At 36.2% G+C, this 57011-nt stretch overlaps 1 protein-coding gene across 2 annotated transcripts; it reads left to right on the top strand.

Moving 5' to 3' along the window:
- Nucleotides 1-11493: 11493 nt before the first annotated feature.
- LOC306988934 (NACHT, LRR and PYD domains-containing protein 3-like) lies at nt 11494-56239 on the top strand. Of its 2 annotated transcripts, XM_079594158.1 has the most exons (28): nt 11494-11794; nt 12219-12281; nt 13130-13258; nt 13670-13753; nt 14519-14626; nt 14808-14892; nt 15183-15378; nt 15462-17394; nt 19686-19856; nt 20393-20563; nt 21875-22048; nt 22213-22383; nt 22531-22701; nt 22910-23083; nt 23248-23418; nt 23566-23736; nt 23945-24118; nt 24279-24449; nt 37142-37315; nt 37407-37580; nt 40987-41157; nt 41595-41768; nt 49746-49916; nt 50377-50550; nt 51243-51413; nt 51874-52047; nt 53517-53681; nt 55151-56239. In XM_079594158.1, the coding sequence occupies exons 3-28, from the start codon at nt 13200-13202 to the stop codon at nt 55152-55154; spliced, it is 5736 nt and encodes a 1911-aa protein (XP_079450284.1). In that variant the 5' UTR covers nt 11494-11794; nt 12219-12281; nt 13130-13199; the 3' UTR covers nt 55155-56239. The 2 variants fall into 2 exon arrangements, with proteins under 2 accessions (XP_079450284.1, XP_079450285.1); XM_079594159.1 differs by lacking the exons at nt 20393-20563; nt 21875-22048; nt 22213-22383; nt 22531-22701.
- The last annotated feature ends 772 nt before the right edge of the window (nt 56240-57011 follow it).

Below are 57011 nucleotides of genomic sequence, written 5' to 3'. Positions count from 1 at the left end.
GCCCAACAGGAAGTCGGCTATTTGGCGTAGTTTAAAAAACACATGCAATGGAATTTAAAATACTCCTCCTATACGATTCAACCAATCACCACGAAACTCGGTGTGCATGAAGTCAAGACATGGAGGATGAAAAGTTGCGAGGGGATTTTTGATATCTCGAACGGTTTGGCCGTGGTGAGGAAACGAATTTATGGCGAATATTGGAAACAGGAAGTGTGTTATAACATCCTCATACATTATTTGATCTTGATGAAACTTCAGCATTGTGTTCGCTGTAAGAGGCCGATCACATGGATGTGACTATTGTGAGTCAAAGTTATAGCGCCACCAACTGGCAGCAGGAAGTGTGTCACTTTCGAAATGCTTTGAAATCACCCTCTTATTTTTACCCGATTTGCTTCAAACTTCATCTGTATAATGTAAACACACGACAGATGTAGACCTGTGAAAGGATTATTGATATCTTTAATACTGTCGCCATGGCAACGCTTTAAACTTTTATATTCTTTTTGGATGCATTTGAGGCTCTTAACATGCTTCAAATTGCATGAAACTCAACATGCATTTGACATTTATTGTGTAATAGACATGTGCGAAGTTTCAGAAACGGGCGTGGTAAGGGGCTCAGTAGCGCCACCTTTAGTCAAAAATGGGGTATTAGTTTTACCTACAGTAACCAAACTCGGTACGTATATTCTTCTCTTCGATCCAGACAACTTTCTAATTTACAGTCATTAGCTCCGACCAACAGGAAGTCAGATATTTTGGTTTGAATGTGTACTGTTTGGAGCATTTTCCCTCTGCCCCTCTGTGTGTGTGTGTGTGTGTGTAAGGAGGGGGGCTAGTTTAGTTTAACCCTTTCTCTGCTGTGTGCAAAATCTCTGGCACTTTTGAGGGCCTTAACATGCTCGAAAACTCTTGAAATTTTGCACACAGGTCAGAACCCGCGGCCATTAGGGCCGGGCTGAAGCTGGTACCCGGGCGTGGCAGGGGGGCTCGACAGCGCCCCCTGGAATGGGATTCGAACACTTGTCCGTATATCAAACACGCTTGTGTGTGTGTGTGTGTGTGTGTGTGTGTGTGTGTGTGTGTGTGTGTGTGTGTGTGTGTGTGTGTGTGTGTGTGTGTGTGTGTGTGTGTGTGTGTGTGATTTTGGTTGGGTGACAGTTGTAGGTTACAGTTTGACAAGAGTTTATAGTTTAACAAAAGCACAATGTTGTGTTTCATTGCGAGTGTACACAAATATAAGGAAACACTTTGCATTTTGAATGATGGTCTGTATGAACAAAATGACGGAGTATGTTTTTATGTCTCCATTGTTCGATCGAGCCTCACACACACACACACACACACACACACACACACACAGCATTCCAGCATTGCAATCTTGACATCGCAGAATGTTCATTATAGCCTTAATAAAATATAATAATAACAGGGCTCGCAAAATCGCCCGCCCGACGTCCCGGGGCTATTGTATTTTCCAGTCGGGCAACCAAAATGCATAACCGGCCTGCCCGACGGGCTATCTGAAATAGTGTTCGCTTCAGTCTTGTTATAATCAGATTCAGCCCGTTCTTCGTCTTCAATCCGCAGTGGCGCCGAACAGAGCGCACGTCAGAAACAGAGGACAGGGTGTGTGTGTGTGTGTGTGTATCTGAGCCTCATTGGTCTGTCACTGCTCGTCAATGTCAGAATATTAGAGATTACCAATCAAATCAAAGTAGGCGGGATTTATATTCACAGAAGCGGCTGAGCGCGAATTTGAGCAGAGCGACTCGACGCTTCAGTTTACGGTCAAGTGCGATAAGATGTAAGTAGCTAAACTAAATATTTCATTTTTTTTTTTTAGGTCATGAATGTTAAACAAATGACAAATTATCAGGCAAACGAATTTACTTGTCTAATTTCGCCATTTTGAACTGAAAATGGGCCTATAACGTGACTCATGTAATTCGTTTACTGTCATTGTGAGGGGACGTGAAACATTAACAAAGCCGTTTTCATCTTGTTAGGCACAATATTAATAACGAATGTGTACATGTTGAGAATTAATATAGTACAATTTGTAGCCTTCAGTAAATTTAAAAAGTTCAGCTTTAGGAGGGGAAGAGACAGGGCAAGATGAGGAGACAGAGAAAAAAGTGTGATGGAAAGAAGTGAGAGCAGGTATTGACAAATACTGCCCGCTGACATGGTTTTAAAGCTATTTCTTATCCTTTTTTTGGCCTTCAAACGTCTTGAAATGCACATATCAGAAAAATAAAAAATTTGAATCCCCTAACAACCTTAAATTTAGGACCTATTTGATTATAAAGCCCTGTCTACGGCCCTGTATTAAGATCAATAATGAATGTGTACATATTGTGAATAAATTTAATAAACTTAGTTAGGCTACCTAGCTTTCCTAGTAGCTTTCAGTAAATTAACGTGTCTGAGAAAATGATTCATAAATCAACCTATCAGCTGACCCCAAGTTTACTTTCGTCATTGACAGACAAAAAAGAAAAGCCTATCAGTTAAAACTCAGCTTTAAGACGGGAAGAGCCAGGGCAAGAGAAAAACAAAGAGAAAAAGAGTGTGATGGCTGATGAGGAGAGAAAAATAATCAGCTGTGTGACATAGTTTTAAAGCTATTGTTGTCCATTTTTTTGCCATTCAAAACATCTTAAAATGCACATATGTAGATCAGAGAAATCAAAATGTTCTCGAGCCACCGAGAAAATTATTGCAGATTGGCCCCCGAACACCCCTAACTAGTCTACCTCACATTTGGGACCTCAGTGATGATAAAACCCTGCCATCTGCATGTTAATGAAACTAGTTAATTGTGAGCGTTAGACCCTAACCCAAAGTGTTACCTTTTTATTTTTTATTATTTTTATTATCATACCCTCATTGGGGGCTGAGCCACAGACAGATTCATGTTCCATACTGGTCACACACATTTCAGTTCAGAGAACCAGATGTATATTTGTATTGATGATTCTAATTTAATTATTTTATATCCAATTGTTGATATTTGTGTTTTGAAAAAGTTTTTGATTCATGTTTTGACTCCAAACCAATTTTCTACATAAAAAAAATGTCTTTTTATGTGGGCTAGTAAAAAAAATTTCGGGCTACCAAAATCTGAAGAGTGCCTGCCCGAAGGGCTACCAGCGATTTAGAAATTTTGCGAGCCCTGAATAAAATAGTCAACCTTACATATAAAAATTACACTGCTCTGTTTAAATAGTCATTTGTACAGTTTGTGCCGTTCATAATAATTTTTTTTAATTTTTCTATATTGGAACGTGAGTGTACAAAGTGTACAAAGTACAAAGCCTATTAAAAAATAGTTTAGCATCCAAAAATGTTAATAATATATATATTATTATTATATATATATAATAATATATATGTTAAAAATAGGGGGGGAAAAAGAATTTACATAATATATATATATATATATATATTTTTTTTATATTTATATATATATATATATATATATATATATATATATATATATAATTAAAGCTGCAAGCAGCGATGGAGGGCCCAAGCCGGTGGCACCGCCACCCGGTGCCTTTAGTTCCACTAAAGGCACCAGGGTGGCGGTGCCACCGGCTTGGGCCCGCAATCGCTGCTTGCAGCTTTAATTATATATATATATTTACTTTTTCTTTTTTCAACCTAAAGAATTTGAACGGAGGATGTCAAAACGCCCAGTCCATGTTAATCGAGAAATAGTCTATAGTTGATGGTGCAGATTGCAGAATCTCTCTTTCCCTTTTCTCTTTTTTCTCAGCGATCAGAAAATAAAAAAGTGCATCATTCTCTTCTTGGTGAGCGAGCATTGAGCAAGATTGTCGCCTTGCAAGTAAGTTTAACTTTAATTACAGTTATTTGGAGATTTAATTTGTGTAAGAGTGATGCAAATTGGAATTTACAGTAGGATTGTAGATTTGTTGTAGAAGATAATGATGCCGCCAGAAATGACGCGAACAAACTTTTGAAGGCCACGCGTTAAAAGCGGTTCTTATGTCAGTGATATTGGAGGACCAATTTCTGTATAGCTACTGCTATATTTCACTTTAAGCGTTTTCCTCCCATAGAAAACAAAGAAAACGCACAATGACAGTTGCGTTCAGATTCTAGGCACATCTGTATCACTAAAGTGCATATTCCAATCTGTTGCGCCAACCCAGTCTCAGCATGTTGAGTTTTGATTTGGCCTGTGCAGAAGAAGACTGGCTTTTTTGATTTAGATAGTTTTTTGGATCGTTAATTAGAGCTCACAGCGGGTGATCGGTCAGAATCACGCAAGATTTCTTCATCAGAAGTATTGACTTTACAACTGCATGATTGAATATGTACAGTGATGTGTGGTTCTGAAACAGATAAATAAATAAAAACAATAACCATTAGTTGAATGCAAATGAATGATTATCGTGCAACAAACCTCTATTTGTATTAACTGTATCCTTTTCTAATAATATAGCAGGAATAAAATACAATAACATTTTAACATGGCCGAAACTGGCATTAAAAGAATGAACAAAGCTGTTCTGCGGGTCTAAACCGCTCCAATCATAACAATGAGAAAGGATAAACCATTCGCAATACAATGGCTCCCTCTGCTGGTCACATAAATAACTACACCAGGCCGCGCCGAGAGGTGTCACGTGACAACTAGCGTACATGCGGGAGGTGCGTGCTCTATAGCAAATTAACAGGAATGAAGGCGAATATCACCGCGATAACTCACAAACTATGCGCAGAGGGTGCTTAACTGGTATTCTACAATGTGTAACCAAAGAATAATGCCTGAGTGGCAACCTATACATCGCTAGAAAGAAGCATAACAACACGAGGCCTAGCCGGCAGGAAAAGCTGAGCTTATATTCAGTACACTAAACAGAAAACACTACCAACCTAGCTTTCACAATGACAATATAAGAACAACAAAATACTGATTCTTACTTGTAAAGACGCACACAAAAGTAGGACAGTTGTATTAAAGGAGAACTCCGGCGCAAAATGAACCTTTGGTCTAATTACACATTGTTACCTAGTCAACCGTTATCTGAGATTTGTTTTCATGATTATCGAATGTAAATAGTTTTATCTCTAAAAACAGTTTAGCCTATAACGCTAGTATAACGCTAGTATATGGCGCATGGAGTAATGACAAATAAAAATCGCTTGTTAATACCACTAACAAGGCTCAAAATAGCCCCACACTAACACGGCAGCATAATGAGGGTCCCTACATGCAAACCGAAGTATTGAGAACTTTGACAGTGTCCAGACAGTTTAATAAGAAGATATTTTATACATACAGTCAACTTCACGTATACAAGCAGAAGCCATCTTAGAAAAACAGACTCGATCAGTCAATTAACGAAACGCCGATCTAAATGCGCTGGACCATATGAGATTCTACACAGTTCAGCGCATTTGGATCGGCGTTTCGTTAATTGACTGATTAATCTAATCAATTTCTCTCTGTAGGAGAGAGAAAGTCACAATAAAGTGTCTGATGCTTAGCGACCACCAATGAGTCATTACTAGTTAGTTAACATGATCTTCACTTTAGAATACAGATCCAAATAATTAGTAATTCCTATAGAAGTATACATTAACACTTGAGTCATTACTAGTTATCATGATTCCATGCTGTAGTTTCTAATAAAGAGCCAGCCCGAAAGGGTAGAATCATCTAATCATTCACAGGATATATATACACACACATATTTATATATATATCTACATATGAGCAAAGAGACATACATAAAAACACTTTTGAGAGGTAGGTTAAATAATAAAATAACTGGTATTTGGATGGCTGATGACTCAGTATGTTCCAGTACTCACCATGATGAGTCTAGTTATTCAAAGCCAGTCCAGAGGAATGCCGGAAAATCGGCCACAGGGTAAGTGTTCCAGACAAGTGCATTTATAAAAACAATTCTTAAAAACGATTTAGTTTATGAATAGTTCTCTAAAAGACAGCAGTGCATAGGCTAATTATTGACAGCTTTCCCAAATCATAAGTCTGCTACGCTATTACATATTTATAATTAGTGTACAGTATCTAGACTAGCAGTAATGTTAATCTAGTGCTAGTAATTTTTCCTGCATTAGTTAAGTTTTGCATGAATTGTGAATTTTTTTCATTATTTCTCTGGGAAGTATTGAAAAATAGTAGTTATTGATTAGTTATTAGTGAACTACCACTTAAATCTGAAAAAAAATTCAGTAGTTCTCTGGGAAGTATTAAAAAAATAGTAGTTATTGATTAGTTAATAGTGAACTACCACTTAAATCTGTGTGCTATTAATTACTAATTCGATTATCAGAGTTACTTGTTAGTTAACTGTAGTTACTAGATTGTTAACATTGTGTTACTCATTTGTTCCTGTGTAGTTATTCATTAACGAAGATCCGTATTTTAAAGTGTTACCCAAATCTCTAAAGCTGTCAAGAGTGAGGCAGAGTTTTAAAATGCACTGAAACCCATTTATTAGCCTACCTGATGTATTTTTCTTAATGTGCATTATTCAATTTAGATTTATAATATTATATTATATTGATCCACACTGTTTTATGGGAACAAAATCAATGAAACAGTTGTAAAATTATTAAAGTTGGTCATTTGAAATGAAAAGTTTGTTTATAAATTAGTCGTTTTATGATCGAGTCAGTCAGTATTGACCAGGTCAAAGTGACCATATAAGTGATTGTCTCTAAAACTCTTCTGATCAGATTTGCAGTCGATGGTTTAATCTAATGGTTCCCATTTAGTGCTGAGATGATCATCTGTCATTCTGTTTTAGAGAAAATAGAGACGTTCTTGAATGATGCATGATGGGTGTGACAAATACCACTGTTGAGGAATACGTTATACTTTATTTTACAGTGAACCTTTTGTGTAGAGAGGAAATCTGACTTAAAGGAAAATAATGTCTTTATCGTTTCCCCGTCAGTCAACCGCACACATGCAACAGTGAACAGGAGCAAGACATTTGTCCACTCAACAGAAACCACATTCATTTGGGTCACTCTGACAATACACTACCCTGAAATAAACTTGACCGCAGCAGGTTTCTCTTTAACTCAGAAACTGAGCTGAGAGTGTCTAAAGTATTCAGTGGAAACATGATATATCTTGCAAGAGAAAACTTTATTTAACTGTTTTTATTCCACAGTTAAGCTGTTTTGAGTGGAAGTCATACAGTTAGCAGAAGAATGCATTTATAAGCACTAAACACTTAAGCTGGACAGCAGGAAAAAAGTTTACTTCTTTGTGATTGGTCACTATTTTTTAGTTTCTTTATTTCACCTTTCATTTCACTTTTTTATAACTTTTAATTCCAATAGTCCAAACTAGGGCTGTCAAAAGATTACAGTTTTTTTACAATCACTTTGTTGCTATTTTCAGAACCTTGATGTCATTTTTCACAACTCTAGACACAAAACTCACAACCAATGATCAAAATGCACATTTTTCAAAACTCTAACCCTTTTCTCAATTGCTTGGATACAATACACATAAAACTTAGATCATTTCTTCATTCAACAAAAATCACCTGTTCAATATGACACAACTTAACATCAACGCACTACTATTTCAAAAGGCAATTCACACATTACATTTCAAATGAGTGTCTATTCATTTCCTTACAATGATCTAACTAGCAAATGATACAACTGCTCAAAATGATAAGTAACTGTGGCATTACTAATGCATAGTTATATGGAAACAGACAAACAATCTTCCATGTTTACAGTAAATCATGAAAGTTTCAAGATAACGAGATTCATTGTCACCAATTAGCGTGGAGCATGAACCAATTAGAATACAATATCCATGGATGTAGTCTAATATTGTACCATAATGCTTCATCAGACACGTGTCTATGGTCCCAAATACTGTGCCACCTTTTCAGAATATTTACAGTATTGACAGGACTGCACTGTATATAGATGCATGCTCTTGTAATTGCTTGTCCAATTCTGCCAACTCTTTACTGATGATTGAGTGCACATTGTGGAATGAGTATTTACTGTAAAGAGTTGATTGGGATCCAATTGCAAGAGCATAGTGATGCGTAACATGGAGCCAGGTGATCCAGGTCACAATGGAGGTCAAGCAGTGGTGGGACGCAGACCTCATATTGGACCGTATAATGCAGCTCTCCTTGTCATCTTTCTTGATGAGCTCGATCAGGTTTGTAGAGCTGAAGGTGTGACCTATGTCATTGTGTGGGACAATGTCAGGTTCCATCATGCTCATGTGGTGCAAGCATGGTTTCAGGCCCATGCACAATTTACCACCCTGTATTTACCCCATAATCACTCCTGTTTTGTTTCTTACAGTACAAGCAAGCAAGTTGAGGAACAATGCATTTGATGTTTTACAATACTGTCTTTTCTTTTCTATTTCATTGCTAATTATTTTTGCTTTGATTCAAATAAACCTATGTTGTGATTGTACTGTAGTGTTTTGCATCAATATATTACAAACTTTGTTCAATGATTCCACTGTGTCTGTATTCTCTCTACTACTGCAGTACTTTTACAGAGATGTATTTACTGTACATGTAGTACCATAATGAAACCTGTATCACCCATTTTGTTCTACAATATTTAATGATTGTACGAACAATGACACAGTGAAACTATCGGTTGCTTGTGTGTGGGTGATCTATAGTTATGTTTCAATGGTATTTCACAGTAAATTTGTTTTTTGAACCAATGATTGTGCAAGTGCAAGATTTCTTTAAAGATGTGAATGCACAATGCAATGTTTTGAACATTAGACAGCCTGTGTTACAAGTGATAACCGTTTTGAGTTTTGTGTCTAGAGTTGTGAAAAATGACATCAAGGTTCTGAAAATAGTAACAAAGTGATTGTAAAAAACTGTAATCGCGATTAATCGCATCCAAAATATAAGTTTGTGTTTGCATAATATATGTGTGTGTACTGTGTATTATGTATAAATACACACAAATTCATGTATATATTTAAGAAATATTTGCATGTATATACTGTATATACATTTATATTATTTATATTATATATAAATATTTATATATAAATATAACCAATTTTTCTTAAATGTATACATGATTGTGTGTTTTTTTATATATAAAAATAATTATACACAGTACACACACATATATTATGTAAACACAAACTTTTATTTTGGATGCGATTAATCACGATTAATCTTTTGACAGCCCTAGTCCAAACTAAACAGTCCATCATGTTTGGAGTTCATGTTTTATGATAATGATTCTGTACTCATTGAATGTAAGTCATTTTAAACAGATATCTGTTCTCTGATCTAGAGCTCATGTTTGCAGATGGTCTCAGTTCTTGTGGTTTATTTTCAGCATCTTCTGTTCTCTGCGGTTACAGACCCTGTCTAGAGAACAACAGCATTGACAAAACCTTTCTCTTATTTACAAACCTATACAACCAAATCACTTTATCAGTGGTATTTAGTATGTGGATATATCAGATCCCACAAAAGGAGCTTTGTGTTGTTATTTTCATTTCTCATTTCATACCGACTGACCTTGAGTTTCAGACTGAGTTCCAGTAGACCACATCCTGTAGATGTTTGACAGTATCTCAGCAGACACAAACTGACCCTTCATGTTCTGTGCACAATTTAATGTAAATGTGTATTTAGAGAGAATCTAAAGTTCAGAGTGTGTATTCACTCCTTATAGTATTTAATTCATCACTTTGGCATGAGATTCTGCACTCTTTTTTTTCCAAGGATACATTATATTTCAAAGAACACTGAACATGGCTTGTGACTACATTTGGAACAATAAATTGTGCATTTTTATTTTCGTTGTGCCTTATTATTATATAAGGTTATTATATATTATATAAGGTTATTATTATAAATAGGTTATTTTAAATCATATTAACTACATTGCATTCATACACATTATTTTTTATTTTTTTTACTTCAGACCTCAGATGTTACTCTCTTCAAACAGAAAAGGGTCCTGGCACGCCCCCTAGTGACTAAACATAAAAACAAATCGCTGTGGTCTTCTTACCGCTGATATGCCATGATCTTGGACCATATTTAATTTTATATTAAAATGTATGATCATCAGCCACTTCCTAAACCAATCACACATCATTATTTAAAACAGGGATGAGTGCATGTAAGTCTTAAAAATAACTACTTTTCAATATGTAAATCTTGGCCTCTTTTAATATTTTAATTTTAAACTCAGTAAAATAAAATTCACAAATGTTGAACTGGTTCACAAACTTTTTCAATAACCAAGGGAAAATCAAAAGCATTAATATTATCATGATAGACAGTAACTGTGAACTACCGGTAATACGGGAGTATATTGAGTTTTTTAAAGGTTTATTTTGTTCAGTGACAATTCAGCATTAACAGAAACATGCAAATTATGATTTTTTTTTTTTTTTACAGGTGGAATAAAGGAAGAAGAGGAGTCTGGTCATATCATAGGTCCTGTAGCAGAAATCTGACTCTTCAATAAAAATAAAACAAACGATACTGATCCTATTGAGATTAAACAAAGTATATGTTGAAGAATATGTTTCTGATCTTAAATCTGATGTAGCAAATAAAAATTTAGCACACAAATATAACAAATTATACAAACTGTATACTTTATCTTTCTTTTATATATTTTTCATACCATAATTTTTTATTAGTTTGAAAAATTTGTTAGTTCACTAGCCACATGTAGACTTGAAGCTTAAAAAGTCACAAGTGATCTTGAGAAGATCTGTTAAAGAATAAACATGTTAAGACAAGTGTTAAATAACCCATTCTCACATCACTGTGTGTAATCATTATCAAATCAAAGTCAGTGTGTTGTTATTAACATGCACAAAGCCGATTGTCAAACGATGGAGAGAAAAAATGGGAATGACCACACTCTCGGGGTTAGACTTTTTTAAAAGTAAAATCTTTTCCCTCTTTAGGCCCATAGAGAAGCATGTTGTGTATAAAATGTGCAACCAAATTGAATACAAATATTACTTCACTTTTATATATAACTTTATTTATGTGGTTTTTATCTTTATTTTTATAGGAAAATGTGCAGACAGAAAGTAGGGATGAGACTGGGCTTTGATTCAGGACAGCTTTGGACACATGTCCGGTGTGCACAGATTTAATCATAAACACATTCACACAAGAAAATCAAATTGCATACAATTATAGTGTTTATTGATTTAGGATGTAATGCTGCATCAGTCTTTTAATACAATGTAAAATTGATCTGCAGTTTGAATTCATCACATGTGAATTATATTTTTCTAGCCAGCCGGGCAAAGTAATGATGGAACCAAAAACCAGTTGGACTGGAAGTTTTACATTATATTAGTTTGTAGTGTGGTATATAATTTTTTTATTACTTATAGTATTTATTTGTTCGTCTTGTAGGATTTATAACTATTTGTAGTAGAATATTACTGCTCCAGCAGGAGGCGGTAATGTTCAGCTGGTTCAAAACCCGCCAGTGAGACCCAAGAAGAAGACGAAAACGAAAGAAATTAGGAAAAATACACAAACGGAGATACCAAGAGAACGCGTTGCTCGTCGGATTTGTAATACTGTCTATGTTTGATTCATGTGTGTCCCAGAATTTTAATTTAGCACCAACCAAGTTGAGAGCGAGAGACTTTGTGAATGTGTTGTTGGTGACGCGCGCTGACAGGGCACAAGCGTAAAGGACAGGGAAAATAGTTTTTTAAGGCCTTTATAAATTCACTTTTTAGTGGACAAGACTACAAGTAAGTTTTGATACTTTCTCGATTACAATAAAAAAAAAATGTATACTTTAAGTGTGATTATTTAAATTTGAATTTACAAAAGGCCGGAAGTTTTTGTAGGCCTATAAGTTCATGAACATGACATTTATTGACAATTTATTGAAACAAAAAATGTTTCTCTTAGTTTTTTCTTCTATATTTTGCCTCCAGCTTATGCTGTTGTTTTTGTTATGCGAAATTGAAAATATTTGTAAACCGGACATTTACAGTACAGGCAGATAATGTGAAGTTCATGTATTTGTTTTTGTGGGCGGTTTTTGTGTGTGTGTGTGTGTGTGTGTGTGTGTGTGTGTGTGTGTTTCAATGAACATAATAATTTGTTATTAAAATTAAATAGGCTATTTAAGTCCACATCTTTAATGAACACACTCTTTATCTTTAAAAGGGGGCTCATGTGTCGGTGAAGACTGACTCATCAGGAGATGGTGGCCAACCAAACTTACCAAAGGTATTTCACGTGTTTCTTATTTTTGGTAACACACTGTGTTAGAAAGTGTAGCCAATTCTTGAATTTGAATTGATGTAAAAAAATAAAATAAAAAAAACAGGATCTAGAATTACAATTCGAATTTGAATTAAAGGAAGCAGAATTGCAATTCAATAAAAATTCAAAGAAATTAATATATTTAAGTGAAGTGTTTAACAATGAAGCTTTACAGTATATGTCAATTATGATTTCATTATGCACTTAGTGTTATTTGATTATTTTGAAATGAAAATAACATTGGAACAAAACTAATTAAACAACATTGAGGGGGTCATTTATTTCAAGAATTTGATCATCTATATTTTAGAACAAAATGTATGCAGGTTTGAGGAGTGACTTGCTTGTAATGAAATTATGTTATTAAATGACAAAATTTGTGTAAAATGTGTAATCAATTAGTTACTAATCAAAATAATTTGCATTGATAAAGTAATCCAAACCACATTTATAATGGGTAACTTATAACAGTACAATTACATTTCCATAGTAACCTTCCTAACACTGAATGTGTGTGAGATTCAACACATTCTTTCTGTTGTGTGACTGTGGAATATCTTTGAATTTCCATGAATTTAATTCCACTTCCTGTCATTCCAATTCAAATTCAAATTCAACTTCCAATGCATGAATTGAATGGAGCCCAATTCTGAATTTTGAATTTTGAACAAGTCTTTCACTAATACATTTAAAGCCATGATTTACTTTGTTACAGTATAGTGTTTGTTGTTGTTGCTAACTTAACATTTTTCATTATTTTCTTGAATAACTGCCATGTTATTAATCTCAGGAACATATATTGTCATCTCCAGGTCAAACTGAACGACTGATTGTTTCCACAAACCAGTGCTGATCTGTTTTCAATGGCAGTTTAGCTGCAGTATGTCAGAGGAGCGAGGGAAGGACTCTCTCTCTAAGATGAGTCTCTCAGAGAAACTGAGGTAAGACTGCGTCTGTTTCACACAATCATTTTAAACTACTGAAGTTTTAGATTATTCATGTGAACAACAGAGCATTGTTTTATATTTGCAAATGCTTTGCAGAAATTCCTAATAAAAAAACTATTTTGTGGCCAGTAGATGATAAACATCTCAAATCTGAAAATGAAAATCAATATTTAGTCTAAATCAAATGTACAGTCTCTTCATCAGCAGTAGTGTTATATTGCAGTTCTAAAATATTGTTATAGGTACATTTTTAAAATTTGTATATAAAAAATAAGTTTACAGTTATGATTGTGCAAATGCCTCATCAGCATTCCATCTGTGAAAAGAACAGAGAGAGTTTGTGGCGTTATCAAACACAGATGAACTTCTGTAATTAAAGTGTTTCTTCTCTCTTTGTGTCATTAGTGAAAGATCAGGCTCACATGTGTCCATCCCTGTGTCTGTGAAGAGTGACCGTTCAAAGGATGGTGGCCTACCGAACTTCAAAAGGTCATTTTTATATGTTTTACATTATAGTTATAATTTCTCTACAATGGTCTATGTGATGAAACGGTATTTTACACTTAAAGCCATGTTTTCAGATCGTTTCTGATGAATTAGAACGGTTAAGATTAAAATTTGGACACATGCTGCTGGCCCGAGAATTTTCTTTCTTTCGCTTTCACAGTGGCTGCATAGGTGCACTCAACAATCCTTCCTAAAACGCATTAAACTTTCGTTTACAAAGACGTGAAACTCACCGAGTGGTCAGGGGTGTTCACTGATATGCTCTCACAAAAATCGCTGCAAAAGATCCAACAAGTGTTTTACCATTCGTTTTTTTACCATTCTATTTTTCCAAACGCCTCACACCCGTACATTCTTCCGTTGAGAGCTTGAATAATAGACACTGCAGACCAGTTGATAAACGATAAAACCAGTTGGAAAGCATCTTTTGCAGCGATTTTTGTGTGAGCATATCAGTGAACACCCCTGACCACTCGGTGAGTTTCACGTCTTTGTAATCGAAAGTTTAATGCGTTTTAGGAAGGATTGTTCCAGTGCGCCTATGGAGCCATTGTGGAGGTGGAAAGCGAAAGAAACCAAAAATTCTCGGGCCAGCAGCATGTGTCCAAATTTTAATCTGAACCGTTCTGTTTCATCAGAAACGATCTGTAAACAGGGCTTTAAGTGTAAAATACCGAACTTGTCCTTTAACTAAATACAACAATAATTCACAGAATACTATGTCCGCGTCTCTCTTTGTGTCATCAGTGAAAGATCAGGCTCACATGTGTCCAGCTCTGTGTCTGTGAAGAGTGACTGGTCAAAAGATGGTGACCTACCAAACTTCAGTGAGGAAACACCATCATCTACCAAAAGGTATTTCATTTTTTTTTTTTTTTTTTGGTCACAGACTGTGTTAGAATGTGTATTGATGAATAATTATCATTAAGCTGTACTTTTGTAAATTATTTTTTTGTTTTGCTAAAATATTTACTGGAGATTTTGCTAATATTTTTCCTGGAAATGCAGTATTTAGATTTATTTTATTTTCTAACAGGCTTCAATATGAAACATTAGATTCAGATTTTCAGACTAACAGGAAACACAAGAATTTCACAGACGATCTCCTGTGGATCTTTGAGGTAAGAACTTACATACATTTTCATAAATATTTAATAATTATAACAAACAAATAGATTCTTTATTGTGTTTTCCTGTAAAAGTAGAAATTTCATTTCTAATAGTTTTTGACCATTTACTCCTCATTTTAAGAACTCATAAAATAAGAATGAAAATGTAAATTTTTATTATTAATAATGACAGCTAATTAAAATGTTTGTATTTTAACTGATTTATTTTACTTTTATTTTTGTATATGTACGGTTTGATTATTATTATTTTATTTATTTATTTATTTTTGCTTTGTTTGTAGGATCTTGAGAGCAAAATAATCAAGTTTTTGAAGAATGAGCTGGGAAAGTTTAAGAAAATATTACAAAAAGATGACATAAGATGCTTAGTGAAGGACTTTAATGAGAACAGATGCAGTATTAAAGAAGCAGCTCTTGATCTCACACTACACTTCCTGAGAGAGATGAAGCAAGATGAAGCTGCTGATACTCTAGAAGGTAAGAGACTCATGACCATCTGTCAGATTATCACTTATAAATGTAAGGGAATTAAATCTATCTGTGTTTGTTCCTGTGTTTAGATGAGCTGATCTTCATTCATCAGCTAAAATGTGGCCTAAAGAAGAAGTATCAATGTGTGTTTGAAGGAATTGCAAAGCACGGTGACTCCACACTTCTGAATAACATCTACACAGATCTCTATATCACTCAGGGTTGTAGTGAACAGGTCAATACTGAACATGAGGTCAGACAGATTGAAGTTGCTTCCAGGCGCCCTGATTCACAAGAGATACCAGTTCAATGCACACATTTGTTTGAAGCTCCTGAACAAGACAAGGGGATCAGAACTGTACTGACAAAAGGAGTCGCTGGCATTGGGAAATCCGTCTCTGTGCAAAAGTTTGTTCTGGATTGGGCCGAAGGAAAAGAAAATCAAGATATCAGCTTCATATTTCCTCTTCCATTCAGAGAGATGAACTTAAAGGAGAAAGAAACACAAAGTTTGTTGGATCTTATAACTCAATTTTTCCCAGAGACAAAAGGACTGAACCTTACAAGAAGGAATCAATTCAAAGTCCTGTTCATCCTTGATGGATTGGATGAATGTCGCCTTCCTCTAAACTTTAAGGACAATGAGACGTGGAGTGATGTATCATCACCAGCCTCTCTGGATGTTCTCCTGACGAACCTCATCAAGGGAAATCTGTTTCCTTCTGCTCTCATCTGGATCACCACCAGACCAGCAGCTGCCAGTAAGATTCCTCCTGAATGTATCGACCGGCTGACAGAGATACGAGGATTCAATGATGCTCAAAAGGAAGAGTATTTCAAAAGAAGATTCAAGGATAAAAATCTGGCCAGTGAAATATTTGATCATGTTAAACAATCAAAGAGTCTCTTTATTATGTGCCACATCCCAGTCTTCTGCTGGATTTCTGCCACTGTTCTCCAGAACATATTTGAAGAGAAAAGAAGTAATGATGTAAAAAACAATCAGTCTGATGAAGCCTCTAAAACACTGCAGGAATCAAATACTGAAAACACTCCCAAGACTCTGACACAAATGTACACACACTTTCTCCGCTTTCAGATCCAGCAGAGCAAACGAAAGTATGATGGAGAATACACACCAGATGTTTCCTGGGATAAAGATGCCATCCTTTCACTGGGGAAACTGGCATTTCAAGAGCTGGAAAGAAACAACCTGATCTTCTATGACACAGACCTGGAATCCTGTGGTATTGACGTCTATAAAGCATCAGTGTACTCAGGCATGTGTACCCAGATCTTTAAGGAGGAAAGAGGGATCACTGTTGGTACCACTTACTGCTTTGTTCACTTGAGCATTCAAGAGTTTATTGCAGGCCTTTATGCACATCTGTTTCTAGACATAAAGAAGAAAAGTGTGTTTAATCAAGAGTCTGCAGAACAGGAAAACAACAGTAAAACCATGATTGATTTGCTCAATACCCTTTATTCATATCTGATTCCATACATCAAGAAAAGTGTGTTTGTTCATGAGTCTACAGAACAGGAAAACAAAAATGAAGCCATGATTGATTTGCTCAGGACTGCAGTGGACAACGCGCTCGAGAGTGACAATGGACACCTGGACCTTTTCCTTCGCTTCCTCCTCGGTCTGTCACTCCAGTCCAATCGGCGACTCTTACGAGGACTGTTGACACAGCAACATGACAATGACCAGAGCAAAGAGGAAATGGTTCAGTATATCAAGCAGAAATTAGAAGATAATATGTCTCCAGAGAGATCCATCAATCTGTTCTACTGTCTGAATGAACTGAATGATCAAACTCTGGTGAAAGAGATTCAGACCCACTTTAGAGAAGGAAGTCTCTCATCTGCTGATCTTTCACCGGCCCAGTGGTCTGCTGTGGCCTTTGTGTTGTTGACATCAGAGGAGGAGATGGAGGAGTTTGAGCTTCAGAAATTCAAGAAATCAGACGAGTGTCTCTTTAGACTGTTGGAAGTTGTGAAAATCTCCAAAAGAGCTCTGTAAGTAATTTAAAGCAGAGGTCTTCGACCCGGCCCTGAAGGCCCACTGCCCTACAAAGGTCATATCCAACCTGCTTCATCTTGTGATTTTTTCAAGTAATCCTGAAAAGCTTGATTATCTGGTTCAGATTTGTTAATGGAGGTTGATTTAAGAAGTAATTAAAAAGAAAAATACATTTATCACAAACCTCCATAAGAAATTATTGATCATATACCAGATATAAGTATACAATAATGTCTGAAGAACGACAGACAATCGTAACGCAGAACAATCACAGGCGCTCCATCTCAACTCACTCTCTAGTTTCTCGTCCGGGCTTTCAAACTCTATGAATTAACCCTTTGAATGCCGGTGCAAAATAAAACGGCAATTTCAAAACGATTATTTTTATTATTTTTTTTTTAGACTGTGCTCTACACTTAGAATGTTATTTAACCAAATTCATTTACAATTGTTATGGTTAACTATAAACATTGTTCATTAAGATAGTTCAAAATGTTTTAACTATTTTAAGCACCTTGGAAATTTTTTTTTTTTGTAAAGAAAGAAACATAATTAAAATTAAATTCTGCAAATCATATTGACATACAGCGTTTCGAGTTCATATTATGCTTGCCAGGGCTCGACATAAGCAATGGCCCGGGGCCAGTAAAAGAGTATGTCGGGCTAGTTGATTGGCCAGTCACTTGCAAAACAAACAGCAATTCGTCACACACAGTGGCGCGAAGAGTGTCAATGTTACTTCAGGTTATTTAATATTCCGGCTATGAATTATAAACTCTGCCTCCGATTGAGCTTAAATCAGCCAATCGTCGAGGTAGTTCAGTATTCGCATACTCCGTTGTTGGGGGGCGAGCGCGCGCGCGCCGTGTCCATGCACTTCGTGAACGTGCGAGCCTGCGAGGTGCTAGGGACAGACCGAACGTCAGGACATTGTACTTACAAGCTCGACCCTCGGAGGCGAATATCAAGAATGGCCTGTGACGGGATGCTATCTGTATCTGAAAGTAAGCGTCTTTCAGATCCACTGAGATAAACCATGCAATCTCACGGGCGAATTTGCGCGAGGATTGGTTGTCAGCAATTTGAACGAGCATTTCACAAGCGCTTGTTCAAACGTCTGAGGTCTAGGATGAGTCTGAGACCACCACCCTTTTTGGGGACGAGAAAGTAGCGTTTGTAAAAGCCCGACTCGCTCTTTATAGCCCCCTTTCCCAGCAGTTTCGCTATTTCGGCGCAAAGTAGATGTGATACTTCGCTTTTCACCGTAGGGGCGGACTGGCCAATGTGGGCCCACTCGGAAGGCTACACCAATATATTTTAAAAATGACGGAAATCATAATATTACATTTATTTTCTACGCAAATGAATGAGTGAATCGATCGCGCAGGCGCGGCCGACAAGGAGTGTGTTTTGTGTGCATGTGAGTGTATTGCCCTCCCTCCCTGTTAATCTTGAAACACGTCCCCTTTCACGTTAATTTTACAGCGAGAGAGATATTGATCCGTTACTGCGAATTTATCTGAGCAGATTACAAATAATTGTCTATGGAAGAAAAGAAGCAAGTTTAATATCACATGATAGCCTAATAGTAGCCTGTGCCATGAGGATTCATGTTCATGCAAAATGTTAATGTCTTTATAGTTTTATATTAATATTGTTGTCTTAATGTTCTTCTGTTTGTTTCCTGTTTTACAAATATTATATAATAGCCTACTGTATGTACAGTATTGTGTTATTTAAAATAAATGTTTAAATAGCATTTATTTTTGTATTGTGTAATATTTTTATGCTATAAGTAGTGTTAAAAATTATTCTGCACATTAATGAGCCAATGTGTTATGATGTGGGATGTGGTGGGCTGCTGTGGGTCAGAAAGTCCAGGGCCACTTTTCGGTCTTAGTCCGCCCCTGCGCGGCAGTCTGCGAGCGAACTGCAGCGAGTAACCTCGTTTTATTATGTTCAGCACCCATTCTGATATGCCAGAAATGGCTTCCCATGCTTTTCCTTATATTTCTTTCAGGGCCAGTAAAAATATAGAAAGGGCCAGCAAAACTCTGATCTACTGGCCCCGGGGGCCAGTGGGGATTTTTTTTTATGTTGAACCATGTGCTTGCATCTAAATAGTATGCATCATCAAATAGGGAGTATACTGAATTTGATCTCTTAATATCACTGTCATTGTATTGTTAGTCTAAAATTAACAAAACAATTTTTTTTTTATATTTGTATATATCGAATCCATTGTTTGTATTTAATTTTTCTTTGTATTCTAAATTATTTCTTGTAGGTTAAACGATTGTGACTTAACAGACAAAAGCTGTTCACGTCTGGCTAAAGCTCTCGGATCGGATAACAATCTGGAAGAGCTGAATATGAACAATAATAATCTACAGAGTTCAGGAATAATTCATCTCTGCTCTGGACTGAAGAGTGTAAAGTGTAAACTGGAGATACTGAGGTAAGTTGTGTGGCAGCAGACAAAAGGTGTTATTTAGATATCCTTTACAAAGTTTGTGTATAAATAATATATTTCAATACCATAAGTTAATTTACATAAATTGTGATGACTAAAAATTAGTTTACCATTATACTATCTACTTTGTTTCAGAAACAAATATGGTTAATTTGCATCACCCTCATGATCATAATGAATTCATGAAACCTACAAAATTAGATTTTCGATTTGCTAGTTGAGTTGTAGATCTGCTCTGCTTTTTCAATATTGTAGTAGCCACGCGAATTATAGCATAGCAAAATGATTGTGGCACGGTCCAAATGAAAAGAGATTATTAATAAGAATCATGAAAGATTGCAATATCCAGCTAACTGTATCTGAACTAATCATGAGACATGAAACTGTGAGACTGTAACTAAGGCCTGATAGTAACAGATGTGCAGTAAAACTCACTCGCTTGGCCTCGAGAGGCGCTAGCATGCTTCTCATACTGGTGAAGCTGGTTTGAATCAAACACGTTGACAAAAACATTTTTTCAGACTCAGCCAGTGTGCGGTAGCAGAGGAAAGCTGTTTAGATCTGGCTTCAGTTCTCAGTTCAGACTCCAGCAGTCTGAAGGATCTTGACCTGAGCAATAATAATCTTAAGGATTCAGGAGCAAAGCTGCTCTCTGATGGACTGAAAGAGAACTGTAAACTGGAGAAACTCAGGTGTGTTAACCCTCTGGGGACCAAGGTGTTTTTGGGGTCCTTGAGATGTTTTGACATGCCCTGATATTTGTATTTTTTTCAGTTGCTTATAAACATATTAATGGCAGAGGTGTAATTACACTATTTAACACGAACATGGCTATCATAATATGTGAGCAACATGTATGTACATGTTTGCATTTTTGAGAGAATATTATTTATGCGTGGTTATTCAAAAAACTCAAACTTAAATTTTCTGATATAAGACCACAAACGACCAACTTCACATATTCCCACAATACTTTTGACTGGATGTTGTCGGCTAGAGTTTTTACTTCAAAATGATCTGAAAATCATCCGGGCTAATCGTTCACATTAAACAATAGATTGATTTACATTTTGTAAGACACTTTTTGTTTGGAAAGGCAATATGCAGGTGGGCGTGAATGATCCAACAAGGTCATGACTAATGTCCTAATTCACACCTGAAGACAAAGACCTGCTAATGCTGCATACTAATGAGCATTTCATTCATGTGTCACTGAGCCACAAGAAAGAATGTAAAGACAACACACACACATATACACACATACAACTACAGAATTGGTTCAGAGTTGGAAACATTTTTGCACGTTTGAGGTAAAATTTCCAGGATTATCACGATATAATTATTCCTCACTACAGTGTTTTCCAGCTGTTATGGGCGTTGACTGGTTTGCATGTGTTGCTTCATCTGCGTTGAATAGCGCGCGCTTCATGGGTGTGTCACATTAGCAGAGTAATGAGCTGCCAGAACGATAATGAGAACGGCTGATCTCTCGCTCTTTTTATATAGATTGCATAAACAGAGAATATTTGTTTTAGTTTTGAATTAGATCATTTAAAACTACACACTTATATGATCATAGAGATATATAGCTCATGTCTGAGTGAATAGTATTCGCTGAGTTTTGTTTAAGTTTACAGACGTTCACTAGAAAAAAAGTTCACGGAGACGGAGAGGCAGAAAGCACACCCTGTTTACTTTCTTTATTTTACAAAAGCACAATGTTTTATTTTGGTTTTAAGTGAGCCCATAAATAAGAAGTTATTTAACAGTTCATTTTTTCATATTTCTTAAGCCTGTATGACAAAAAATGACGGGAGTATTTTAAGTCTATTTTGCTGCTATGTGAAAAAAAACGAGGAAAACGCGCCGGCGCGTTTTTGGTCCCCAGAGGGTTAATGTCTAACATATTGAAGAGTTAGACTCTAACTCTGTGTCTAACTCTGGGCATTTCGTTTGTCTCTATATTCAGTGATCAACTTTTAATTGAATTGTCTTTTCTGTAGGCTTTCAGACTGCAGTATCACAGAAGAAGGTTATAAAGCTCTGGCTTCAGCTCTGAGATCAAACCCTTCACACCTGATAGAGCTGGATCTCACAGGAAATGATCCTGGACAATCAGGAGTGAAGGAGCTCGATGATTTACTACAGGATCCAGACTGTCAACTGAAGACGCTGAGGTGAGTGTTTTTAAATAAAGTCCTGTAGTTTTAAAACAGTTTTAGCTGAGATAAATAAACCATCAAAAATTGTTTAATGGTGTCTTGAAAATGACTGAAGGCACTTTTACAAGATACTGTATGTCATTGACATTACTGGCCATTTAATGAACGTCTGTCTCCAGGTTTTTGGGTCCTGCTGCAGATGAAGCCTGTCAGTATTTGAAAGGAATTGTGGGTAAAAACCCGTTACTCCTGAGAAAGCTGAATCTGAGTGATCATAATCTAGGAGACTCAAACGTGAAGAATCTTGTTCCTTTGCTGCAAGATAAACACTGTAAACTAAACACACTGATGTGAGTATTGTGTTATTTTATTATTGTATATCTAAAGTATCTTACAGAAATCAAGTGACCATAACACAATAATCCTCAGCAATCACTGAATATTGGCATCAAGTACTTTGTGTTTGTAAATTCTCTCTCTCATGTTCATCATTTTAGGCTGCGTAATTGTGATCTAACAGAGGAAAGCTGTTCAGCTCTCGCTACAGTCCTGAGATCAAACTCCAGTCTGAAAAAGCTTGACATGAGCAACAATAATCTGCAGGATTCAGGAGTGAAGAAACTCCAGGACGCATTAGAAAATACAAACTGTAGACTTGAGAAAATCAGGTGATTAAATGAACCATAGTTTTATTTTAATAATGACATTCTCTTTTGTTCAAAGTTAAAACTACAGTAGTATACTAGAGAAAGGGAAATACATGCTTCTATCAGATTATAACTTATTTGTATTTAATGACAGGAGGAAATAATAATAATAATATAGTTAATAATTAATTATGTAATACATTTGATTATAATAAAACCTATTCTATAGACTTTCAGACTGCAGTATCACAGAAGAAGGTTATAAAGCTCTGGCTTCAGCTCTGAGATCAAACCCTTCACACCTGATAGAGCTGGATCTCACAGGAAATGATCCTGGACAATCAGGAGTGAAGGAGCTCGATGATTTACTACAGGATCCAGACTGTCAACTGAAGACGCTGAGGTGAGTGTTTTTAAATAAAGTCCTGTAGTTTTAAAACAGTTTTAGCTGAGATAAATAAACCATCAAAAATTGTTTAATGGTGTCTTGAAAATGGCTGAAGGCACTTTTACAAGATACTGTATGTCATTGACATTACTGGCCATTTAATGAACGTCTGTCTCCAGGTTTTTGGGTCCTGCTGCAGATGAAGCCTGTCAGTATGTGAAAGGAATTGTGGGTAAAAACCTGTTACTCCTGAGAGAGCTGAATCTGAGTGATCATAATCTAGGAGACTCAAACGTGAAGAATCTTGTTCCTTTGCTGCAGGATAAACACTGTAAACTAAACACACTGATGTGAGTATTGTGTTATTTTATTATTGTATATCTAAAGTATCTTACAGAAATCAAGTGACCATAACACAATAATCCTCAGCAATCACTGAATATTGGCATCAAGTACTTTGTGTTTGTAAATTCTCTCTCTCATGTTCATCATTTTAGGCTGTGTAATTGTGATCTAACGGAGGAAAGCTGTTCAGCTCTCGCTACAGTCCTGAGATCAAACTCCAGTCTGAAAGAGCTTGACATGAGCAACAATAATCTGCAGGATTCAGGAGTGAAGAAACTCCAGGACGCATTAGAAAATATAAACTGTAGACTTGAGAAAATCAGGTGATTAAATGAACCATAGTTTTATTTTAATAATGACATTCTCTTTTGTTCAAAGTTAAAACTACAGTAGTAAACTAGAGAAAGGGAAATGCATGCTTCTATCAGATTATAACTTATTTGTATTTAATGACAGGAGGAAATAATAATAATAATATAGTTAATAATTAATTATGTAATACATTTGATTATAATAAAACCTATTCTATAGACTTTCAGACTGCAGCATCACAGAAGAAGGTTATAAAGCTCTGGCTTCAGCTCTGAGATCAAACCCTTCACACCTGATAGAGCTGGACCTCACAGGAAATGATCCTGGACAATCAGGAGTGAAGGAGCTCGATGATTTACTACAGGATCCAAACTGTCAACTGAAGACACTGAGGTGAGACATAATGAAAAAAATACCAAATAAATTAAATGCAGGCAAATTATAGACATAGTTTCCCTGATATAGTATGTTGAGATTCTATCTACAAATTTTTTTATTTCAGCAAATTTAGTTTATAACTGAATTGAATCCTGCTTCATCTTCTCTTCTGCAGGTTTTTGGGACCTGCTGCAGAGGAAGCCTGTCAGTATGTGAGAGGAATTGTGGGTAAAAACCTGTTACTCCTGAGAGAGCTGAATCTGAGTGATCATGAACTAGGAGACACACGAGTGAATCAGATCGCTGCTCTACTGCAGGATAAACACTGTAAACTTAACACACTGAAGTGAGTATTTCACATGGTTAAAAATAGTATTTTTATTACCTTTTAATAGTAATGTTACAGTAGTTGATAATACTATTTCCTCATTTGATTGAGTCGGGCGATTGACAGACACAAAACCACAATACATTGATTTTAATAATTATTTCAGGTTTTGACTGTTGAAGGAAACACATGAGATGTTTCTGATATATGTTCTAATTTTTTAAGTTAATGTGTAGTGGGGGTGGGCGGGCTCCACATACCCTCCACATACTACTATCAGACATGACCAGAAGCGTAGTTTGTGTATAACCAATAACCAAAAAAGCAAGTACAACCACCCCAATATTTATAGCCAACCATGGTTCATGTAAACAATCAGGCCATTAATTAATTATGTACATCGCGCGTTCAGAGATTTTATAAGCACAAAGTTCTCATACGAATCAAACGGACTAATTATCTGTGTATTATGACTGAAGTCAGTTTATGTGACTGTGCATGAGTGCCTCTCGCGAAGCTGGTGATAAAATGTTCAACCCATTTGAATTCTATTGAGAATTTATTGCTTTAAAACACAATGGAGAAAGTCAAACATGATCTAAAACAGCCACATATGCCAAAAAGACTGATGAAAAGAGGAGAAAACATCATCCTGCACCAACATAAATTATAATGCTTTCTAAATAACTCATGACCACTTCTACTAGAATTTATAATAGCTTATCTGTTAAAGGGATAGTTCACTTTAAAATGAAAATTCTGTCATCACATACTCACCCTCAAGTTGTTTCAAACCTGTATGAATTTCTTTCTTCTGCTGAACACAAAGGAAGATATTTTGAAGAATGTCGGTAACCAAACAGTTACCAGGTCCCATTGACTTCCATAGTAGGAAAAAAAAATACTATGGAAGTCAATGGGACCTGGTAACTGTTTTGTTACTGACATTTTTTCAAAATATCTTCCTTTGTGTTCAGCAGAAGAAAGAAATTCATACAGGTTTGAAACAACTTGAGGGTGAGTATGTGATGACAGAATTTTCATTTTAAAGTGAACTATCCCTTTAAGGGAATAGATTTATCACTGAAGTTTATATTACAACTGTGGCATGTGTATAGTTTCTGAATGTGTAGGTTGCTATTTTATTGCAAATGCTATAGATAAAACAAGAAAGAAAGAAAGTAAGTTAACATTGATGACATCAATGATCTTATCTGTGATTGATGTCCTTATTGTAATAAATACTATACTGTAGTTATACAATTACAAGAACTACTTTGTTGGCCAAGTACAAGTTAGAATCAAAAGAACCTTCTTGATTTATTACAATACAATATTTATTTATAAAGCACATTTAAAAACAACCAAGGCAATAAAAATAAAACAACCAATAAGGTAACACAAAGTTCTAGAAGGAGTGTACGGACAAAGTAGATCGGTCAGGTAATGAGGGGCCACTTTTTTTTTAGAGCTTTATAAACAAATAATAACATTTTAAAATCAATTCTAAATTTGACAGGTAGCCAGTGCAGTTTGGATAAAATAGGGATGATCGACTCATACTTGCGGGTCCCAGTGAGGAGTCTAGCAGCTGCGTTTTGCATTAGCTGTAGATGGGAGAGGAAAGACTGAGAGACACCAAAATAAAGTGAATTACAGTAGTCTAGTCGAGTTGTTATAAAGGCATGAATCGCTGTTTGGAAATTACTCTGTCTGGGTTAAAAAAAGGTTTCACTTAGAGAGTTGGCGAAGGTGAAAAAAGCTTGATTTTACTACAGTTCTCAAATTTTAGCTTGTGGTCAAACATAAAAACCATATTTCTAGCGCATTGAGTTTCATATGGGACAAGAGAACCACGGTCAACATCAAGCACACAGTTTCCCTTGTGCCCATATATAATTATTTCAGTTTTGTTTTCGTTTAAATTTAGAAAATTACTTGAAAGCCAAAGCTTAAGTTAATTTAAACAGGCCAACAGGAGTTGTAAATAAATGTTATCGTTATGTTTTAAAGAAGATAGATCTGAGCATCATCAGCGTATAGATGAAAGTATACTCCATTTTTATTAAAAATGGAAGCCAAAGGTAGTGTTGTGGCAAAAATTAATTAAACAAACATCACTGCGTAAGAGACACTCAGAGTCAAATTATTAAAAAGAGAAATGTTTATTCTTGCAAGAATAGGAGCAGTCTAATACACAGTTGTTACCCTGTGCAGAAGAGTGACACACCCTTGGACAGACTGAACCCCCCTTTTATCTTAGTTTCAAGGCCGTCTTCCCCCCAGAGCCTTCCTCCCAGTAGTTTTCCATCCAGTAGTTTTCCATAGACAAAGGAGCCATATCACTAGTTTGCCCACTAAGCTCCCCCACACTAAATGGCCTTCTGACACCAGGGTCAGAGGGATAATGCATCTTTTCTACTCTCTTTTCCTGTTTGCATCAGTTTAAAGGAGGAATGCACCCGTTAATGCACCCGTGGGAACATTAATCTTTATTGAAAGTGGGTCATATACGTAGTCGAAATGTAAAATCATTTTCGAATTTGGTGCCTTCTTGACCGAGAAAAGACAGAAAGTAACTTTAGGGCGCATTTGTATGAAAGACAACAACTCCCACAATGCACCACATTGCAAAGCTCCGCAAGCCACTCCCACTAATCCAGAACGGCGCGTATGAGGTATCCGTCTATCAGAGAAATCATTCTTCCGTCTACAAAGCTAGCTAACCACCAGAGCTTGAAATTAATTTCACACAAACATAAAAGTTAGTTGGCGAACTCATTAGTGAATTACTCCTCGTTTGTATTTCTTTCGAAATGGTGAATTATTGCATGGTACCGGGATGTTCAGTCAGAACATATGCGGTGCGGAACTATGATGGTTCACAACACAAACATCCGTGTCCTCGTTTGATTCAGAGATTTTGTCCAGGAGAAATTGGCATCGTTAAAATTCTTTGCAGCAGACGGACTCGATCTCTGTGTCCGTATGCGCACAGGCACTACCACTCCGCCCCAGTCTGGGCTTCTCGTCCGCGACAGGCAGGTCTTCTGCCTCGGCTGCACTCTGCAGAAGCCGCCGGCGCTTCCTGTTCCTCCATCAGGCTCAGCTGCTCTTCGCTATATTGCGGCTCGTACAGATAGCCACGAACATCTGTTTCGAGCAACAGACTTTCAAAATCCTCTTATTCCATATCATGAGTTGTTCCTCCAGCCATTCTCGTAAATCTGACTCCATAAGCGCTTGTTAGCTTAGCTACATAGCTTCCAAACAAGATGGCGGATATTTACATTTGTTTCTGTAAGTTTAGCCCCACCCACTGATCTGTAATAGGCCTGTAGGGTGAGTGGGTCCCACCCCCTGGAATAATAAGAACCTAGTGTTTGTAGTCTCTACACTTTTCAATGAAATTTAACTTCCGGCTTATTATGACGCCAATGCCATACTGCCCAGAATAAACAATATTTTCTCCACACGAGATGTTTAAAAACCCTGCATGTAGTTTTTGTGAAGACGAGCACATATCTTACAAAGGTCCCAGTTCTGTTTAGGCTATTGTAGTTTGTAATGCTGCTTGTTATACGTGCCTAAATTTATACAGGCCTAACACATTTAAACTTGTCTGTCTGTCCGGCTGGACATGCACAAACATTTATGAACAAATATATCTTTAACAGTTTAAAAAAAGGTGGTCTGCTATATTTCACAAAGGAAGCGGTCGTTCGCATTATACGAGGACATTCTGAATATTAGCCTACTATAAAATTAGCTGTCTTAAAAATGCGGATTGATCATAATTGCACAGTTATTCTAGATGCCTCCCGGTGCTATTCGTAGCCTATTGGAATAATGATTTTTATACTGTACAAACTGTGTTATCCCCTAACTCTAATGTAGCTAGCAGTTATGGGTCATCTACGGACATCTAATGTTACGGACATATTAATTTGGTACAGTTTAGCCTATATGTTGATTTTTATTTCCACTTCCCTTTTATCTAAAGAGACAGAACTAATTGCACTGTATTTATCAATGGGAAATACATAATGCTAAAATAATTATATAGCCTACTAGCTAGGGTGACCACCTGGCTATTGCTCTGTTGCTGGTCAGCAGACCTGATTTTGCGGGACACGAGGGAGAGAACTTGCTATTATTATACTAGGTGAATAAATATTGATTTTATATTAGATGTCTTTTTGCAGTGATGTTAACATGCTTTAAATTGCTAATAGGCTTTATAAAAATGTTAATGACGGCGCTGACCGGCGCTGTGAACGTCACTATTAATATAAAACTAATTTTAACAGCACGGGTCTATTCAATCTAAATAATTAAATGAAAATAATAATCCAATCGCTAAAAAGCACATTTCCAAATAAGCACTGTTACGATCTTTTAAAGTCTAGGAGAGGATTCGCAAAACTTATTTTAATATTACTGCTGAGTAACAAAGACTTTTTTCTTCTCGGGAGCTCCGGATTGATCCATTTTTCTGTTGCGTTTTTGTGTGTGTGTGTGTGTGTGTGTGTGTGTGTGTTCCCTCTGGCTAGAACCAATAATAGCTAACGGCTGCGCTGTGCATGTTCAGTGTTTTCTTATTAACAATTTTTTTTATTGTAGAATTGTAATTTAAAGGACGATTAAATAAAATGCAGACAAAATTAAAATGTGGGACACTGCTTATGACTTGCGGGACAAAACTTCAAATTTCGGGACTGTCCCGGTCACCCTACTACTAGCTCACATTAAATGGGGTCACTTGCAAGTCGCAGCAGCGCGAATTACGTGACCAGCAACATACTTTCTTTCAAATATTGTGCGTAGTTAACAGTGAGTGGTGCTTTCAGACATTATTTTTATATAAGTGCAATACTGTTAGTGCCGCACTCGTACTGACTCTTATTCTGCCTGACAGAAAGAAAAGCTCGTACTGAAGGTGGAGCGGTTTAAACCAATCAGATGAAAGGGGCGTTTCAGCGCCGCCCACATGCGCGAACGAAATATCAAACCCATAAACCGATTTGTAAACCACAAACGAAAAATGAAAAATCGACCCCAAATCAAATTTTTCGTTTTTTAAACTACCGGTAAACAAAAAAATTAATAAACGAACTTTTTAAAAATTCCATTCCAAATAGAAAATTAAATGATCAGATGATACACGGACCAATAAAGAACGCTGTCTCGTATTCTGTCCAACAAACGATCCAGGCTATTTTGTGTCCATTCGTTTTTCCTTTTTTAACCCATAATTGACCGTTCGCAAAACCCCGCCCTCTAACGGTTCTCGTCCAATCCTAGCTCAGCAACTGTAACTAAGGAGAAGGACACCGTCAAACATTCCAATTTCAGCAAAATAGTGCAACGATGCGCCTATGGCAGTGGGGTCTGCACGGGCTTAAAACTTGCTGTATTTTATGATTGCTTGCAACTATAATAAAAAAAATAGGCTACATGTACAAACACCGTTTCACTACGGCACTGCGGCCCCTCATCAGTCAGCAAACGAGAAAAAAAAGAGAAAAAGCACCGACTTACTAATTAGGACACAACTTTGATGTGGTTGACCAGGAACACAGTCACAAATTCCTATGGAACTCAAACATTAAACTTCAAAACAAAGTTCGCGCAGTTGCACAACTATTTACACAAATATATCGTTCTCAGTAGGCTGAGTTATGAATGAAGAGAACAGCATCGAGAGTTGATGGTTTCAGCGCGTCCTCTGATTGCAGTGTTGTGACTGAAATAGCGCGCGCGGGAGTGCGCAAAACAGTTTTGTAAAATGATATATGATCAAATAAAATGATTGATATATAATTTTACAAAACTGTTTAGTGCATGCTCCCGTGCGCTATTCTGTCTATACTTTCTGTCGTGCCTTGGAGAATATGTCTGCTGCATTACTCCAAAACCAATCACTTAATGTATGGAGCTCAACCCAGCCATGTGTCTGGTTCTCAATTGTTTGACGGGCGTAGTAACAATAACTAAGGGGCGTGGCTTTTGCGAACGGTCAATTAAAAAACGTAAAATGAACAGTCTTTGTAAAACGCTAAATTGAAAACCAAAATGTCACAGAATTTTCAGATTTTTCTTTATGACTTTTTGCCCCTTTATTAAACATTTAAAATATTCACAAATTAATATGGAAAACATGTTGATTTTACTGGTTTTCTAAGGCCAAATTATAACCTAGAACCGCAGTGCTGAATGTGAAGAGCCATTAATATTATTAATAAACTGTTTTCTAAGTGTCGGTTAAAATCACATCTCCATCTCTGCTGTTAAGCAGATGCGCTTTTAGAGAGAAATGCACCTTTCATACGGATTACACAATCAGAAGGTATTAGCTTTCGATTCGAATTTGTTCGTTTTAAAGTGGACATTTCAAGCTTTAGCATAGGCTATATTTTGTTTCAGTTCTCCCGCTCTAGTTTACGGAGATCATGAAAGTGCATCTGATTTATTTTTATTTTACAAAAGCACAACGTTTTCTTGTTATTGTGAGTTTACACAAATAAAAGTAGTTGAGAATAATGTATTTATCATTTCTGCTCATACAGAAAATGAGTATTTTAAGTTGTTTCCACTGTTGATAGGAAAATGCAAGTGTTTGCGCCGGCGCCTCCGTGCCATGCAGTGCGCGCTTTTTTGCATAAAAGCATCTTCTAAATATAGCCTATTAAATGTTATAATAAAATAATATAAAATTATTATTATTTGCGTGCTAGGCTATACATGAACCTCAAACACACCGCGTCTTCTAAGTCAGGTGACTGTAAATGCGATTTTTTCGAATTGCCTGAAAAACCACCTCATGCGAGCGGAAACTTTTTTGCGATAAACGGGAGTTTTTGCGAAATTGACGTGTTTCCATTGTGCGTATTTTCAATTCCCAATTTCAATTTGCGCAATTTGAAGGGTAATGGAAACGCGGCTAGTGTCAAATGCATAATTTACACCACGGCTGGTGCAACTTAAGAAGAGTAATAAAAACAACTGGCTAGGCTACTCACGTTCTTAATACAGCTGAAGTCGACGTTTTTGGGAGTGGAATCTCCTCATGAGTTTCTCTTTCCATTAGTTTCTGAATCTCCTGGTAAGGAGATAAATTAATTTAACCTAGCTAGCTAGCTTAGGCAAAACCGAGCGCATGTCGCTTCGTTATAACTTTACCGAGATGCAGAACGGGTCAGCGGGAAACACCTTTTTTGTAAACAAACAATCAGTCAAACTTCCCCGGGTGTTTTTTTTTTTTTATATAAGATTATGAGTCAAATATTAGACTTAATAATAATTTACGTATTTATATATTTATGTGTTTATTTTTAAAATAATTTAATAAATGCAAATTGGATGGAGGGGGGGCACAGGAGCTCTGTAGGCGGGCCCGGCCCCCTAAGGCCTGCCCATAGCGCCGGGTATGCGAAGGATAATGATGTCATTACAGCAACTTTAAGACTGTTAGGGAAGGAACCAGTAGACAGGCATTTTTAATTACCAATAACAGGCCAGGTCCAACTGTGTCCATAATTTGTCTCGGGGAAAAAAGGTGGAATAATATTATAGTTTTAAAATATAGTTCTATGTGACCAACAATTTAATTACATGAGTCCAGATCAATCGGCTCAAACTCAGACCAGATGGAAGAATGAAACATGAAATGAAACATAATTTATTGTATATACAGAGTTAGACCAGGGGTTTTTCAAAGTGGGTTTCGCCAGGGGGGCCGCAGCAAGTTGGAAGAAAAAAATAAGAGCAAATATTTATATTACTATGAGTATTATGAAATAGCATTATAATAATTTGTCGCATAGCCTTTCTGAACATTATACTTTTAATGCTAATCTTTTAGAGATGCACCAATTGATTGGCTGGTGACCGGATTTGGACTATTTTCACGTGATCAGCCATGACCGCCGACCGGCTGGTCAGTCTTACATGTATGTCAATTTTATGACGGTCAAATGCACTCGGGCGCCGCATGATTAACATCGCGCAACATCAGCATGACACGGGCACACGGAACGTATATAGGAAACTTTGTGAATTACTGTTTCAGATCCCAAGCACGAGCGGCTCGTGAGCAGCGCGTATTTTTTTCTTCGTGCATGTTAATCGAGTGCATTCACACCGCAAGCAGGAGCGTCACGTGAGCAGCAGTGAAGCGGGTTTCGGTGCTATTTTTGCTGCGCAGCTCCCACTCAATTGAAGTGAAAGCACACCTTTGATGGACAAAATAAATTTGATTTCACACAAAAAGTGCCTAAAATGTCTGTTTTAACAAGAACTGGAGTAGGCTATGTCAGAAAAGAAAATGAAGACTCAAAAATATTTATAGAAAATTTACCCATTTAAACCCATCTTAATTATTCAGTTTGGGTAAAACTATATAGTGTTTTATAAATAAAGGTTTGGGAACTCCTGAGTTAGACAACTGAGATCTTAAAGTTGTGAGCTTATCAACAAAAAACTTCCTAAAGTTGTCACAGAGAGTAGGGATGGGCGATACCACACTTTTAAGACTCGATACGATACCGATACTTTTTCTTCCATTACCGATTCCGATACCGTTAATTTCTTATTGGCAATTTTTGTCAGTAAAAATATTATTTATACAAAATGTATTATGGTCAATACATAATAAAATTTAAATAACATAAATAACATAAATATGAATTAAATAAATTACATATGAATAAAAACATACACATTTTCACTTTTCTTATTTCTCAAAAAAAAAAGAAGACTAATCTTGGTAGAAAAAGCAAAAATAAAAAATAAAATAAACGAATACATCATAAAAATGTTATGTTTCGAGCCTCTTTGTAGAAGTAAACATGTAACACTTCACTGAAGCAAAAACAAGAGGTCATAAAGATCATAATAAACTAGGATTTACTTATCCTATAAACCTGCAAAACAAAGACAGTTGTTCACTGAGAAAATGAACTTGGAAAAATTAACTAGAAAACTGTCTGACACCATCACGCTTTTAGTGCACTCGAGATATGTGGTCGGCTGTGTCACACAATGTTGCTCGTCTCCTGTCACGTGACATGGGCCAGCGCAATACGCCGCCAGGGGTGTCCCGGCACATAGTCATTTAAGGCGAGACATTACAGGTGAATAGGGTACAATTTTAAAATAATAGATATCACCATGAAACTTCCTCAGTTGATTACTTACACAAGTTCATAAAAAAAATGTATTACAAGTTTTTGAAATGTGTATGTTAAATTATGCAAATTAGGCATTATCTCATTAAATATGTGCAATTTTGCAAATATTTTCGGTAGATAGATCTGAACATATGATAAAGCCAGGTGCAAAATTCTTTTTTCATTTTGTTTACACACAAGATGAAAAAAGATGTTCAGAGGGATTTCAGGATATATGCTTTCATTACCTAGGAAATCAAAATATACTGTCCATAGCCTTAAAAAATCGATTTTCGCCATATTTTTTGGATTCAAATTTATTGACAAATCCCTCTAAACATATCTTTAGAATACTGCTAAGTGTATAACTGGAAAGTTTGGTGTACATAGGTGCTACATAGGCTGAGATGTTTCTACTGGAGAATGACAAAAAACTCATTTTGAGAAAAAGGCATTTAAAGATTTGCAATGTAAAAAATCATACTTTTTTAGTGGAAACAACTATTTACAGACACAATATCTAATCAAATCATTAGCAACAACAATACAAACCACCTAAATCGCAATCAAAACTTATAAACACAGCATTTATGGCCTTTAACTGAACAGAAAAACAGTCAAAAACACACATCTAAATGTCAGAGCACGTCACATGATGCATCTGAACGAATCACGTTGTCAGAAATGGACATCAGCCAATGAGATTTCGGTTTTAGAGTTAAATGCCTATTTTACTTTCACGATTGGTTGCTGATTAAAAGGAAATGACCATATTTGGATCCGACAGCATTGTACAGGAGAGAGAGAGCTTTCCAGCGGTGTGTGAGATTAAAGGAAGCAGAGAGAGATCGCGGAGCAGCGCGTTGATTTAGAACGCCAACTTTTGTTGAATTTCGGAGAAATCTACAGACGCAAATAGACAAAGTGTAGTAAAATAAAGACCTAAATGTGTATTTTTGACTTTTTTTCACCACAAGTCTGAAAGAAGACATGTTATTGAAGACAAATAGCCCCAAATCTCAAAATTGACCAGTGAAAAAAAACTATGTTTTTGCCTGCCGTGTCTCGCCTTAAGGAAGTAATCTAAAACAGCTGAAAGTGATACATACACCCCCAATTATATTTTTTTAGTTTATATCGATATTTTTTTAAGGAAATCGATGCCAAATGAGTAGCGCGAGTATATCGATACTACAGGATCGATACACCCATCCCTAACAGAGAGCAGTAGAGGGCTCTAAAATAGAATGCCCAGAATGATTTAAAACAGAGTTAATAGTAAAAAAGAGAACTTGAGTTTTTCACGATTTCATAAATCTACAAACGGTCCTTTTTCCATTGACGCTCAGCCCGTCTACATACCCATTTAAGGGTAGGAGTAGTGTCAGTGTGCCAGGGCACTGGTGCAGGCTTGTGATTTTTGTACTTCAAGGGCGCAATAGAATTCATAATATCTGCGCAGGTGGAATTAAAAAGATTAAGGTGTGCATCAGCGTCCAGATTATGCAGAGTAGAGTCAGACTCCTAACAGTTATGTACATCATGGTAGGCTGCAGAAAATTCTTCATTAGAACATTGAGTAAGACAGCGAGTTAAACGTGCCAGCGATGGATTTCTGAGGATCAAAACCCATATTTTTCTGAGAAACAAAATTATATAATTATTTTAATTATTTTGGCAAAGTTTTATATTCATAATAAATAACTAAAAAGAAAACCCTCCTATATTACCTTTATAACACTGATCTCACAATATACTTTGAAACCCTTTCAAACATGCGATCACAAAACAAAAAGTTCTTGAAAATATATATAACTGCCTTTATTATAAACTTTTATTTTTGTATTTATTTGTATTGTTCATTTTATACTTCAGTTGTTATTGTTATTCTCTGGTTTACACATTTTGAGATGCATTTACAATGCCTTGTATTCATCTTGTTTTTTATTGCATTATACTTAAAATGTCTACTTGAACTAAATAATAAAAAAAATCATTAAAAAACAAATTAAATTATTATTTTAAAGATAATATAGATTATTATAATTTAGATTATACAATACTTTTGCTGTACCATTATTATAAAAATAAAGTATAAAGGCAAAAGTATGAAAGGCATATATATATATATACACACACACGTTTGATCCAACACTTACCATATAATTATAAAATGAAGTAAAAACGGTTTAATAAACTTCTTTTAAGTGGCATTAATCAATTAAGCAAAACAAACACCGTTTTATCCAAAAAACATTTAATTCAGTTGTCATTTTTACAATAATTTTTTTTGAAATGTCAATTGAATTTGTCATTAAATGTTCTAAGTCAAAACTCATTCCTTCATAGATCGCATGCATGAATTAACTCCGCCATCTTTTTCCGTCTAAAGGAAATTAAGATTTTTTTTTTTTTTAGCTTAAGGAAATGACGTATAACTATGGTTACTGGCCAACGCAGTTGCAGGAGGAAACTCCTTTGACCAATGAGAAACCTCTTGCCACGCCCATTACTCCAAGCTACAGATACCCCTGTCTCCCACTGGTAGCTAAGCGTATGGGGCTTAGTGATACGTCACCACGTGTATTGTTGTGATTGGTCGTAGTGTCGCCCCTCGAGCTGGCCGATTTACATTAATCGACACCAGTCAGACCATTAATCTTTCAGATTTAGTTCTGGATTTGCAGGCTAGTTTGGAAGCACAGCAAACATGTTGAAATCACCCAGCAGCAATATTTTGTCATGCCTGGTGATTAAATCATCCATTAGTGCAGCAAGTTCACTTAAAAAGTCCTTGTTTTGCTGAGGAGGATGATATATTAGAGCTATAGCAATGGGGTTAACTAAGAATGGGGAATGTTCTGTCCTTGAGGAACAAAACGGATGAACTTCAGGGGTATGTCCGATCCCAAAAGGATTTTAAAAACCGTGTCATCTTGGCCTTTACTGAGACATGGCTCAATGAGCCGGACCCAGACACAGACCAAACACCGTTTCGTTTGGATCGTGATGCTGAGGTGACGGGGAAAAAACAAGGTGGCGGGGTATGTTTATATGTTAACAAACAATATTGCAGTGCTGTGACTGTTCAAGAACGGATTTGCGCTTCGAATGTTGAACTTTTAACAGTATCACTACGTCCGTTTTATTTGCCTTGTGAGTTTCCACAAATTTTTATGACTGTGGTGTATATTTATCCAAAGGCAGATGCCGTCTTTGTAGTTTTTGTACCACCTCAAAAATTGTATAGTGTCTATATCACCGGAAGCGCAGAGTCTGTTATTGGGTGATTTTAACAATGTGTCACTGAAAAAAGCACTTCCATATAACTATCAATACGTCACTTGCCCAACCAGACGGAATAAAACACTTGATCTGTGCTATGGAACAGTAAAGGACGCCTTCAAATCACTTCCATTACCACCTTTGGGTTCGGAAATAAATATTTTCAATATACGAAATAAGTAAGTTTGACCTACCATGGCACTGATACTGATTTGAAGTGACTGATAAGCAAAAAAATGTTCTTTCTGTCTTCAGTCTGCGTGAATGCAGTATTACAGAGGAACAGTGTCTCATCCTGACTTCAGCTCTGAAATCAAACCCATCACACCTGAGAGAGCTGGACCTCAATAAGAATCAAATAAAAAACACAGGAGTGAATCACTTATGTGACGTACTGAAGGATTCACACTGTAAACTGGAGAGATTGTGGTGAGGAAGATTATTTAATCTAAACGAAAGGCAAACGAGTTTTGGTATTTGACTGAAACAGAATTAAGACTTTGTTTGTTTCCCAATGTAGGTTAAGCTGCTGTGAAATGACAGATGAAGGATGTTCTGCTGTGACTTCAGCTCTGAAATCAAACCCATCACACCTGAGAGAACTGAACCTGAGCGAGAATGAAATAAGAAACAAAGGAGTGAATCACTTATGTGACGTACTGAAGGATTCAGACTGTAAACTGGAGAGATTGAGGTCAGTAACATTCACATACATCAATCATACAGTTGGTTGACAACCAGAATAATACTTTTACGGCTGCCGTTTCCACAGTGGTAAAATTGGGGATGTCTAATTGTTGCATTTTACCGCTAAGAGGCGCTATAATCACAGACACTTTTTAAAAGTGTCAGTTTATTCTCTCTATTGCGTAATCTACCGGCTCATTGAGAACTGTGGTAGCCGATAAATTCAAGTGAAACATTGTAGTTAAACAAATTCTTAATTACGGTACCCAAATTACAGTACAAATTCACTGAAACAAATGTAGGCTTCTATTATTGGATCAAATTTAAGCAAAGTAGGCTAAACGTTAACATTGTGTGCCCAGTTTTCCTATAATTTAGAAAGGCTACGCATGTCAATAGGTCATGTGTCTTATACTTTGTGTTATTTTAATTTGTTAGTAGATTTATTACTGAAACATAACAGTGAAATAAATTATACTAAATTATTGTAAAATGAAAACATTGTCAGGATAATTGACAATGAGAGCAGTGAGTGTTTTTCTCTGTTACTTTTGTTCTTCGATTAGCTTTACTGACAGAAAACTTTATTCCCTTTAAAACCAGCCGCTGCTGACAGAGATGCGGATCTCACACACTTCTCATTCTCTCACGACTCTTTTGCTTCATTTAAGACTTTATTTAACTCATTTAATACTTTATCTAACTCATTTAAGACAGCTCAGTCTGCTCTTATGAGGATACTCGACAAAACGGACATTTTTGCATAATTGCGTGTTGGTGTTCGTTCAACTTCAAGCCAAAAGAGAACTCGATCAATTTGTCTTGGCTTGAATGGTTTGAAATCATTTGTATGAATAAAAGAACCTCATATAATGTAACGCCAGCCAAAGGCAGAAACAGTAAATTCAGTCATTCTGTTGGATAATATTTGTTCCTAATTTTATTTTATAAATATAAGTAAAAAGCAATATGGTGTAACAAAGTTTTAGAACTAAACGCATCTCTGCATTGATAATAATAAAAAATTACAATAGCCCATGTATGTTCGGGATTTGAACCCATGTCATCTTCTAAATTATTGAAACCTAAGTTCTACCACTCGACAAATTTCCTCACTGAGAAATGCCCAGAAGATCAGTTGTCCAGCAGTCACACGAGAGAGAAGCTCTTTTCATTCGTCTCATTCCTCAATAGAATAGTCATAATAATCAGCATCATTGCACCTCATTTATTTTCACTGACTGCGAGATATGGTGTTCTTGTGGTGTTTTTTTTGTTTATCGCGCTGCTCCCGCTAGGAATAGGCTTCTGTTGCCCACCAACGTCTACAATATGAAAATATAGGCTATATCGTTGTTGTCTCTATTTTAACTTTTGATTCTATTTTTTTATTCTAAAAGTTTGTTCTATTCGGTTTCAAATTTACTTTTACATATTTATCTTTTTGCTTTCGTTAAATTTTACCAATTCTGTTGTAGCCTAATAGGCCTATTTAAAAAAAAAAGTTTTTTTTTTTTTTCAAAAATTGTTTTATTCTGCTTTTTTTTTTACAAGACCTTGTGCTGTTTCTTTTTTAATTAACCGATATCCTACAAACAGAGATATATAATAGTTCACTGTTCATAAATAATAGTCTATATGTGTGCTATATGTATACTATGTAGACTAATTTGTATATGATCGTTTGTTTAAAAAACATGAATCAAATTGTATTTATTTAATAAAAGAATAATTACTTTATAGCAGGCAGTTTCAACTCCACCAAATCTGTGTTTGTTTCATTATTGTACAGCAAATGTCAATAGCTCTTATTTTGATTTTTCATGTTTGTTGTAGCCTTATTTTGGAAATTACCATAGTTGTTGTATTTCATATTTACTGTTAATTGGCATTAGCCCCACACTTACATTTTAAAATAGGCAATTTCTGCTATTTTGCTAAATGTCCCTTTGCGCCACCTGGCAGTCATTTTGCGAATGACTTTGAAATGCGACTGGTTTATTTTTTTACGCAGTGGTAATAGGCATTCTGGTTGGCCACTTGGCCACCAACTATAATTCTTAAAATCACATGTACAGTTAAAAAAAAAACACTGAGTTAACGGTTTTGGTGAATTCCAATTATAAGTGCGCATCCTTATGCCCTTCTCACTCTGATAGCCCTTGAAATGGGGACTTTAAGGGCATCAGGGCTTTTGCGTGTCATAATGAAGCGGTTTGGAACACACTTGGTGAAGACAAAGACAATATAATTTCCTCATTATCTGCACTTGAAATGTTACCATGACAACACAGTATGGCGTCCAGAAGCCCATTAACTTTTCAAACATTAACATTCTTACATCAATATGGTGCGTTGCTGCGTTCCCTCTCTGCTTTCAAATTTATAAAAACTTGCCATATCTTCTTTGGACACTGGTATATAGTCACATTTACCTTACATGTCTACTATTAAAAACATTTCTGACCTATTAACTTATTTAAACTTCATATGAAATTCAAGATGAAAATGTGTGTAATAGGCCTATATATTACAAACAAAACAACTTGAATTATTCTGATCATATGTTTACTCAAACTCTCCCGTCATCTGTCTTTAAAATGAATCATGAGGACTCGTCACCCTGGGTCACATGACCATAAATGATAATGATTACCCTGTGGAGTGAGTGAGACAAAAGTCAGGAACAGCTCGGCAGCCTTTATACTCTTTTCAAGGTCGCATTCATCAGGGCTTCTTTCCGCTATGCATTCCACAGTATAAGAGACCCATTGTTATATAAGTTTCTATTAACACTTACAGTAGCTGACACTAAGACCACCAAAAGTAAATGCACTCTGACCTCTAGGACCAAAGGTCCCTTCCCAGCTGTTCCCAAAGTGTCTCACTCCTGCACGTTCACAGGTATACAAACACAAATATTATCTCTCGTTCAAATACACATATTTCCCGTTCACATACACAATATGAACATAGAAACATGTGACTCTCATTACAATATCTGTTGAAGATCAATGAAAATATATTTTTTCCATTACACGGACCAGACAGAGTTGTCAGCGATTCTTCCTGTTAAGTCATTCAATGTGTAACCAAACCGATCCATCGTGCAGTGCACACAGCAGCAACTGAATGTTGCCCCAGATAGTCGTGTAGTGTGGAAAGAACAGTGATCTGACCACTTTAAAAATCATGCAATGTGAATTCTGCAATCCATCATTAACAGACTTGTGGAAAGGCCCTTCATGAAGAGATTCAGTTGTTCACTTTCACTTCGAACGTCCCTACAGATCGTGTCTCCTCTGCCATTGAAGGGCGCAAAAAATCAGTTTTGAATTTGTCCTTTATTTGTTATGAAGATGCTATAACTTTGCAGAATGAAGATTTTCTTTTTCTCATTTATTCAAATGTAGGTTAAGATACTGTATGACGGATGAAGGATGTTCTGCTGTGACTTCAGCTCTGAAATCAAACCCATCACACCTGAGAGAACTGAAGCTGAGCGGGAATAAACTAGGAGACTCTGGAGTGAAAAACCTCAGTGATCTACTGATGAACCCACAATGCAAACTGGAGGAACTAGAGTTAGTAACATTTTACTGTACAGCAGTTACTGTGAGATTACAGTTTACAGTTTATTTTAAGACAACAGGACTCAAGTAATAGTGTTTAAAGCTCTGCAACTTTTGTTACACTTTATTTTAAATGTCTTTTAACTAGTAATAAATATTATTGTGTGTGTTTGTTTTTTCTCTCAAATAAAATAAAATTCACATAAAATTCAATGTTGTTTAACCTGACTAAGGTCTACTGCGTTTAAGTTGAAGAATTTGATACAATGTACTGATTGTGTAAATGTCGTTCTGTAGAAATCTGCTACGATAAAGAGTAAAGAAAACTGACAAAAGAAATTTTGAAAAATTATAGAGAAGAATCGACACAGATTAAAACACAGAGGATCAGAAATTAAACTAGTGCCTGATGTAGCACTTCAGTTCGTCTTTTCTCTTTCTGTCTTCAGTCTGTGGAGATGCAGTATTACAGAGGAACAGTGTCTCATCCTGACTTCAGCTCTGAAATCAAACCCATCACACCTGAGAGATCTGGACCTCAGTATGAATGAAATAAGAAACACAGGAGTGAATCACTTATGTGACCTACTGAAGGATTCACACTGTAAACTGGAGATATTGGGGTCAGTAACATTCACATACATCAATCATAATTCTTAAAATCACTTCTACAGTTTAAATTCACAGAGTTCACAGTTTTGGTGAATTCCAATTATAAGTGCGCATCCTTATGCCCTTCTCACTCTGATAGTCCTTGAAATGGGGACTTTAAGGGCATCAGGGCTTTTGCGTCTCATAATGAAGCGGTTTGGAACACACTTGGCAAAGACAATGTAATTTCCTCATTATCTTCACTTGGAATGTTACCATGACAACACAGTATGGCGTCCAGCAGCCCATTAACTTTTCACACATTAACCTTCTTACAGGAATATATGATTGTTGCAAATACAGTTTATAATGAAGCTTTTAAAATATGCTTTATGTGTGTGTGGGTATTCCCTCTGTAAGAGCCGCGCTATATTGGTCCAATGAGGGTTTCCAATAACACGGGAAGGTTTCTTGCGCGTTCCGTCTTTCCAGCATCTCAAAGTAATTTGGGTTAAATGCAATACATTTCTCATATGTATTTACTCGTTATTTCATCTGACTCCATAAATGAAAGGTTTTGATAATATCTATGCATCACTAAAAGTGAGCGAATGTTTGATTATTACTTTTAGACTTAAATGAACAAGGTCAAAATCAGTTTGAATAATCAAATGTAACAATTTATTAAATCAGGTATCAGGTCAATTGTATAATCAATTCAAAGATAATCAATATAAAACATGAATAAAAAGAAGAGATGCGAACCCAACCTGATGCAAATACATGAGGCTGGAAGTCTCGGTCACTCCCAGCCATCACGGGCCAGTCTAGATACAGAAAAGCCCCGATTCTCCTGCCGCATTCCATTAAATAGCCAAAACCTCTTTCATATGTTAACAATGGGAATTTACATTCAGAGTTGACACCTTTTGGGGGTAGGAGACCATTTGCCAGAGACAACCTTCCTTTGTGTGCCAGTTTCTCTAAACTTCTCAAAACCTGATTTCTTTTTTTTTAATTTAGTTGGAAATGAGACATTTGTACCACTCACTCTGAGACATTTTAAATGATACTAAACATAATAATCATTCACATTAAACCACATATATATTCTTGTGTGAGTCTTTGGTGTGAGAGGGAGTGAGACTGTATGGGGTAGGTCAGATGGTAATTTCCAGCAAGGTCCTTTGTCCAGACCAGTCTATCTCTCTAACCAGTTTCTCCAGCCTTACAGTCCCTCCTTGGCCCCGTGGGTCACATTCGGATGAACACTTACGGGGTCACAGTAAGGCGTTTGTTGTAATCCTTGAGATGTAACTCAAAAAGTGTCTTTGCAATGTTAGCATCTGTAGAAGCTCAGCGGGCTGTGTTCACCTGCAGAACACCTGGTCTCACCAGGTGTATGTAACTTGAGTTCAGCAGGTGGATGAATGCGTTCAGTTTTTTCTTCTTGTAATCCTGTGATGTAAGCAAAGTTCATAGAGTCAATCTGGATATTTGTGACTTGTTCAGTTCAGTGTCATTCCTCCATGGAGAAACTTCTGCTTCCCTGGCACCTTCTCCACGATGATGATCTGACCCTTCTTGACCAACCCTGTCACCTCCAGCGGTACGGTTGTCTGGGCAGACCTTAGTGGATGAAGGGGTTCTCCTTCGATCCACACTGCTTTGTGTGAGACACCTGAAAAGCATCTTAAATGTCCGCTTCACAATTGAGCACATATGAACTTACAGTCGTAAGGAAATGCATAGGAACGCATAATGCAATAAAGCAAAATCATGTCATGTTCAATGTAAAATACCATGTTCATGTCAGCAAATGTGAGTGGTACATCTGGTCTCAAGTGTTCCTCAAGGTCAGATAGGGTGGTCCCATTTTAAATATCCAATTCTTCACTACCCCCGTGATGATATTAAATGGTAGTGGAATTTAAATATTCTTGGTCTGACTTACTCAACGGAAATGCAGCAAGAGGTCGGTGTAATCTAAATAATCAAATCGATGGTACGCATCAACAAACCTTGTATTCACAGTAATAATATCTAATCAAAATCATGAATCAATACATATATAATAATCATTGTTTGTTCAGTAATCAGTAATCTTACAATGCTTAATACAAGAATGGAGATTGTTCATTCCTTGTATCAGTGTGTGTGTGTGTGTGTTTAGTCATATGACAGTTTGGTGTGTGGGTGGGTGTTTGTGTGTGTGTGTGTGTGTGTGTGTGTGTATGTGTGGTTTTTTTTGGTGTGTGTGTGTGTGTGGCTGGCTAAGTCACAGGACAGGGTTGAATTGTAATTTTTTGTAATTGATTGAAGCGTTCACACTTCAGATCTAGTTTGTTTTTATAATGTGTCTGTTATTAGAGGCATTGTTGAGAAATCATGGGCCCTATGATTTTCCAACCACACCAATAACAATCAGTTAAACATTTTTGAATTTTAATAGCAGGTCTGCCTCTGCTTTAGAATTTGTATTATCAATTTGTGACTGTAGCCATTCATGTGTACGTTATAGTGTTTTTCCATGAGTTGGTAATGTGTACTGTCATCATGGGATCAGCTTTGCCATCCTATGTGTGTGAAGCTGTCTGAGTCTGTTCAGTGTGATGATGGACAATAGATCATTAGTGAAGTGTCACTTTTGGTCTCTATGCCATCTTTATCTTCTTATGTGTAGTGTTCAGTGGTAATGGAGGTGTGTGTCCAGTGTTCATGTCTAGGAGATGGGTGTAATCTAATCTGTAACAATTGTGTTGCAAATTTAGTTCCAGTTCTAAACTGGGAGGCCATATTTATTCAGTGATGTATTATTGTGAGTGTGAATGGCCTCTTGAAGTGTCTTTTCACCCATCTCCCGAGGTTATGTTCTAACAATTCCGCTGTCCTGGCCTTGATCCAGGTGGGGTCCGGCCCATCCTGGCGGTCCGTCCTTCGAGGAATTTGCAGAAGTAAACCTGAGACATAAAACAGAGGAGAGCGAACCACAGTTAATTCAGATATTTTCAACGGTTTCAAATTTTTAATTCCTGTTTTCACATGAAACCGAGTTTCATTGACCAGGTCTGAATTGTTGCTGTTTCAGGACAATGTGTGACACCTAAAGCTGCTCTTGGTTCAGTCTTCACAGTCTGCTTGTGTCATGAGCTTTAGAGATCCCAGTTCTGCTGGGGAGATCTTCTGGATTCATCTGAGTTTTTATCACTCATATTGTCATTGTAAGTTGCTCTCATTACAATCAGATCTGTGGGCAGGAATTTGTTCACCTGGATCGGTGTTGCCTATTTATGGTGTCATTCACACATTTGGTTAGTGCAGATATTTTTTTACCTGCAAGAAACTGTGGTATCTGTCTGCTGTTTAGCATTTCACACCCACCTCGTAATTTTACTTCTCTGATCAGATTTCAGTTTTATTTGGCTGTTACCTGTGCCACACTTCTAGTCGTGTTTGCAGTGGTAAATGCAAAAATAAAGATATACCCCCCTCCGGTTTGGCACTGGTGAGCCCACAAATGAAATTCAATTTTAAGGATGATATTATATTTCGAGTTATAATACAATCGCTATATTTAAAAGAATTCAGATGTTAACCTATTAAGCCATTTGCTATTGAGCTGCTACCCGACTAGCAAATGACGCTAATAGTTGAAGACCTTGAGTAATCAACGTTATCAGCTCAGTGAGCGTTTTAGATGATTTTGAGCTTTGGTTATCTGCAGAGTGCTGTTTTCTGTCAGAGTGTGGTTGTTTGCGTTTTTTGAAATAGGGTGGAGGTCTGCCTCTGTCCAGGGACCAACACTTTTCCTCTGTATGGCCTGTTTTGTGACAGGAATTACAGAATCTGCTCAGTTTGCCACAGTGTGGCTTCCTGGATTCTCCTGCAGACGGATGATTTTCATGACATTCTAACACAGCTACCTCACAATGCATTTGTTTTCGTGACTCAATTCGTGTTGCCCAGCCAACTATACCTTCAAATGTATTTTGAGCTGGAGAAGCACCATACGTGAGCGATTGCTGTACACGCGGACCTGCATTTGTAAGCAGTAATTCAAGGAGAGTTACATTGTTGTGGTTAACATTTTCAATTCCAGCATACTCCTCAAAAAGTTCAAACATATTTTCTGTATATGTCTCAAACGATTCTTCAGGATTCTGTTTCCGATTGAAAATCAGTTCCCATCCAACAGGACTACAACTACGCAGATCACGAAGGCATTGTTTGAGTCTATTAAAGATTTCACTCTCAGGCTCATTTTGACACATTGACTGCACAATGGTGCCTGTCATCAAAACCTGTGGTATCTTGTAGATCAAAACATCTGGAATTGAGCTGATAACAATTTGCCAAATATCTTTTGGTTCGAGTTGAAATGCATGTTTTAGACTTACAATGCGTCGCCACCATGGTTCGAATGGCCCTTTCAAAGGGAATGGTCCGATCTGTGCTTTAAACAAGTTACATTCAGTTACCGTTAAAGGACGTCGGATGCTTGACTCTGTGCCGTTTGGGTGCTGTATCACCTTAAGGGCTGAAACAGGCACTCTTTTCAAAATTTGATCACGTGCTTCATCTGTCTGAAAAGATACATGATTGTTAGAGCAGGCTGGCTCATCTAAGAAGTGCACATTTTTCGTCTCATCGCTGTTGAGCGTTATGGGAGACTTGGACTTTTTAGCATTTAGCTTAGCCTTAAGATCTGCAATGGTGTCTTTGTGATTTTTACACTTTTTAGTCAGGGCTAACTGTTCAGATAGTAATCTATCTAGCTGTGTTTGAAGATCTTGAATCTTTGCCTCTGACATTTGTGCCTCCGCATTTTTTGAATGCATTTCTTCACATTTAACCTCCATAAGCGAAGATAGAAATTTGGTTGACTTATGTAGCTGTTTATAACTTATGAAGTTTAAAGCCTCAATTATCTCACCATGTTTTGATTTCTTCTGCTTACTACCCACTGTTTTCCACCAAGTGAAAATTTCATTGTCAATAGTGTCTATGTTAAGACCTTTTCTACTGAGTTTGCACAGTGTAGGCTCAACCTTTTCGGCCCATAGTTTAAACGGGACATGATCATTATCCATGTTCCAATTTATATTTGCTTAATTTCACAATGATGGAAAGGGTTTTTCGTTATAGAATTAATGAGATGCGCGTTCGCTGTTTCTCTTTTTAGATTTCAAATGCCTATTCTTTCATTTTTAGTCTCTTTAAAGACTACGTGTAGGTAAAATTATCATTTTAATGTTTAATTATTCTCTTTTGACTCTTTAATAATATTTTATCCGCTTTAGATTTAGGAGACTATATCACTTAGAGGTCCTGGTCTTTCACAGGTCTCTCGACACAAACTCGCCAGTCCTGGTCATCAATCAGAGGTAATTGGTTATATATCTAAGATTTGCCGTAATTCACACGTACACAATAAAAGATACTTTTTCATAACCTCCTTGAATGCCCCCTCAGGAACTTAATCCAATCATTTACTTTAGTAGACAATTATCTAAAGTAACATTAAACTAAGAACAGAGGTATGAGCGTACCCAAATTTAGATTGATCAAATAGCTTTTGCTATTTCTAAACGGAAATTAACCCGCTCCTGCATTCAAGTATACTTGCAATGATGCCAAGTCTCAGCCTGTTGCTGATATGGTCGCAGAATTGTGGAAATATACGAATCCAATAATATATTTAGGAAAAAAAACAACCTCAGAGTCATTTAGAATGAATTCAAACGTAACAATGCATAAATTTTGTTCAAGATTCAGAGTTACTGAACCCTAATGCGCAACGTTCTCTGGAACTTTGAATATGAGAGTTTTGTTGTTTCAGGATTAAGATGTGCGTTTGCTGTTTCTGATTTTCAAATTCATTGCGAATCACATCATAGCATGGCATAGACACACGTGTTTAATTCAGTTCAACACAGGACACATGGCCTAGAGGATATCTACAGCCTTTACCTAAGTGTTTCAAGTACACTTACAGTAAAGCAATCCCGTGTTTAAAGAATAAACTTAAATTTAGCCTATGCACATTGTTGTACAAACGACTAAATTATGTTCTATGAGCATAATGTGTTCATACAATTTCCAATTTGAAAATTAACAGAATTATTGCATGCTTTTTAATCTCATATGTGTTAAAGTTCAAGCTTTCAAATGTAGTTTGTCAAGATTAGTTTAGGTTTAGTATAGGATATTAATGCTTTCAATGTGACTTTGGGCCTACCGGTGGGCCGGCGACACACGGGGTTAAGCAGCATGGACGATAGCATTTAGCTTAGCCTAGATCTGATTTCTAGCCTGTGTAAACTTTCTTTGCTTTTCATAAACAATTCATCGACCTGCCTTTTTATTTATAAAATCACGCGTTTTTCGATCGTTTACAAACTTAGATTTATTTCTGTTGTTTGCTCATTCTCTTTATGTTGCTGGTTTGTTTACAAGCCAATACAACAATGGTAAAGACATGCGGCTGATTTTAAAACTTTTAGGCTTTATTTTTTCGGTTCTTCGTCGAGTTATTCATTATTTGGAAGATGTTATTCCAATTTTAGGTTTTGTTTCTTGTTGCTTAGGCAAACAAGGAGATCTTTAAAATCTATTGAAGTGTTTTCATTCTTCATCTGCGCTGCCGCTGCTAATCTAATCACGTCCTCACACGTGTTTCTAGACAAAGAGCCTTCCGACCCGTAACAATGCAAACATTTTCTTAAACACTTCTAAAAAGGTAGAAAAAGTTGACTTACCACAGCGGCGGAAGAAAGAGAAGATGTTCAAACCTCTGTGTTGATTTTAGATTCCCAAAACTTTTCTGGAAAAGACTTTGCTCGCGAAATCCATCTGAGATCACGTCTCGGGGTCACCAATTTGTAAGAGCCGCGCTATATTGGTCCAATGAGGGTTTCCAATAACACGGGAAGGTTTCTTGCGCGTTCCGTCTTTCCAGCATCTCAAAGTAATTTGGGTTAAATGCAATACATTTCTCATATGTATTTACTCGTTATTTCATCTGACTCCATAAATTAAAGGTTTTGATAATATCTATGCATCACTAAAAGTGAGCGAATGTTTGATTATTACTTTTAGACTTAAATGAACAAGGTCAAAATCAGTTTGAATAATCAAATGTAACAATTTATTAAATCAGGTATCAGGTCAATTGTATAATAAATTCAAAGATAATCAATATAAAACATGAATAAAAAGAAGAGATGCGAACCCAACCTGATGCAAATACATGAGGCTGGAAGTCTCGGTCACTCCCAGCCATCACTGGCCAGTCTAGATACAGAAAAGCCCCGATTCCTCCACTGCATTCCATTAAATAGCCAAAACCTCTTTCATATGTTAACAATGGGAATTTACATTCAGAGTTGACACCTTTTGGGGGTAGGAGACCATTTGCCAGAGACAACCTTCCTTTGTGTGCCAGTTTCTCTAAACTTCTCAAAACCTGATTTCTTTTTGTTTAATTTAGTTGGAAATGAGACATTTGTACCACTCACTCTGAGACATTTTAAATGATACTAAACATAATAATCATTCACATTAAACCACATATATATTCTTGTGTGAGTCTTTGGTGTGAGAGGGAGTGAAACTGTATGGAGAAGGTCAGATGTCAATTTCCAGCAAGGTCCCTTGTTTCACAGACCAGTCTATCTCTCTAACCAGTTTCTCCAGCCTTACACCTCTCTTCTCTCAAATTTATAAAAACTTGCAGTCTCTTCTTTGGACACTGGTATAGTCACATTTACCTTACATCTACTATTAAAAACATTTCTGACCTGTTATTTAAACTTCATATGAAGTTCAAGATGAAAATGTGTGTTATAGGCTTATATATCACAAATAAAACAACAGATCCCTACAGATCATGTCTCCTCTGCCATTGAAGGGCGCAAAAAAAGCAGTTTGGAATTTGTACTTTATTTGTTATGAAGATGCTATAACTTTACTGAATGAAGATTTTCTTTTTCTCATTTCTCCAAATGTAGGTTAAGCTGCTGTATGACAGATGAAGGATGTTCTGCTGTGACTTCAGCTCTGAAATCAAACCCATCACACCTGAGAGAACTGAACCTGAGCAGGAATAATCTAGGAGACTCTGGAGTGAAAAACCTCAGTGATTTACTGATGAACCCACAATGCAAACTGGAGAAACTACAGTAATCATTATACATTATACAACATACTGTGCAGTTCAGTTTACAATTTATTTTAAGACAACACGACTCACTCAAGTAATAGTATTTATTGCTCTGCACCTTCTGTTACACTTTATTTTAATTTTAAATGTATTTTAACTGGTAATAAATCTTAGTGTACTGCTATATATTAATTTTTCTAACAGCCTCATTTTCATCCACATAAAATCAAGTGTCATCTAACCTGACTTAGGTCTATTGTGTTAAATTTGAAGAATGTACTGATTGTGTAAATGCAGAAAATAATTTACTGCTACGATAAAGAGTAAAGAAAAGAGATATAAAAGAAATAGAAGAAAAATGAAAGACAATAAACAACATCTTCCAGCACACAGAACTAGTGTGACAGTTGAAAACAGAGTTTGGGAATTAAACTAGTGCCTGTTTCACTTCAGTTTGTCTTTTCTCTTTCTGTCTTCAGTCTGTGGAGATGCAGTATTACAGAGAAACAGTGTCTCATGCTGACTTCAGCTCTGAAATCAAACCCATCACACCTGAGAGATCTGGACCTCATGAAGAATAAAATAGAAAACACAGGAGTGAATCACTTATGTGACGTACTGAAGGATTCACACTGTAAACTGGAGATATTGGGGTCAGTAACATTCACATACATCAATCATAATTCTTAAAATCACTTCTACAGTTTAAATTCACAGAGCTCACAGTTTTGGTGAATTCCAATTATAAGTGAGCACCCTTATGCCCTTCTCACTCTGATAGTCCTTGAAATGGGGACTTTAAGGGCATCAGGGCTTTTGCGTCTCATAATGAAGCGGTTTGGAACACACTTGGTGAAGACAAAGACAATGTAATTTCCTCATTATCTTCACTTGGAATGTTACCATGACAACGAAGTATGGCGTCCAGCAGCCCATTAACTTTTCACACATTAACCTTCTTACAGGAATATATGATTGTTGCAAATACAGTTTATAATGAAGCTTTTAAAATATGCTTTATGTGTGTGTGTGGGTATTCCCTCTCTTCTCTCAAATTTATAAAAACTTGCAGTCTCTTCTTTGGACACTGGTATAGTCACATTTACCTTACATCTACTATTAAAAACATTTCTGACCTGTTATTTAAACTTCATATGAAGTTCAAGATGAAAATGTGTGTTATAGGCTTATATATCACAAATAAAACAACAGATCCCTACAGATCGTGTCTCCTCTGCCATTGAAGGGCGCAAAAAAGCAGTTTGGAATTTGTCCTTTATTTGTTATGAAGATGCTATAACTTTACTGAATGAAGATTTTCTTTTTCTCATTTCTCCAAATGTAGATTAAGCAGCTGTATGACAGATGAAGGATGTTCTGCTGTGACTTCAGCTCTGAAATCAAACCCATCACACCTGAGAGAACTGTACCTGAGCAGGAATAATCTAGGACACTCTGGAGTGAAAAACCTCAGTGATCTACTGATGAACCCACAATGCAAACTGGAGAAACTACAGTAATCATTATACATTATACAACACACTGTGCAGTTCAGTTTACAATTTATTTTAAGACAACACGACTCACTCAAGTAATAGTGTTTATAGCTCTGCACCTTCTGTTACACTTTATTTTAATTTTAAATGTATTTTAACTGGTAATAAATCTTAGTAAACTGCTATATATTAATTTTTCTAACAGCCTCATTTTCATCCACATAAAATCAAGTGTCATCTAACCTGACTTAGGTCTATTGTGTTAAATTTGAAGAATGTACTGATTGTGTAAATGCAGAAAATAATTTACTGCTACGATAAAGAGTAAAGAAAAGAGATATAAAAGAAATAGAAGAAAAATGAAAGACAATAAACAACATCTTCCAGCACACAGAACTAGTGTGACAGTTGAAAACAGAGTTTGGGAATTAAACTAGTGCCTGTTTCACTTCAGTTTGTCTTTTCTCTTTCTGTCTTCAGTCTGTGGAGATGCAGTATTACAGAGGAACAGTGTCTCATGCTGACTTCAGCTCTGAAATCAAACCCATCACACCTGAGAGATCTGGACCTCATGAAGAATAAAATAGAAAACACAGGAGTGAATCACTTATGTGATGTACTGAAGGATTCACACTGTAAACTGGAGACATTGAGGTCAGTAACATTCACATACAACAGTGGTTCTCAAACTTCTCTTATAGACATGAACCGCATTTTGGATATCATAGTTTGTTTAATATTAATATTCCTGTAGTTCAGGATCACGTGCTTATGAGACCCACATCAGTTCTTTGACTCTTTCCTTTTGCAGATCTGTGGAATCTAATAACACACACACACACACACACCACAATACAGTAACATTTCAAAGTTTTGAAAGCCAAATAAATACATTTATACACCTGTAGTGTATTTCAAAACTCTTCGCATCTTTTTTTGGAGGTGCTTGTAGTGCTCTGTCTGGTTTAAAGATCAATAGATGCTCAAAGACCCCGTATATCCAGGCCTGGTTGTGCTTTGTACCACCTGAGATGAAAACGACTAAAATAATCAACCTTTTTAAAGCTACACTATGCATTTTTGTTTTATTAAAGGTGGGGTATGTAATTCTCTTTTTTGGCCATTTTTTCAAAATCACTTAAAATCCTATTCCTAACCCACTTACAGCCACTGAGTTAGAAGCACTGAAATAAAAATTAAGCAATTTAATAATCTGTGGAGCAGGCAGGACTCAAAAAACACCAGCCAATCATTTCCAAGACCACCTAGAATAATTGGACAGTAAGTGTGTCAATCAATCGGTCGTACCATTGATTGGTCCATGTTCTTTGAATGGGTGGAGTCAAAGGAAAGAAGGTAGGACCATTTGAGTTGTTTATTTTCAAAATCTACCGGCCGTTTTGCAAATCACATACCCCACCTTTAATTTAAAAAATAACACGTTATTATTCAATAATATCTCTTTTTAGGGCTTTACCCAAATACACTTTGATAAACCTGTAATATTGAACTGTATTTTAGAGCTGTTTGTATGGATTTCATTGGAAATTACTTGCACCATACACACTTACACAGAGAAAAGTAACTCCAGTAGTTAGTTTTATTTTTCATTACTAGAGGGACAAAAGTGTAGTGTAGCATTAAAGAGATCCTCAACCCAAAACTGAAAATGTAATCATTTACATACCGTCATGCCATTTCAGATTTATACGAGTTTCTCCAGATGAACTCCAATATTTTTAGACAAATAATCTGTCTCTATGAGTCTATACAAGTGTACTGGACCTCCAAAGATGATTCTTCATAAACCACACAAAGCAAACACAGTGGTCATCCATACGACACCAGTTGATAAATTAAAGTCTTCTGAAGCAAAACGATAGGTGTTTGTGAGAAAAACCTTTTTAACAATAAACCATAACATCTATAAACCGACTGTGATCCTGTGTGGAGTATCTCTTTAACAAACCCTTCAACAAAGTGTTCAACAAGTTTAAACCAAGACACTTTATTCTCTGTCTTTCCTGAAAAGACTGTTTACAGTGTATTTGTGGAAAATAATTCACTATAGTCATGTGATCTGGTGAAAGTAAGATGATCTCTGTCTGTTTGTCTCTTTCTAGCTTAAATGACTGTGGCATTACAGATGTTTCTCCTTTAACTCAGTCTTTGACAAACTCAAAAGCACTGCAGTTTTTAAAAGAGCTTGATCTGAGAAACAATATGATCAGAGACTCAAAGCAGCTCAGAGACGTGATACGAGACTCAAACTGTACACTGAGACTGAGGTGAGTAAACATCAGTGATGTTAAAATACTTTCATTAATCTCTAACAGTCTTTCAATATTGGTGCAATGAAAATATAATTAAGTTTTATTGAAATAATGTGGGCAAAATTTAAATAGATTGAAAACCAGTTAAGCACAAGCCCGCCCCACAGCTAATTCAAAAGCATTGGTCAATCACAGTCACCTGCCAAGAAAGTTCAGACTTCAGAAAAATCATGGATGGATCTGATTGTGAAAAACCGTAATGCTCTCTACCATGATGTGCTACATAACTTCTAGTAAGGTTAAAAAAAAGTTACTCAAAATGCTGTATAATGCAGGCCAGACAAGTAGTTGGCGATGTCACTTTGTAAAGAAAGAGTACGCGCCCGCGCACATACACATTCAAATGTGCATACCGACTAAACACGATATATATACGGCGTCACCGTATTTGAAGTTTACACTGAGATGATAATGATATTGTTTTCAAAAACGTTCACTTTGAAACCTGTTTCAAAGTTTGCGTTCTCAGGTCACCAACATGCGGTGTCATGTAAATAAACGGCCAGAATGCATTCAAAGTTTTCTGTTGAAAACTGTGTTGTGCAAATATATGATTTTTATACTGATTACCCTATAATGATTTTTACAACGGAAATGAATCAACCCTGAACTTACTTAATCTGGACAATGACTTTCTTCTAGAGCTGCTGTACAGTAAAAAAAAAATCTGTTACTTTAATTCCCTGTTATCTCTGTAAAGCTGCTTTGAAACAGTCTGTATTGTAAAAAGCGCTATATAAATAAAGGTGACCTGATTGACATGACCTCTGAAATCTCTAGAATCCGCTGGGCCCGGGGTTTGTACTTTACTGGTTTCTGAAGGAACAAACAACTTTATTGAACAACATAAAATAGCTTTATGAATTGCATCAGTAGAAAATCATTAGAATTTGATAGAACAAATTTAGATTAATAGTTTGAACACAGATTGTAAAACGCAGGTAAAATCAGTGCAGATCCCACATGGTCAATGTCTCTCTCTCTTGTGTGTTTTTACTTTGACAAGCATCACGTCACATTGCTTTACGCTTTCTTTACTTTCCAACTCTAGAAATGTGTGAGGATCTGATGTCTGTACAACTTAATCTAAAATTGCATTCTATATTCAAATATAAACTCTGTTCTCAACTGACAATATCAGTTTTATATCTTTAAATGAACAAGGATTTTTGTGAGACCGTTTAAAACCTACATCTTATGAATTCACAGTGATTATACAGAAATGCATGTATTTAATAGCTTATTTAAACTGCTTCAAACCACACACTGCTTCGACAAATGTAAAGTTTATCATACTAGCTCTTTAAAATGACTACTAATGTAAACGGCATTATTAGAAATATACATGTACTGTACACATGTAATATTGAATGATTACTGTTGTTTTAGTACTCTTACAAATTAACATTTTCTTTTATTTACAGGTGAAATGGATTGAGAAGATCTTGGTCAGAGCTGAGATGAAGCAAGCATAAAGAAATATTTAGTATAAGGCCTACAATCATGATCATAACTGTCATTGCCAAATTTAGCACCCAAATGTAGGCTATCAAGTGATATTGAAAGTTAAATTGTTGTGGGCTACATGATTTCTTAATGCCTTACTGTCATTTTCTATTTGTGGACATTTTCAGGGATGAGATTCTTCCGGAATAATCGGCCTAAAATCTTGACCCACGTGAATCATGCAGATCAGTAATAAAATAATTTGGGTGGGGGGTTTGATGGTTGATCACTGCCCTTTCATCTTAATCACGCTTATGTGATATGGGATAATATTAAATAATTTGTCTGTGATGTTTTTTTTTGCTATTTGCAATCAGAGAGAGAGAGAGAGGGAGAGAGAGAGTGAGTCCCCACTAATGGCCGATAGAACTAAACAAAAGTTTAGTCTGGTTACACTTTAGGGCTGTGATATTAATCTAATTTTATTTTTTCCAAGGATTATAAAAATAATATATTTGAGGTTAAAACTTTTAAACGTTCCGTCTAGCGCAACTTCCTTCCCTTCACAGCGGTGAGCATTCCTTCCTCCCTAAACTTCACGTCAGAATCGGCACAATCTGTGATTGCTGTAAACTAATACCGCGAGAGAGATGCGGTTTTCAACTTCAAGGTGGCTCGTGTGTGTGCGCTCCGAAACGGGCCGCGAAAGACAAGCAAATTATACATTAAGCTTTGTGTGCGTCTAAACAATCAAATACACACAAAAATATGTCAAAATGACCGGCTTGAGTATTCACTTAAACACAGTTTGTCTTAAATGGGCGTAAATATTTAGGAGAAAATATGTTGTGTGTTGTTATCTGCATTCGGTCTTAAAGGGGCAGCAGTCTAATAATGCGCATAAAACAACAAAATAGAAGATTACTTACAGCTCTTGAATTACTGGTGGGACGATTTTATGACGTTTCTTTTCATGTTGATTTTACTATTTTGCAAGTGACCATTACAGCCAAACTAATTTCAAATTAATTTTAAAAAGCCTTACAAGAAAATAAAATAAAAAAGAATGGGAGACATTTAAACCAAAGTCATTATTTTCTTTGTTATTAAAAAATAAGAAAAATGATTCACATTATATATATATACACAACATAATATACAAATGTATATATTTGTCAGCTACAGTAGGTGTATTTAACAGTAGCATTCAATGCTTCCCAGACTGAAGTGAAGTTCCATCTACTTGCCTGTCAATCATCCACTGCTGACACAAATGAACTCCGCCAGTTACATGCATTTTTAAATGAAAATAACCCCCTGTACAGAAAACTCTGAGAAGCACATACATAACTTCTTATGCCCGATTATCCTGATTCAAACATCACGATTGTTTAGATTAAAATCCAAGTGAATCTATAAAAAATACTGCACTAACCAAACCTTTCTAGACCTTGGCATTAGTACTATTACTATGTGATTATTTTTTTAAACTCATACATTCAGATGTTGCTATAGCTGATTAATGACAAATAATCTTGTTTAAAGCAGAATAAGGTTCTTCCTCTTCACCATTTTTTTATTTTCATCAGATAACTGTCATAGCAACAACTTAATCACTTACATTCTATGAATCGTATGCATATACTTTATTTCTTTATCCACTCATTGTTTTCATTTAGTCCTGTTAGTTACTGCTGTCTGTCTTTTTTGTTATTAAAATTCCTTTTATTGCACCGGTGTCTTCCTTAATGCAGTCAGACGCTCTACAAGTTATCCACTGTCTCATAAATCCTTTAGATTAGCCAGCTGACAATCTTCCTCCAGTTTACATAATGTTAG

The sequence above is a fragment of the Phoxinus phoxinus genome, assembly GCF_949152265.1.
Source record: "Phoxinus phoxinus genome assembly, chromosome: 20".
In the NCBI taxonomy this organism is placed as follows: domain Eukaryota; kingdom Metazoa; phylum Chordata; class Actinopteri; order Cypriniformes; family Leuciscidae; genus Phoxinus; species Phoxinus phoxinus.
This window is presented reverse-complemented; position numbering and strand designations above follow the sequence as displayed.

Coding starts and splice junctions, on each gene's coding strand:
- LOC306988934 (XM_079594158.1), top strand. CDS start 13,200: ATGTCAGAGGAGCGAGGGAAGGACTCTCTCTCTAAGATGAGTCTCTCA. Junction 23,737..23,944: donor TGTAGACTTGAGAAAATCAG/GTGATTAAATGA, acceptor CCTATTCTATAG/ACTTTCAGACTGCAGCATCA. Junction 51,414..51,873: donor TGCAAACTGGAGAAACTACA/GTAATCATTATA, acceptor TTCTGTCTTCAG/TCTGTGGAGATGCAGTATTA.